General features: G+C 42.3%; 2 protein-coding genes across 5 annotated transcripts; both read left to right on the forward strand.

Moving 5' to 3' along the window:
* The first annotated feature begins 2529 nt into the window (after positions 1–2529).
* Positions 2530–8074, forward strand: C8H1orf53 (chromosome 8 C1orf53 homolog). Its single transcript, XM_073356751.1, has 3 exons — positions 2530–2988; positions 6069–6170; positions 7561–8074. The coding sequence occupies exons 1-3, from the start codon at positions 2710–2712 to the stop codon at positions 7630–7632; spliced, it is 453 nt and encodes a 150-aa protein (XP_073212852.1). The 5' UTR covers positions 2530–2709; the 3' UTR covers positions 7633–8074.
* A 4467-nt stretch (positions 8075–12541) lies between these two features.
* LHX9 (LIM homeobox 9) lies at positions 12542–33302 on the forward strand. Of its 4 annotated transcripts, XM_073356773.1 has the most exons (7): positions 12542–12600; positions 18561–18679; positions 20399–20601; positions 21702–22057; positions 24969–24974; positions 27863–28065; positions 29325–29582. In XM_073356773.1, exons 2-7 carry the CDS (start codon positions 18563–18565, stop codon positions 29580–29582), a joined length of 1143 nt encoding a protein of 380 aa, XP_073212874.1. In that variant the 5' UTR covers positions 12542–12600; positions 18561–18562. The 4 variants fall into 4 exon arrangements, with proteins under 4 accessions (XP_073212874.1, XP_073212873.1, XP_073212875.1 ...); XM_073356772.1 differs by lacking the exon at positions 12542–12600 and having other exon boundaries at positions 18162–18679; XM_073356774.1 differs by lacking the exons at positions 12542–12600; positions 24969–24974; positions 29325–29582 and adding an exon at positions 32648–33302 and having other exon boundaries at positions 18162–18679.
* The last annotated feature ends 38787 nt before the right edge of the window (positions 33303–72089 follow it).

Consider the following 72089-nt stretch of genomic DNA (forward strand, 5'->3'; position numbering starts at 1 on the left):
ATCCTATGGGAAGCAGCAGAAGTCCCACTTCTTGAGTAATTTAAAACTGGAAAAAAGGTTGAATATACTGGCTATGACAATCCTCCACAGGCAGGTGCTAGCCTAGATGTCAGAACTGGTTGTTCTATAGGACCAAACAACAGGCAAAACTGCTATTTTTCACAGTGATAACAGAGCAGAATCACACACTCCAGACCTTAACCAGCTCCCATGGACTTCAGCTCTCTGTGCTTCTAATACACCTTGACCTTTAATCAGCAAAATTCACCCTGCTGTGAAGTCACTGAAATCAGCAGGTACAAGGTTATGCCTATAGTCCACAAAAATGTGTGCCTGTGACAGGGTCTCTCATTGCACAGGCAATATTTTCAGGTGACAAACGAAGGAAGGTGTTACACAACATGGTCTGCAAAATCCTCACTGAAAAAGTTAGAGAGACATGTGCTGGCTGGTTCCGGCTGTGCCCAGGATTTCATAGCAGAAGTTAATGAGGAATTTATCTGTCAAAATTTCAAAGACACATTAAATCCGACAAGAACTGCAGGACAGGGGCCAAGATCTGCAAATATGAGCATGCTTTACTGATATTTACAACAAAGAAACTTTTGAAATAGGATATTCAGCAGGGATCTTCATTTTGTGAAGCTGTTGAATATTGTAGTATATATAGATATTCCCCTACACAAAAAATTGTTAAGAGATCATACTGCTAAACTGCATAAACCACCAACCCAAACTGTAACAAGCAAGTAAGTAGTTAAGTCATTCAACACTCCACTTACCAGTTCCCTATCTCAACTTTCACTACCTCCTTCCCTCGTCCACACTCAACTGCACAGCCTTAACTCCAAGGTCACACTTTTCCACATACAAATAACACACTATAGACTTCATCACTGTGTATAGGGAATATATCTTAATTTAGCTGAGGTCAGAGCTCAAGCTGTGTGTGTGTGTGCGCGTGTGTGTAATTGTGAGGGATCGCATATGTGCAGTGGAGTTGTATGCTGCAATTGAAAAGGACTTTGCTTTGGAGCTATGTCTGTCGGGCTGAATCCCCTCTCACTTGGACTGGCGTAAATCAAGAATATGCTACTGAAGCCCATGGAGTTACACAGGTGCAAAACTGGTGTTAGTGAGAGGAGAATCAAGCCCAGTGGGTTTGTCTATCATGATGTGTGGGTGAGAAAGCCTGTGAATTGAACGTGTATTATCTAACTAGCGAATTCCTTGTTTTTTATTGATCACCTTGATAGGAAATGAACTCCACTAACTATAAGTTAGTTGTAAGTTTTTTTGTGGGGGCTATAACTATTATATAACCAATAATGAGTGTTGCACTCATCTTACTGATGAAATTAAAGAACGCTATAGGAAAGAAGGTAAACTAAGTTTTTCAGGGTAGGTGCAATATTTTATGTGTATTCTTGCTACTTTAAAGCATCACATACAGTGCTATCTGAATAATATAAAAAAAGTTTTAAAATATAATGACACAATTTGGGGCACTTTTAGCAATGTTCTGAGATGACAATACCAACAATGAACATCTTCCTATGCTGTGAAATAAAACAATAAGATCTTCAGAAGTTTCTATGCCATACTTTTTATTTTCAAATAAAATAGAAAAATACAATTAAATTCAACCTGAATACAACCGAGAATACAAAATTGACTGAAATACGGACGGGGACACTCAGCTGATGAATAGTCCTCAGTGCAGAGTAGGGTCTTTACTGGGGTTGAAAATAAGTTAGTTATGATTTAACAATGTTGGGACCATTTGAAAGTGGTCCATCCTGTGCAGAGCACAGTGTTTGGTTACATGTACATGCAGCTTTGGACACATGCTGGAAGAACGAGGAGGCCTTGTGGCACCTGAGAGACTAATAAATTTATTTGGGCGTACGCTTTCTTGGGCTAAAGCCCACTTCATCAGATGCATGCAGTGGAAAATACAGTAGGAAGATATATATATAAATCTATATACAGAGAACATGAAAAAATGGGGGGTTACCATATCAACTCTTAACGAGACCAATCGATTAAGGTGGGCTATTTGCCTGCCTACTTACTGCGTCTTGATCTGGATATTCACTTCCTTGCCCAGGCAGGAAACCCAGCTATTAAAAAGTGAATGAATATAGAATAAAAAACAGACATATTTAGTATTTTCCTTTTAAGGCCTGATCCTGCAAACACATATACACGTACCAGCAGGATTTGGCTGGGATGTACTGGAAACTATTGGTCTACATAGCAGAAATATGCAAAAATTAAATATTTTCTGTAAACCCCTTGTCCACGTAGAATGGGTCATTTCTAACACAATTGCAGGGGCAAAGACATAATTAATGATGAGGTCCTGAACAAAGGTGCTTCCCTGAGGCATATGACACTAATTCCACAGGCCTTCCTTGCGCTGGAGGCATGGCTGGGCTAGGGGCTGTACAAGCAGCTAAGACAGTCTAAAGGCCCGATCCAAAGCTCGCTCGGTCCTGCCATTGCCTTGGGTGTTCTTTGAAGAACAAACAGGGGGAGAGCCGAGGTGGGCGACAGGTGACAGCACCAGGAGCAGACCTCGGTTCTTTTCTTGTCGGCCTCCCCAAGCGGACGAGCCCCAACGGGAGACCAGCCTGGGGCTGTTCAGGGCTTGTGACCCAGACTTGCTGGCGGGAGTGGGTGGCGCCCCGGCGAGAAGCGCCAGGAATGGGGCCCTCCAGCTGGCTGGGGCTCTCCTGCGGCTGCAGCAGAGCCGGGGCTCCCGGCCGCAGCCGCGTCCCGCCCCTGGGCCCATGGCGCCCCGTTGCAAGCGGCTCCCCACCCTGGGCCCTTCTTTGCAGCCGGAGCGGCCGCGGCCCCTGGGTGCGCTGGGCCACGGGCGGCGCCGGCGGGGAGCGCTCTCAGCAGCCGAGCCGGCCGGGCAGCGAGGAGCTGCTAACGGCGGCGGAGAAGCGAATCGTGGCGCTGCACCGGGAGGCCTGCGCGGTGAGTCCCCAGCGCTTCCCGCTCGGGCCCGCGGGGCGCTGCTTGTGCAGCCGCCTCACCGCTCCGGGCTGCTCCCAGGCGGGCCCGCGGGGCTGGAGGCGCCCCACACAGGCGGCGTGCTGCAGGCGAGGGCTCCCTGCGGACCCGCTCCCCTGCTGCAGCGGCTAATGGGCGGCCCGGGGCTGCTCCGTGCCGCGCCCACTGGCCGCCTTGCCAGGGCCTCTGCAGCCAGCCCCACGGAAGCGCAGGGAAAGGCTGGCAACAGGTTGGCTGCCCCGGGCCTCTCCCTCAGCCTGAGCTGGGGGCATGCCGGGGTCGGCCCAACACCGCGGCCGGAGCACTGGCGCGTGGCCTGGGGGTGCTGGGGAAAGGGGGGGCGGTTGGATGAGCGCAGGGAGCTGCTCTCGGGGCTGGCTGCGGTCACAAGGAAGGAGTGGACGTGCACCACCGAGAGAGTGACAGGAGCTCCGTGTCCCAGCAATACTTGTGCCACATTAGCGATCACTGATCGTCTTGCCCTTTCAACTTCCCCGGGGCAGGGGCTTGCTGTGGCCTGGGGGGGGGGTCCATTTGAGGTATTTCATAGCGATGGCCTTTCTAGCCCGAACTTCTCTGTCCAGAAGTATTGACACGTGCCTCTGCGCGAGCAGAGATGGACATTTGCTCACAAGACGCTGCCTGGTGCAACGGGAACTGTAGAGAGAATAAAGTCACAAAACCCCACAGGAAACCAGAGAAGCCTTCCGAGCGCGCTCCCGGTCCCAGCATTCTGTAAGGTTGGGGCAAGTCACGGAAGGCCTGGGACCAAGAGAACAAATAAGACAGCAAAAGCGAAATCTTTTTTCCGGGGAGGGGCAGCAGTCCCCAGCCTGAAAGCTCATGCAGAGCCTCAGTGAGCCATGCTGCGTGCACACTGGGGACTTACAGCACTAGACCTGAGTTATTGATTAGGTCAGGGAGAAATATGTCCAAAAGTAACAACGTGGTGGTAAATGCAACTCTTGGACGCCCGGCAAACTGCCCAGTGCTGGTAGCCTGAACACCAAATGTATTTACAGTAATTTACCCAAACTTCGGGCCTGACAAACTCGCTTGTATTTCTCGTTTTTATGGAATGCACGTGTGTTTTGCAGGAAGGGAACTATGTCCCGATAACAGCCTCCAGGCAGAGAGGGTGCCGACATGTTAAGTGACTCTCTCCTTCCATCTCCAACTCCGGCATTGACATGATTAATAACCGCTCCGCTCCCCTTTGCACGCGGAGAGCTGCAGAGCTGGTACCTCAGCTCCCATACCGGAGGGCGGAGGAAAGCGGGGCAGCCTTGTTTTGTTTTGTTTTGTTTTCTGGAGAGATGGAAGCAACCTGCTGTCATTGTGCACGGAGCTCATCACTAGCGGTAGGAACAGCATACATGAGACCATGGAAGGCCCATGAGAACCTGCAGTAAATACTGTCTGTAGCAGTAAGTGGCGTCCACCTCCTCTCCCCCTGCTCTAGACACCGCACCCTGATCGCACCGCAAGGCGACGCTTGGCCCTTTCCCCCTCCTCACACGGATGTGCATCTCCGAGCACCTCGTGCTGCGCGCCCCTCTTCCGCCGCGAGAAGTCGCTGAGTTGGCCTGGACAGCCATTGGGCCGACCGATTCTGTTCCGGTTGCGGAGTTTTGCCGTTGGCTCCAGCGAGATCGGTCCCCGCGGGAGGTTCCCAACCAGCCCCGGAGTGGACTGAGGAATTCCCCCATTCCTAGGCAGCTGCCCGCCGGAGGGTCAAATGGCAGTTGTAGGCAGTCAGCATGGTTACAGTAAATGACCTCAACGTGGGCATGGAACTGTCCCCCGGCTAGATCTCCCACCTGCCTTCCCTGTCGCAGGCGGCTGGTTCTCTGCCTTTGCCGCCATTAGTGATGGCTGATGTTTAGCAGGCTTTCTGGCCCAATTTTAAAAATACCTTTGGGCTTCTTTGTCTTAGTCCGTCCGCTATTTCAGGGGCTGCAGGCAAACACCAGGGAACGTGTCCCTTTACGGATGCACAGGCGCAACAGAACAGGGAAGCAAAGGAGTTGGTTCGCGTACCACTTTTGAAATGTGCAGCTCCAGCTTAACTCGGGGAGCGTTATCTTTGCTCTCCGAAACGTAGGCGTGACGTATTTGGTGTCGAACATTTTAAAGCTATGTCCATACCGGCAAAGACACGATCCAAAACCCTGGCATCTTAACATTTCCACTCGCTATAAGCATTGTTGCAAAGGTCACTTGCTGGAAATGACAATCAAAAAGTGACCTAAATATTAAAAGGTGATATCTTGCTACCACACAGCCTTGTCCAGCAGCAGAGGCGGATGCCAGACAAGTATTTACATTCCCTCCAGTATAAAATACTGCACCGTGTTTGCAAATTGCAGTTATACTTTTTAGCGTCAAAGCTGGCGTGATGAAAGTTGCTTTTGATCAAGCAGCACTTGAAAGCAGCAGAAGGTGTCAACATTCTATAACCATTTTTAAAAATCATTTACAATGTAATCAAAACTCAAGAGCATTTAGAAAGGGGAAAGAATGTGGCATAAAAAGTCCAAAAGTGTATAATGTCCAAAGTGAACAGGAAGAGCGTAAATGTCACATTCTGTCTCCAGGAGCAGCTGCTTCTTTGATTAGACCCTTTTCTGGAAGCATAAATACAGCATCATACATTTACACTTTCTCATAATTCGAAGTGTAAATGGATCTGCAACCTGGGAGTGAAAGTCCATTTTCTCCTAAAAAGCTTAGAATAATGTAGAGAATATATAAGATATCTCTAAGGAAATGAATGGCAAAGGCTGATCTGTGGCTATGTTAAAATATGCACTGTTGATGTTCTATTACTTCCTCAAATCTCTTTATTTGTCAGTTCTGTCTGAGTTACAGAATATAAGGGTCAGATTATAACAGTGGTATTAATGCATTTAATCATGAACTGGTTTCAGTTAAGCAGTTGGATTTTAGGGAGATAATGTCAAAGCACTTCCAGTTTGAAATCACAAAGAGATGAAGAATATATAGAATTGAGGTTGACTCTGTTTTGGGTGGTTCTTTTTAAGGCTGGCCTGCAAAACTATGTGGATCCAGTTACTGGCTATTTAGTGTTCACCAAAATTGCCCACTTGCAGAGAGGTAAATGCTGTGGTTCTGCATGCAGACATGTGAGTATGAAATCCTTGCTTTGCAGCATTAAAATAACTTTGAAAAATATTTTAAATGCTGGCATTAGGAATAGCAAGCTATCTGGCATGTTTCACTGTGAAATTTAGACTAGCCAAGGACAATAAGTCCAGGAAAGGTCACTGAGGGATTTTCTTAACGTTAAAATAGAATGTTGCAACATTTCAAGTTAACATTATCTCCTTGAAGTGCTAGGAGAATTTCACGGGAGTTATTTAATAGACTGTTGTTTTATATAAGTTATGTTCTCGTTGTCAAGTGCAAGATGCCTGTGAAAAGAACCAGCATATCAGAAAGTCTATTCCGAGCAAACTTTCTCCTCTTAAAGAAATGAGATAACATAACCGAGACATTTTGCCACAAGTGTAGTTTAGTTTTCTAGAATTATGTTGAAGGGTCTGTTTTCCAGTCTGACTGAGAAAGTATCAAAAGATGTAGGCTATGGTGGAATATTGTGTGATTTTTAAAATAATAGGACTTAGTGTTGGTATTTTCCGAATACCATTTAGAAATCGAAGTTGTGCAGTGTGAGAAGGCGATGTTTTGTATTTTGCACACACCGCACAATCCCGCTTCCATTGACATAAATAGCAAAAATCCCGTAGCTTTCAATGGCTGACAAGATCAGGCCCTTAATAATATGTTGATCAATTTCACTTTACTCAGGCGAGTAGTGTTTGACGCCCCAGGTGGGTAACGTATATTTCCCCTTTGTAAATTTAGTTATTAGAACATGGTTTAAAGAACAGCGCACGAAAAAAGGGGAAAGGGGGGAAACAACGGGGTAATTTACAGTTCAAATGTGCACTGCTCACTTCTAGTTCCTTTTTGGCTTCTTAGTTGAAAAAGTTTTCTTATACCACTATTGCCGTGTGAAATACATGAGTAATGATGCGAAAGACTCACTCTTTGATTAAAACTCATTAAGTACATTTATAAAGAGAGAGTCAATTGGTAAGACGTTTGAAAACAAGTGTAAATTGATCAGGAAATGTTTACACTTACTACAGACAACACTGAAAGGCTAGAATGTTATTGTCCTGTCTGCCCCTTTGCTTTGCTAGGAGCTCTGTTATGCAGAACGTTTTGCAATAATGCACGAACTAAAGAAATTTAAGGGTGGGGGGAAGAGATTGCTTTGGTCAGTCAAATTCTTCGAGTTGGAAGGACATATTTAAGAAATGGTTCTTGGGCACTAATTAGGACCATTTGCTTGGGGTTGCCATTATTTTCCTGTTAGTTTAGAGGGCACAATAGATCAAATGATTTATATAATATAATTAACAATTCTTCTTTAACCGTAGCAGGGTTGAGCTTTTTCTTACTGATTGCTAAGTAATGCAGTAATGACTTGTTTGATTTCTTCTGCAGTGTCCATATGATCAAGCTAACGTAAAAGACCCATCCAAAAAGAAGCGGTTCAATTCATTTTTTTTTACTTGACAATCAGTGCATATGCCATCTACGATGAAGACTGCAGAAACCTAAGCCAGGATCAAGTCTTTGTGGCTTCGACTGCATGAATATTGGCATTCCTGTTATTGATGCTGGGTTATTTGAATACATTTCAATTGTAATAAAAAACAAGCTAAACCGTGTGTGCCTGGGTGTTTCAGATGCTACGTTGTTAGTGATACTCCTTTCCCTTTCCTTAGCGTTATAAATCACACGTTACAAACTGAGACCACAGTTAATTTCGCAGTAAAATCAAGAATAGGGGTGCAGGTAGTACTCAGATTACCATCGCTTTACTTAACACTGCTACTGTATACACCGTAAATCACTTCAAGAGATGTTGTTGATTTTGGTAATAAATCGAGGAGTTTCAATGATTTTTTTTATTATTTACATCACTGGATGCTATGTGTAACCTACAAGAATGCCCAAGAAGTGTAATCCCATTGCAAAACGGTTTTATTCTAGCAGTAAGAATTTAAAAGACCATATATTTGTATTGCGTTATATTGTGTGAATCGAAACCAGTCTTTAGAGAAGTCTGTTTGGAGCACGGCCTGTGCTATTTTATCACATCGTGCTGACATTGGAAGATCATTAGATAGGCCATTAAAAAAATTAGTCTGAACTGAAGTACCACTGACACCGAGAGTGGCATTCAACCTAGATCGAACCACAGCATCAAGGTTTCACCTCCATCAATTCCTCCGCCACTCTGGTCCAAGGAGAACGAAGACAAATGTGTCATTACCAAGTCCATCTGCCATTCAATGAAACACGGTAGCATCGTTAAGGGTGGCAAAGCACACACAGAACCAAACATCGATCTTTCCACCCCTGTGGAAAGGGGTGGTTGTTGCCATCACCTTGAGGTAAAAATCAAAGAAGGCTTCCTGACAGACTCATTCCAAGGTAAAGTCTCTGGAACTGAAAGGAGGGGCAGTGAGGGTCCCACAGATGCGTTTGAGTTTCTGAATAATTTAACTTCTGAGTGTTTGATTGAACATCAGTCTGTTTGGTGTCCAAATTAGCAAGTGCCTTTGAAAAGAGGAGAGAACTATGTTTGCAAACATAAAATGAAATGTAAAATATCCTACAAATATTCATGAGCACCCAGGAGGTACTTAACTGTTGTATGATAGAAGACACCTCACTAAGACATCTCAGCTTTATTTTATTTTAAAGTCCTGTTCTATTTCCCATGAACGTTGTTGGTATCTTGACTGTTGCAATTTTTTTTGTCTCTTTCTCATTAGAAGTAAATAGCCCCCAGATATGCCTGATTAAGGTTTCCATTGATCACTGTATGTTTCCAACAAACAAACCCCCACTAGGTACCTGACAAATATCTTTAAGGTCGAGGTGGCTCCCTTCCTACCTACCTCCCCTCAGATATGATGTGCGAGCTGGGTTATTTGTAGGCAGTGATTGGGCATTTAGCTATCATGATGTCATCTGAGAACTCCAAGATGGACCTTACATCTTAGAAAAAGGACAGGAGGGGGAGAAGATATGGTTACCCTTAGCTGTTGTAATAAACCGAAAGATTTCCCTTCCACTCCCCAGTTGTGGATTGTGGAGCACCCGAGTCTACTTAGACTGGAAACTATTATCAGTTGTTTGGTGTCCCAGTTTGGTCCACTTCAGCTTTGGTTGAAGGAAATGTCTTGAAACCCATCCTAGAAAGCTCCCTGTGCAGCCTCCCAGATGCTAAGAGTTAGATCGTTTGAACGTCAGCGCAGCCTTCTGGTAACATTAAACATCCAAATGGACTTCGTTTGCGTATTAATATCATTCCTTATGCATTAAGATGGGAGAGCAGCAGTTCGGAGCTAAATTCCATTTGCCTAGTTTTGGTAATTGGATCTAAATGAACATTCACGTCTGGCAAGTAAATAGACCGAAGCCACATAAAACAGAATGTGTGCAAATAGCTGAAAGTCCTTGGAATCACCGTTCTAGCAAATAGTAACTTAACGTTTAGGATTATTAGGGGTGTTTAGATAGCCCCATATATGCATGCAAATACATAGAGGGAGATTTTTATTGCAGGGAAATGGAGGCGTAAAAATCCCAAATGAACTGATCTGCTGCATTTGAAAGTATCCAAAGGTAGAATCTCATCACTTTTGTGGCTCGGGGAATCAAATGCTAGTTACTATAATTTAAGGACCCATAAGCAACTGGTTCCCCTTGTGTCAACATAGGGGGATCCATCGGCTTTCGTTATCTTATCAGCAGGAGAATTTCCAATGTAAGGTCTAGTTATGTCATCTCCGCAATAATATCAATGAAATAAAGCATGACATTATTTAGGCATGACGCAGCAGGTAGCTTATTATAAGCCTTGCATATTCCTCGTCTCCTGCTCCCATTAGGGCGTCGGTAATTGGAAGAAGATATATATATATATATATATATATGATATTTTCTAAACGAAATTGTTAGATAGGGAAAATGCATCGAAGGCTCCTTTGGGTGCGTTTTGCGTATGGAAAGGACAATACATCTGGCCATATAAACTGCTGGAGCTCACTTTAGAATGGAATCTCTCTTTGCCCCCTTTCTATTTTGTGAGAGGAATAATGCTTCTGCCAAAGTAGCGAATGCAGACACAGCCTGGCAATAACAGCAATGCATTAATATGTATTGTCATGGGGCAAGAAAAAGGCTCCTTCAAAGTAAACAGAAAAGAAAAGATACAGAAGGTGCAGTGTCCCAAGAAGCTTCAAAATAGAACAAGCCCACTTAAATATACCTTTATCTATTTATTCGTGCACATGGCCAATTTCAAAGCAGATACAGAGATGCCGATGCTGTGATTAAAGCTCTTCACTATTAAGGATTGTTCTTGCAGTTGGCAGCGCTGGCTTTAAGCTCCCTGGTTGTAAGTGGATTCGATTAACAACTTTTTAAAAACGTGTCACCTCCATGCATATTATGAAAATAAAATAAACCTGCAGCTCCTTAATGTCAATAAGTCAAACTTCCTGTATTTATTTTTTATCACCCACCCACAAAATACCCATCCTACAAAAAGATTGCGACGCTTTTAGTATTATAGCACTTTAATTACTTTCCCTCCTTGACACCTGCTCAATCAGTCACTTCAGATGAGTTGCTGTAACACGAGATCGCGGTATTTACTGCAGGTCCAGGTTAAAATACTATGGGAACTGAAATTAACAAGCCTTCCCCGAATGAGACCCCTGAAACTCTGATTTCAAGCGTTCAGCATGGCATTTTCCTGCATTATTATATAAGCCATCTAACTATTTGTAAGGACCGGAGAGAGAGATATTAAATACACCAGAAGCGGAGCCTTCACCAACCGTGGGATTACTGACGAGATCCCCCTTTAAAGAACATGCTGAAAGTCGTGCCGTGGAGAGGAACACTTCAGTGACACGATGCTATTATTTTGTCTGCAGCATGAACTCGGTTCACACCAGCAGCTGTTTGTTGACAACTACCACAACTGCCAGAGTCTAGGCAAACTAGGGGAAACTTGCTGAACTGCCAAAGAGTGCATGATCAGCCCTAGCCCATTCCTGGCGCTGCACCTTCCTTGCACGTGATGGATTAATTGCTTTCAGACACTTACAGATTTTTGTCGATGATTGTACCACAAAAGCGTTATTTTTGACTTTGTAAGATCATTAGCATTCTTTGCTGTTTGGAATAAAGAATCACGCTGGCTACAAACACTAAATGACCACGTTGCTTAGGAGAGATGAATTGAAACTTGTCACAGGCGGAAGGGTGGGGGGAATTATCTAGTATTCCTGACCCAGAACCAACTGCCCCCGCCGTTAGGATTCTTACAGGAAACCCATCTCCAGGAAAACCATTCTGTAAACAATTGGTGAGAAAGACGGGTGTACTGCTCTCCCCTAAGTGCATGGTTGAAAGCCTTGGGCTCCTGGCGGTGCTGGGTTTTTGCATGGCCCTGTAAGGAGAATGACTCTTAAAAATGACTCTCAGATCCATATTTTTCTATTGTTTTGAGTCAGTGGATCAGTTGTCATCCAGGCCCTCACCTAAGAAGCAATGATTCCAATTCTTCTTGGCATCTGATTTTATTCTAATGGGTTAAATTAGATTCAGTTTTACAATTATCCGAGGCTTGGCTGCATTGTATTGTATGACAACTCCCAATTTCATCAGGTTTGGCAATGCGAGGTTATTCCATACATCCGTACATCATATCACATCACATCAGGCTGAAGTCTGCTGTTTAGAGACTCCATTTGAGAGGGGTTCTATTTATGAAAGTGGGAAGGGTTGATACATTCCGGGACTGGTTCGGGATGGTTTTTTTAAAAAGTACAGAGGTGGCCCCAGCACAGAGGAGCTGCTGCTCAGCTGTGACTAGGCAAAGAGCGAAATGATGACATGATGGGGAAATAGTGCAATATTTGAACAGCCCTCCAGTCCTTGCTGCTTTTTAAAAAACAAACCCTAATATGTTATTTGCTTTACTAGTTTTATTTACAACCCGTTCCCCATTAGCACCTCCCCTGATTACTGAGGAGGGAGCGCTATATCAGGAGAGATGACTGAGAAAGCTGTGCCAGGAAAACCCCGCAAACCAGCTACCTTGGGGAGGTGGGCTTTCTTTTTTCTCACGCTTTTTTGTTTATTTATTTTGTTTAAAAATATTTTGAAGAGTAAACACAAAAGTAAAGGGCAGGTATAAAGTGTCTGTTGGTAAGAGGTCAGAGGTTAGAAATTCACGTCAATTCTGTGGTGGAAGCTGTGGCGTGGGGCAGGGAGAGGAAAAATATCTTTCCACCAAGCAGCTTGTTGATTTTAATTAACACAGGGATTCTCTGCTAGGAACAAGGAACAACCTCCATCTACTGGCTAGATCACTACGTCTCCTCTCCTTCCAAAACCCCATTCCTCAGTCATTAGGAAGGGACCAGTTTTGGAGGAAGCTGCTAAGGTCTTAAGGTAAGATCCTGCCTGAGTCTTTGCTAAGAATACAGCTGTTTAGACCTCACCGATGTCATTTGCTTGCCTTTTTTTTTTTTTTTTTTTTGTGAGCCCCACCGAATGGTCTTTTCCCCAGGTGTATTCGCAAGCGACATTTGGTGCATGTGAGTGTGTTTTAATCTAGAAATAGCAGCCTTCGAAGATTGAGCCATTCTTCTTAATAAAAGAGAGGTTGGGAGGGGGGAAGTGGTTTTGGTTGTTTTTTTGTTTGGTTGGTTGGTTAGTTTTTGTTTTTTTGGAAAGCTTCTTTACCAAATACACTAAAATATGACCAGCTCCCTGGGAAGCTTCTTGCGTCCTTGTTCTGATTACAACCAGGGTGCAAATACAAGGTTCATAGAAAACAATTAACAAGCTAACAGTTCTGAGCTGCTCAACACAGTTCGGTGCTAGACTATAATCTTGCTCTGCCTCTTTCTTTTGGATGTGTGATTATGTGTTCGTGGTTACTCCCCATTTGGCTATGTGTTTGGCATGACGGTGCCGCATTGTTTGTAATTAAAATACCCTCTCCTCAAGCCCATTAATACATGCACATTTCCAGGTTACCGGGAGATACAAGCACTTTGCTCTGGCCGGGTTTTTTCCTCCAATTGTTCTATAGATAAAGATAATCCGTGTTTGTGTTACTCAAAGACCAAGAGCACCGTACCGCCAGCCTGGGGAAGAGAAGCTGATTTTGTGGCTCTCTGAGATTGTAATGCACCAGCTTTCTCCATTTCTGGATCATTCGAAAGTTGCCCGCAGAATATTTATGGGAATCCGAGCAGACTTCACCCGATAGAAAAAAGGCAATGCTGGCAGAGAGGCTATTTCTGACATCGAAGCGGATATTTACACGACAATATCGTTTCCTCAAAATGCAATGCATTTAACTGCTGAAAGCCGCGACGTCTGAGGCCACTGCAGAAGGGATGTAACTACGTTCAGGTTTTCCTCCTTTGTGCTTGTATTAGCCGCGGCTTTTGTGGGGTGATTAAATTGATCGTTAAAAGCATTTATCCCATCACTACCTTCCAGGGCAGGAAAATAGATTTCATTGGAGCCACCGCACTCGAAGGCACCAGGATCAATGGTGCTGCTGCTTCGGGGGGTTGCTTGTTTGTTAATTTATTTAATTTTCCGGAGTTAATTACATTGGAAATTGCAGGAAAAGTTCGGGCACGTGAAAGAGGCGGGGCGCAGCTTGCTCGGTTTTCTGTCTGTGGTCAGCTGTCCGACCCTTGATCCGGCTCGCCAGAGTAGCATTAAGCAGCGAGCCCGACACACCCTCTGGCATTGCCAGGGTGCCATTCTCCCCAAACAAGCAAACGCTTGATTTCAGGTAGACTAAGGCAAAACCTCCTCTGCTTAAAGAGCCCGCCTGCTTGAATACCCTCCCCCTTCTTCTAATTATTATTTGTCAGTTATTAATTTGTATGTAGACCTTGTCCTAAATCCTCAGAACTAGACACAAGATCCGTTCACGCTTTAACAGGCTTGAGGCAGTAGCCCGTGGCAAAAAGAATACGGTCTCGATAGCAAAACGGATCCAAATGATCGCATTCGCATGCACGAAATCTGCCCCGGGCGCATGCTAATTGCAAAGCTGGAAGTGGCGTTAACTGTCGCAGGGAAGGGTCCATGGAAGCACTGAAGCGGAGGCGCGTTTTGTGACCACTGCAAAGCGTTCAGTGTCGCGATACAGAGACAGGGAACATTGTACCTGCTGGGATGATCTCAAAAACAAGAGAATCCATCTCACCCCTTTAATCAGGGAGTCCAAGCCGCACCCTGTCTCTGTCTTTGTAAGGGAAAATCTAAAATCGCATAGCACGATATGAACATAGCCTAGATATTACTCAGCACCATTTTATTCTTCCTAAAATGTCATTGACAGAGAGAAGGGGGAGGGGGAGAAAGGCCGTGTGAAATGAGAAACCAAATTCAGAATCAGTGGGGCACTGGGATAAATCGATTCCCAGAGGAGAATCTTCGATTGGATGTGAAATTTCCTATCGGATTGGTTTTAAATGATGAATTCTCTCTCCCACCCAACCAAATCAGTAAAACTCCACCGGGAGCCAGCTGTCCGTCGCCCACCAACCTGCCTGAGAGCGGCAGAGTTACAATGTACAAAGAGAAATGAAATCTTAAGAATATTGAAACAGATTTACCTTGGTCTACTACGGGCCTTTTGGAAATGAAGAAATCACGTTTGATGCTAGCAACAAACTTTTAGTATCGCTCTAGGTCAGGAGTGGTCTGCCAACATTAGGATGTTAACGAGAAAAGGCTTAAGAAATCCCTGGCCTTCTTTGCTGGAGCAGCCGCAGCAGCCAGTGTATCCTTCACCCTAGCTGATGGAGCAGAAAGAAAGGGCTCTAATTAATTAAGTGCGCCCAATTGTAAGGGGTTTAGTCACTTCTGAGTTTTGTTATGGGATCTGCCCAATTATTCCTAATAGCGCCATTGAGCTAACATAGTGATAGAAATGTAACAAATGAAATATATATATATTTTTTTCGCTTGGTCTCTCTCTCTCTCAAACGCCCTGGCTGGCTCGGAAGCTTTCCCCCTGCACCTGCACGTTTTCCATTGAACCCAGCAAAAAGCCATTAGCAGACAAAATGGGGAAGAAAAGGGGAGAGAGCGCTTCAACTTTTCAAGAGCACTTTGCCTGAAAGCGCCCGGGAGCTGGTATTTTAAACCCCGCTTCCGCTGGGGCTGGCTGGCAAGGAGAGAGGGCAAGAAGAAGCCACTTTCGGATGAGTGACCTGGTGGAGGGAAACCTGCAGCTCATTGTACTTGTTTCTGGGCATGGAGACTAGCCTTTATTTTCAGTGCGGTCCCAGAGGTGCGCTGGCGCCAAATCACTCCTCTCTAGGCTCCGGGCACAGGCGATGAGTTTGCTCGGTCTCAGCTTCAGTCAGTCGGGCAGGAAACAGCCACACATAGGACAGGGGTCGAGCGGTCCCGGCTGAGGAGAGAAACAAACACACACCGGAGTAGGGTCCCCTCCACGCTGAGTCCGGGCACATTTTGAGCACATATCTATTCCAAACGCAAGCAACTTCCGCTCTGGAAAATAGGGCCTTGAGGGGCAATCTTGATCGTTCTCATAAACCCGAAGACACGGGGAAGCCAGTGAGTTAGGTCATGGCTTGTTACCACTGCTACGGGAATATTTGGAAGGGGATAAAGGAACAAGTTAGGCAAAGACGAATTCACTAGATTTACAACGATAACGGGGATATTTGTATCATCCATCTGTTTAGAATAGATTTTTAATCATTTCCAAAATAGCTCTGTAATCTACAATACGACACACACTGTATACATAGGCGCGCACACACGTAATCTCTCGAATCGGTGTGTGCACGTATCCACACACACTTTCTGCAAACGGTTTAAATCTCTTCTCTGTGGAGAGTGGAGTTCGTCCTTTTCCTTTCAGCAATTAGCCCATTTCTCTTCCATTACAATCTTTATAATTAGGCACCAAAGCCGTTGCTTCTGAATTCCTTTCCTAAAGCTTCATCTATCCACACTTGCTGTGCAATCCTGGATTGTGTATTTTTTTTTCTCCCCAACTGTTTTTTCTTGGGGGGCTGCAACTTTTTCATTTTCTGGCCTGGTTTGGGCAGCACGGCAATACATAAATAAATACTTTTAAAGTTTCGAAATTCCACTGCAAACAACACCCGCAGCCCCAGACTGAATCGCCTTGTTTACCTCTTTCTTGTGGCTTGTTGTGCTAATTGACTTGTTTTCTCCAAGGAACACCTACCCCTCTAAACATCCCCACCCCCGTTTTTTTCCAGGCGTTGACTGCTTTTCAGGAAACTGCGATTTGTGAGAGGACCTACCCATTTTTAAGGGAGAATCCCTGACCCTTTTGTGTCTGCCGTATCGTTTTATAGCAATTACTTTCCTATTTAAAAAAAACACAAAACAAAACCAAAAACAACAAAAAAAATTGATTTCCATCCAAAAGGGCTAATTACATTACTTACAGTAAATAGCAGCCCTGCTGTCCAGGATCTAGTGTGCCAACAGAGAAAAAAATACCGGCTTATTTCACTTGATTGGCTCCATCTTTGTGTGAAATTGTGTTTTATGAGCTGTATTCTGGCACTGGTAGGAATGTTGCAACACTCAATCTGCAAATAACATTCATTTCAGCGGCTTGGGGCGAAAGAGAAGGGAGGATTTGGGGGTTACATGGGCGGGGGTGGGGAATCCCTGTTCGAAAGGAAATGGGGGCTGAAGGGGGTGTTTTCACGAGTCATGCTGGAGTTTAGGGCGGAAGGCCCCTAAGGGAGCCAGGGGAGCAGAACCGCCGCCAGGAAGATCCTGCAGCAGGGATTGAGGTGTCAGGAAACAGCCTGCAGCTGTTGCAGAGAAAGGCAAGGCGGAGAATGGTGTGAAAAGTAAGTGGGGAGAAGCGAGAGCTGGCCTAGACCGGCTGTCCCACCCAGCCCCCGCACGCAGCGCTCGCTGACACCGGGGCAGTCAGCTGAAATCCCCGCTTCTCCCGGGGGCTGTGGTCCCCGGCTGCAGCGCTGCTCCGGGCAATGGTTCCAGCGCGGCTTCCTCCCTGCCCCATACCCCCCAGCTCACGGGGCAATCTGGGGCTCCGGCTGGGCTCTGCTTGCACTGCGAGGCTGAGGGCTAAGGACGGGGGTCTGCCCGGCGGGACGTTAACACGGCTGGAAGTTTAAACTTCACCAGCGGGTGCAGGGGAGTTACTGATCCCCCGGCGGCTGGGCAGGAGCAAGGTGACTGGCGCTATCCCCAGCTCGTGATCTCTGCCCGGTCTGCGGCTAAGTCTTCCACATGGGAGCCGGGGTCCACCCGAGACGAGGGGGGCTAATTCTCCAGCATCCTTTCTGTGGACACAATAACTGGGGGGGGGGGGGGGAGTTGCTTAATGCTCTTTGGTTAATTACACTGCTAGCAAGGTCCAGCCGCTCCCCAGGATAGTAACCTCCACCCTACGCCTACAAAGGTGTTCTCATTTTCCTGCCGCCACCAAAGGGCCCAAAGGGGGGTGAATCTGGGGTCTGTAGGCGGCCCTGGCCATTCAGCACCGCCAGGGGAGACAATAAACACTGCAAGATCCTGCACTTCTATGGGTAAACTGGGGGTAGGGGGGGCCAGGGGGAGAGACCCGCCAAAACAATCCAGCCGCAATTCTCAGCTCAGCAACCCTGCACAGGGTGCTCTGAATTTCCCTTGTCCCTGTAACACGCGTTAGCTGGGACTCCTCTCTCTCTGTATGTGTGTGTGTTTTTGGGGTGGGGTGGGGGTATAGATCCCACCATCCCCAACTAGCATGTTTGTCACTGCTTGCCTATCACCGGGGGTTGAGAGGAGGATGACAGGTCTTTGTTGTCTGAATAAAAATCAGTGGTAGCTCTAGGGAGAGAACTCCTCCTACTAAATTATCAAAAATGGGCTGGCTTTAGTCTCTTAACAAATTGGACAGAGCTCCGGAAAGCAGCAGTCCCCAATCCAACCTACAGGCACTGGGAACTTTAAAGCAACCAGGGACTGCTGAAAATAGCACTTCTTTTTGCTTTCTTTGTGTTCAAAACTATTTCCTTTCCCGACCGATTTGGCTGCCCCTAGTTCCAAGTCTCTTCAGTCAGGAGCCCCCGCTCTCCACCGCAGTAACAGATTCTCCTGCTTGGTTTTTTGTTTGTTTGTTTTGTTATTCTTATTATATTATTTTTCCTCTCCCCCTTGTTTGTTTTCTGCACATCTTCAGGAAGCCCTCGGTGCTTGTGCAAAGAGAAGCCACTATTGCAATCTCCCCCTGCCTGCGCCGTGCGCCTTGGTGTAGACATTTTGGATGATCTAAAGACTCTGGGGTCTGTATATGGAAATAGTGGGGTGCAGAGCAGAAGAAAATACTTGTCCTTTCCGTCCCCCAGCCATGCTTTTCCACGGGATCTCCGGAGGCCACATCCAAGGAATCATGGAGGAGATGGAGAGGAGATCCAAGACCGAGTCCCGCCTGGCCAAAGGCGGACAAATGAACGGCCGGGAAACGGTAAGAAACAAGCTAGCACCCCTTTAAAGGGAATCACTGCAAGATACTAGCCTGCATCCTCATAGACACAGTCTGGGGGAAGAGAGACTCTGCTTCCCTCCCTCCCCCGTTCCCTTACACCCCTTACGTTTAGAAACATTTCTGAGGCTCACGTTAAACACCAATGGCTCTCTAATGGAGTCTGTTATGCTGGGAGGCTGAGACATGCATTCGTCTAAAATTTGTGTGTGTGTGCTCATCTGAGTCATAAGAGCGAAAATATTTAAAGTTTCATAAGAGGAACACTTTTTAACTCATTATAGCGAAGCAGACCTCTGACTCCTGAATAGTTTTCAGTGGGAGCCTGGCTTTCTCATTTATCAAGGGGCTACAGGCCGGGTTTTGAAAAGGTGCATTTTACCCTTAGCAGCCCTGGCACTTTCCAAACTGGACTGTAGAAATCTTCGCTGCAAAATTGTTTGTTTTCTTCGGGGCGAGGGGCGGTGTTTAAAGTAAAAATGTAGCTTTAATGTTTGAAAAGGGAGCAGCCCTGCTGAATGTTATTTCTTCGGCCACATTGTCTGGAAATAATCTCTTTTCTTAGCAAACGAGTTGTAACCTTAGCAATGCTAACACCCCACGTCTGGAGAAACGGTCCCCTAGCTTCATACAATATCTTCTGCAAAGCGAGCTCCCGCATTTCTCCTACTTGTAGGACTTCCGTTGAGCACTGGAACACAAAGTAACCGCCTGGGGAACTGCTCTACTGCTTTGAGCTATTGGGTTTCCCTCCCTTCTCCTATTAAATAAACTCCTGAGGGTTTTGCAATGTGAATTCAACTCATCCCCCCAGTTGTTACAAAAAGGAAAGACACTGAATTGCGTTTGCATTTTCAGCTAAAAAGAATTCGGTGATAAGAACAGATGGATTTTTTTTCTTTTCCTAAAACAAAACAAAAAAACAACTATGTTAAGTTCGTGTTTGGGGGGTTATTCTGGTATGTACACTATTCCTCCATCTCCGTTTCTTATTAGTGGGATTTCTTATGGAAAACAGGCCAACAGACACTTGAAAACGTTTATTAATGAAAGGAAAAGGCAATAATTTAAGGGGAAAAAACCCTCCCTGTGCATTCTTTTCATTAGGATCACTCTCCAACATTTTGATTGTTCTCAATTAATTCTTCATTGACTATTTTCCCTTCATTTCTGCTCTAAGAGGGCTATTTGCATTTAGAGGAGGGATTTTAAATAGTTTAAGTGGTATTCAAATTTAAACAGGAATTCGAATTGGGAATGTCTCCACTGATGCAAATTTCTAGGGCAGCAAGGCGATATTTTCCTATTTATAAAATACTCGCTAGTCTGGATTTCCTACCACCAAAGGGTGCAATTTTAAAACTAACGGGGAAGCCAGGGCCAACTCTGTAACTTCCCCAGGACTAGAAAACAATCAGTTCTCGTGTCCTAGTGAGGCCTAATCACCGGGCTATAGGTACTGAAAATAAGTTACATCATTAGAGAAGGTTTGATGGGCTAAACACCCAAGTCGTGTCCCCTAGGGGAGGTAGCCTGGCCAGCTGAAAGGCCAGAGCAAATGCAGCCAGTTCGGTTCCAAACAGCTGGGGGTTCTTTCTGTGAGCCCAGGCTTTGGTTCTTGCGGCAGTCCCAGTCCAAGCATCACACCGCCCGCATGTCTTGATTTGCTTTCTCATCCACTTTTGTGTGGTTGTTTTGCAGAACATGCCCCCAATGAGCCCCGAGAAGCCTGCTTTGTGTGCTGGTTGTGGAGGGAAGATCTCAGACAGATATTACCTGCTGGCTGTTGACAAACAATGGCACCTCAGGTGTCTTAAATGCTGTGAATGTAAACTGGCTTTGGAGTCAGAACTCACCTGCTTTGCCAAGGACGGCAGTATTTACTGCAAGGAGGATTATTACAGGTACAGCACTCAGTCCCTACCGGTTCAAATGCCCAGTCCTCCCCAGAATAGCAGCAGCCAAACCACTCATGTCCAGCTCGGGATAGCTTCTTAGAGGCAGACTCCTCATTTTATACACGTGGCTTTAGGGCAAGTACATCAAATGTGCCTCCTTTGTAAATCTCGCACGTGTAAAATACGGATCGACATTTTCAAGAGACACGATGTTCAAGCATGGTAAGGTATAAACAACAACAGGAGACAGAGTCCCACATAGTCTAGGTGCTGTGGGATCGCTGCCAAAGTTTCAAACAAAAGTTTCGCTCTCGCTGTAGCGTGTATATTTCTTTCCCGTTTCCCAAGAGCAGGGGTCACCCTCCTGAACTGGCCAGGTATCTAAGCTAATGGTAAAGCTCCGGAGAGACGCTGTAAAGAATAGCAGAGGCAGCTCTTATTGGTACAACAAACCATCCTTTCTGCTAAATCAAACCAACTCCTTGCAGCTCACGGCTAGATGTTGAATTCTCATCGGCCAGCGGCTCTAGGCAGGCAGAATTCCAGCAGAGCGCAGTTTCGTGGCTTGCTTGATTTGTTTTGATTTTCTGTTTTTTCCCCACCGTGCCCAGTTCTCTCTCCCTCCCAGCCTCTCAGTCCGGTTTAGGGTTTAAGGAACGAAGGGGAAGTGAGAACAAGTTTTCTCCCATTGCTGCTTGTTTATCTTTATTAACGCTAGTCGAGATTGTCAAATTTTATCTAGTTGTCAAATAAAAAAAATCCAGGCAGAAAGATCAGTTTCCTGAAGAAAATTAAAGTGGACTATTTCTGGCCCATTCTCCTTTTCTCATACACAGAGTTTCTAACGAGCCCAAAGAGTTTAAATTGGCCAGAACTGGGGCTTCAGGAGAGGCCTACGTTGAAGGCCGTTCTCTGAGGGTTGGGTAGAAAGGGGTCCAGCTGCAAGATTTGGGGAGCAAATATTGTTAGGCTCTCAGTTCAGGAGCAGAACTGGGGGGGGGGAGGGAGAGGGGGCGTGATTCAAGTCAGGGGAGCTGGGCAGCACCCGGGGGCTGGGCAGGACTTATCACCTTTCTGGTTGATGCCCACTTTTCTGTTTCCTTCAGAAGGTTCTCCGTGCAGAGATGTGCCCGCTGCCACCTTGGGATCTCAGCCTCTGAAATGGTCATGAGAGCCAGGGAGTCGGTTTATCACTTGAGCTGCTTCACGTGCACCACCTGCAACAAGACTCTGACCACAGGCGATCACTTTGGCATGAAGGACAACCTGGTTTACTGCAGGGCCCATTTCGAGACCCTTTTGCAAGGCGAATACCCGCCTCAGTTGAGCTATACTGAGCTGGCTGCCAAGAGCGGAGGGCTGGCACTGCCTTACTTCAATGGCACTGGTACAGTCCAGAAAGGGAGGCCCAGGAAGAGAAAAAGCCCAGCTCTAGGAGTGGACATCGTCAGTTACAACTCAGGTGAGAACAGGGCCCTGAACCTTCCGCTCCACAGAAAGGGGCCTTCTCAGGCTCCCCTCCCCAGCCAGGCAGTATCTGTAACTCATCCAGGCCAAATCTTGCTTAACCATTGGAAAATCAAACACACAGTCTTCTGAGGGTTGGAGCATTTGCAGGAAAGCGAACAGAAGCCCTTCTAAAAAGCTGTCTTCCTCTATTAATGTCAAATACCCACACAGTCACTTCCCAGGGTGAAGACAACGCCCCCGCCCCCAAACCCAGCCCTACCTCTCTGTAGGAATGCGGGAGATGTGCTTGCTTTGATTGTCTCAAAACCAAACCCTCCACCACTCGGACCCCAATTCAGGGTCACCTAAACTGATCAACAGAATATAACTCTGGAGGAAACATGTCTGATTTCCGTAGGCCTCCACGTGAATCTGCAGATACTCAGTTATTGTAACTCATTCCTCAGGCTGAATATTTTCCCGTTTTGCTGGCAGTTTTTTTTCCCTACCCCCTCCTCCGCCAACAGCTCCCTAGAGCGGGGCAATAAGAAGCAGATTAACACACGGCGTGTCTGTTCCGTTCACAGTGAAAGGAAGGGACAACAGCTGAGCTGGAACAGCGTTATTATCTGAAACGCTTTTAACTTTAGTACCTTTGTCACCCAAATATCAGAACTATTTCTGCGCCAGAAAGCGCCACGGGCCCGAATTAAATCGTTTCAGGCAAGTCACACGGAGTTCCACTAACCTGCAGACGAAAGAATTGCCCGAATTTAAACCGAATTTAAAAATGACCGATCCCCAAAGAATGTTTGTAGTGAGTCTCCATTTATTCCTGAAATTGCCCTGTAACAGGGAAAGAAAGGTGTGTGTGTGGGGGGGGGGGGCTGTTAGAGTGAGCAGCGTTGTGTTTTCCTGGGTAGGCAGCAAGACGTTTCACTCCCAGTTGAGCTGGGGGACGGAATTCTGGGCGGTGACCTGCAGTGTGCCTGGGGAAGGCTAGGGCTGGTGTGTCCGCGTCCTGTAGCTGGGGGTGCTCGAGGACTCGCAACTGGGCTCAATGAAGCAAAGCGGTCACCGCGGAGGGGTGCACAGAAAAGGGGACCCGGCTATTTCAGTTGGAAGAAACTGCTCTGCGCGCTATAACAACGCACCAACTCCGGCCTGCAATTCCTCCCCCGAGTTCACCCCATTGCCACGGAGACGCAAAGAGTCCTCCCTCTCCCTTCCCCCAGCCCGCACAACCCAGTCCTCCCCGGGCGGCCACTTCTCTTTGGGGCGGTTTTGTGAAGAGGGCTTCAGTGTGGAACTGCTTAGCGCTGTGCGAGGCTATTTCAGCTCCTCTGATGCGTGGCCCTTGGAGCCAGGGCAATCAGTGCATTAATTGTTCTTTGTTAATTGAAGATGACATGGGAATCCCTGGGCACTGAGCAGTTCCTAATCAAGTCCCGAACGGCTCTGACGGAAGGGGAACCTGTAGCCCGGTCACCCGCTTCGGGATTGCGAGCCAGGAATTCAGTTTGGGTTCCATGTTATTCCTTATTCGCATACAATCATCCGAGCTCGCCCAGACCTCTCGAAACCAAACATTTAGAAGCCATTCCCTGTGATAATTATGCTCACAAGCCTGGGGAAAGGCGAAAAAAATAGGCTACAGCAAAACCCCTTTGAATACTAATGGGGGGGGGGAGTGAAACGCCTTTATAAAGGCAATGTGGTGTTTGCGTTTGTATGTTAAGTTAAAAAGTCTTTTCTTTCTTTCTTTCTCCGCCTCGTCCCCAGATAGTTAGCGGGGCCACTCTCTGCAAAGGAGCTTAAGAAGCCGCATCTAGGACTAGGAGACAAAATGTAGCTCACCCAAATGGGAACGCAGAGTTTACACGGGGGAATGTCTGAGTAAAGCGAAGCTACTTCGGACCGGCTTCTTTCGAGTCAGTCGAGATCAGCCACCATAATTTCTGTAGCTTTAACATGTCATTTTTTGTGGGGGAAGACTAGGAAAAGCCAGTGTTGGCACGTGGTCTTGAGAAAGTACATTTTACAACTAAACTAAAGACGGTCTAGCGCTGATAATTCCAACCATTGACCAATTTAACACTCAAGAAAGCCACAGAATCTCTGATGCTTATAGAATAACATGAAATAGATATAACTGTTATTTGAAAGGAAAAAAAAACACCCCTGCAGTAGGCAGCCATTTAAAAAAAATACATTTTTCCTCGTTCGCCTTTGGCTTCACGATTGAGAACTATTCTTTTATGTAATTGTCTCCAAAGGGTAACGAATCTAAATAGAAATAGACATAGAGGATTCAAAGCGTGAATTTAGAGCAATCGGAAAAGTGGGACACTTACACTTTCCAGAAGCAGGAAAGAGTCTAAAAGGCAGTCTTCTAGGGTATCTTTCTCTCAGATATTAGCCACAACATGTGCTGGCCTTTTGCATGTGTAATTAACGGTTTAGCTGGAAACCTGGGTACTGATTCTCTAATCTAATTCAACACAACAGGATAGAAAGGATGAAGTGAAAGTATTTTGTCAGGCAGGATGGATTTGGTTTTAAAAGACCTCACTAAATATCACTTTCAATTGTATGTGGCAGGGAACAAAAAGGTGTTTTCCCCTTGGTGGTATTTCATTAAATTCTGTACGAAAGAAAGCCAGTAGTTTTTTCCACCTCTAAAATATTGCAATTCCAAGTCTGTTCCTACTTTTCAAACTCCAAAGTGTTCTAATAGCTAGATGAATGTGTTAGTGACCCCTAGTGGCATCTGTAGGCAGGCGTATTTCTCAGGTAAAGGCTGAAAACTCGTTTAAGAACTATGTTTATCAGAAGCCTGATCATTACTAAAGTCAAAATATATGTCTTTAGACCTGTTTAACTGCAATTTTAGACCCTGATGGGTTCCTAAACGTGGACACTAGTGCTCAGTGATTGTTTTGTCTCTTAGCTGTAATTCACTGTGAAAACATCTCTGAACACTAGAACATAACTTAAACATTTCCATAACGTATTTGTGCTAAAACTTATCAAGTTTCGGACTGCACTCTGCAGGTAGGCAAAGGAATCCATTTGTTGTGTTAAAAGCTAGAGTGGTAACTGACGATGAAAGAGTCTCGGAAGAGGGGCAAAAACTTACCTTTCCAATAAATCAAGATGCTTTCTTAATCAAAACACATATATCATCCTATTCATACTGCAAGGTGTAGGACATTATGGAAACAACCCAAACTTCTAAAAAATTGAATTAAATGTGTTGCTACCCCTGTTTCAGCAAACAATTTGACCGTACGATGGAGAAAAAGTTTATTCTCAAACAAGATTATATGAATATTGCTTAGATTATGTGTGTATGTATGTGTATATAGTTTATATATTCGCGCACACATAAAGAGGCAGGAGAGTGTTGTGGCTAGGCACTGGAGTAGGCTCTAGGAGAACTGGGTTTTGTTCTTGGCTCTGACACAGCCCTCTTTTGTGACCTTGGATGAATCACTTAATCTCTTTGTTTCTCAACTATAAACTGGAGACCTAACAATACTTCAGAGGGTTATGAAGCTAACACCATTAATATTTGTGAGGGGCTCAGATACTACAGTGATAAGTGTCCTATAAATAATTTACTTGATCCATATTAGCTACCATATGTTAGAAATAATTTCTATTTTGAGAGCAATTGTGTTGAACAATTGTCCAAGGGACAGAAAGGTCATCACATCTGAAGAATGTAAATTATCTCAAAATAAAGGCAAGTTTTCTTTCCCTAGGGCAATGTTTTGCACAGCTATTGCTCAAGAACTCAATCCCTTATGGTGTGTAAATGTAATCACTTTGCAAAGTGTATTTGGTGAGATTTTGGCAATGGGAAGTGTATTGTGCTGGCCACTAAAAAAAAAGGATGGTGCAAAGAAACATGCAGGAATGTATTGCCTGAATTTTAGCTATAGACTAGTTTTTCAGGCAATAATGTAAGAGTTTAAGCCACACAATGCTATTTCAGCCATTTAGAGAACAGACTGGTGTAATTATTATATAAATTGGGATTTTCAAAGGCACCTGAGGTAGTTATGAGCCCATGTACCATTGACTTAGGCACCTTTGGAAAAGCCAAGCCATAATAAATAAATAACTGCTCAGAAACCATGTGCTATAAGAGACTTGGCTAGACAGTCAGATAAATAGGCATTGTTGCCGCATAACTTGAATGCTTTAATAAAAAATGGCCTGTGATTAGCTAAAATAACTTCTTAGAGCCAAATTTTGATATCCTTGTTCACCATGAACAGTATTTTACCACTCAAACAGTCCCATTGAAGGCAGTAGGACGGCATGTGGAATAAAGTGTTATTCAGCAAGGGTAAAAATATTGGAAACCTGGTCCTAAGTTACTTCCAAGGTAATTTCCACGTCCAGATGGTTTCAGAACTGTCAGTTTATTTTATTTGAAAGTACAGATATTACTATAATTGTAGCTAGAATCGCTTCCATCCTGGGTGAACATTCACCTGATCCTTTGTTTATGTGTTTCGCAGCTACCAGATGTAACTGTAAACGTGTCTCCTAATTCAGTAGGGAGCAGAGCTCTGAGAAGACTTGAGCTTCTTATTTTTGGGGCAGTTGAAAGCTGTTTTGCCTCTTTTTAGCACTGCAAGTCTCAGAGGTTCTACTGACTGATGCAATGCAAAGTGCTAACTGTGTGCTTTTCATATATATGTGTGTGTGGGGGACACACACACTGAGAGTTGGCTAAGACTAGTTAATAAATCCAACTGTAGGGAAGTAGACTAAAATAAATTCAAATGAAGAATTAATGAAGCCAGGGCTAATTTACATGGTACATTCTTTACAATTTTTAAATTAGATTTTTTAAAATTCATGTTCTTTGTTCTGTGGCAATCAGATTTGCCCTCTGTGTGATTGAGCTAGCTTTGTAAAATATAATCCTGAAAATGATCAGATTATTTTTCAGGCCTAAAAGTAAAACATGGATGACTTTGTTATTTTTCTTGGTATTTGTCTCATTCCTGTCCCAAGCATAGGCAGTGACACCAGATACCTAGCCCTACCACTGGCCTGGTGTGCAACTCACACCCGTGAGGCAGTAATCTGCAATATATTTGCCATGCAAAGTGACATTAACAACTTTAAACGTCATCAAATCAAGGCACATCTTCAGCTCTGTGGTCTGGTAAGTTGGCCATTCTGCAGAATGGTCTATGTAGGTGCCAATATAGCTGTGGTAACACTGCAGGCACCAACCCCCAACGTTTTTCATATAAAATTCTAGGCAGAATCCAAATGCATTTATTTTGCGTTTTATCCGCAAATGGTTCGGTATTTATACTTGTCAAAACAAGCCTTCCCACCTAATGCTGCTTTTTTTTGCCTGCTGGTGATTTGGGAAGATTCAAAATGTTGGTTTGATCTTTACTCTTCTCTCAAGCGAGGGCGGTTTCAATGAGTGAAATTTTAAATGATTCTTTGGAAACATAACAAAACCCTTCATCACCAGAGGGACGTGAAAATTAATGCCAAAGGAGTGAAACTTGGCAGGTCTGCCCTCAATATACTGTTTCCTTAGCAGGTGTGAGCCTGAGGGATATAATAAATGTTAAGAACAGGAAAAGGCCATCCTCCTGACCTTTATTTGTAAATCTAAATACCACTTCATGCCCATCCCGACACCATATTAGTTCAGTCCCCTCTTTCTTCTCCAAAAAGAGCGTATGATTCTGGAAACTTGCCTTAGTTTTATTTACTACAGTATGATGCATGATCACAGCCAACTCCTTGTTGTGTCATGTTATTTACTGATCAGGTTGTAATGAGAATGAGGCAGATCACCTGGACAGAGACCAGCAGCCTTACCCCCCCTCCCAGAAGACTAAGCGCATGCGCACTTCCTTCAAACACCACCAGCTCCGCACCATGAAGTCCTACTTTGCTATCAACCACAACCCAGATGCCAAGGACCTCAAGCAGCTTGCCCAGAAAACGGGCCTGACCAAGAGAGTTCTGCAGGTAAGAAGCCACCATCACAGGCTTGACAAAACTCCCCTCCCCCTGCCAATACAATAGTATCTCCCTTATTTAGACTGTTATATGTATATCTCTTCTTCTTAGTATAACATTGCTATGTCCCTAGAAAGTGTGCAGAGAACTTAATGGGTAAAGTACTAAATGGCAGGAGTGCCCAGTGTATAGCTCACCACCCAAATTCAGCCCACAGAATTCTGAAATGTGGTCTGTGATCACCTTCATTCTTCATACGCAGGAACTATCTCCAGACATTGCAAGGGAAGCAATGCACCCTGGGACTTGTAGTCTCTAGGTGGTAACCTCTATATTAAGGGGATAGAAGCAATCTGCTCCATTTTACATAAATGAGGTACAGCCTTTGGGCTCCCTTTAAGTTGTCGTTGTGGCCCTTGGTTGGGCAAAGTCTGGTTTCCCTGGGATATGGCAAACAAGCTTTGGCTGATATGATCCTCCAGGACCAGATTGCTCCCTTTCTCCATGTCTATCCTTAAGGGCCTCCATAGTAAAGTCAACAGTTAGTCATTCCCCTACCTAAGATACGCCCCCCAAAAAATCACAGTTTGAAAAAATAAATAACTGTAAATCCCCTCTCATTGTGTGCTAGCTCAGTGAAATTAAAGTGAGGTATGTAGTGCTGTGTGCAGTGTGCAGAGAGAAGGCAGCGATCAAGGCAAAAAGAGAATCTATTAGCATTAATTGCTTGTCCATGTTACGTGTCACCTAAAACATTTAAAATGAACCCAGAGCTTTATAGGGAAGAGGACTAGGAACCCCTTATTAATAACCAGTGCTAGAGGGGATGGTATCAGTTTCCCTTTTTAAGTTTTCAGTCTTTAAAAATGGTCACAAAAGTTTACCAGCCCAAGCACAAAATCTTTACTTTACGCATCCTTTACCATGATGACCTAGGTAATGGAACAACACCCCCCACCCCAAGGATATGTTACTTGCCCATCAGAAAAGTTACTCTCCTTGGATGAGTGGGTGAGTAGACTTCTGCAAGGCTGCTCTAAGAGATCCTCATCATGGGCTTCAATGTTCCATTAATCAGCACCCACAGTGTTGGACCTAATGTACAGATGCCTTTGTATGACGGAAATGAAGCAAACTGGTAGTAAACAAAGATGTAGAGTTACTTAGATGATTTGCCAAACAAAAAACAAACATAAAAAATACATAAAAGCAAAAACAAAAACAAAAAGCAAACATCGGTAAAGAAATCAATTGGGATTGGTTTGCAGGTTTGGTTCCAAAACGCAAGAGCCAAATTCAGAAGGAACCTTTTGCGGCAGGAGAATGGGGGTGTCGATAAAGCTGATGGCACGTCACTTCCGGCACCGCCCTCAGCAGACAGCGGCGCTCTCACTCCACCCGGCACTGCGACCACTTTAACAGACCTGACCAATCCCACTATCACTGTAGTGACATCAGTGACCTCTAACTTGGACAGCCACGAATCCGGGAGCCCCTCACAAACTACCTTAACGAACCTTTTCTAACATTTGAATATTTTTTTTATTCTTATTCTTCTTTATTATTATTTACAAGACTCTTTATTTTTTTTAAACAAACCCACAAAATATTTGGGAAAACAAACAGCTTGGTGTGTAGCATCTGCAGCCACTTGGCAAATGAGTTTGCAGTAATATGTCTCCATTACAAATGAACATATTTTGTCTATAAATTGTATTTGGATTTTTTTTAATTCATCAGACAATTGAAAGGAAAGTTATGAAGCATTCTAATAAGTGCCTCTTAAAATTGTATGTTACTTATTTCCAGAATCTTGGGGGGAGGAGAGGGAGAAGGAAATTATATTCCCACTCTGATAATTGGAGAAAGCCTCTGACAGTTCATTTAAAGCCAATAGTTTGCTACTCTAGGATTGTATGTGCATTTATGGAGTTTCAGAGTCCTAAGTCTAACTTTATTTTTATAATACATGTTCAAGTTTCATACTATGTATTTTTCACACCTACAAAACAAATCAAATTAGGAATTGGAATAGACAGAGGCATTCCAAGTGTCAATGCTTCTTCTTCTTCTTCTTGTATAAATATTAGTTATGAGCTTGACCCTGTATTCATTGAGCACCCAAAATTCCCATGCAGGTCAATAATCTCAACCCTGCAAGACATTCATCCATGTGGAATGTCCATTGACACCAATGGGAGCAGGGCACGGATGGAGGATTTGCAGGATTAGGCTTAATGGGAGTGGTGTGTAGGTAAGGACTGCAAGATCGGGCCCTTGGTCTGTGAATCCTGCATTATGCACACCAAAGGCCCTAATCCTACAAACGCTTATGCTCCAGAGTAACTTTTCTTATGTAAGGAGGCTCACTAAGGTATACACCAGAGGAACAATTCAAATGAGGAGTCCCATTGATTTCAATGAGTTTTCTCATATGAGTAAGGTTACTCTGTTGCATGACTGTTTGTGGGATTGGGCCACAAGGCTGAATAATTCAATATAAGTTTTAGTATTGCCGAGGCAAAATTTCATTTTTTCCCTCTCTGCCATAAATGCCACTGATTTTAATTTAAAAAATAAATAAATGAAAACAATTAACTTTATATGGCCCTGATCCTGCACTATTAAAGCCAATGGGAGATTTGTCATTAACTTTAGTGAGTGTAGGATGAAGTTCTAAAAGTATACATATGTTTATTACTAAGGCAATTCTCGATGAATTAAACTTTTTCAGGGAAGATGGAAATAAGCAAAATATAATTTATTAAGATGTTTAAGGAAACTGATTTTAGGACATTTTATTCATGCTATTTTGAATTTATTTTAGATGTTTCATGAGATTGTATCAGACACTTTGTTTAATACATGAACTTAAATCTTTAGTACATTAATATTTCTAATATATACTTTAATTTTTTAACTTTTGTATAAAAGAAAAAAGCATTAGAAGAATTCCTATGAAATTTGGAATTGGCAGTGGATAGCTTTGAGGCAGATAAACTCAGAACACCTTGTGGATGCTGATCTAAATACATTTCCTAGTTTACAATAGCATTCTTTTTCTTTTTTTTTTAATTTTAATAAAACTAAAAGTCTGAATGGTCTGGGCAGTGGTGAATGTTCATTTGTTCCCATTTATTGTAGTTAAAAATAATTAGATTGTGGAAAGTCTGAGACACAAAAACAAAAAAAACCAGTCAAGATCTACATCTTGCTTTTAGTGGATTGTTAAGAATAACTTTGCACATAGAATCCACTTTTTAGACCCCATCAAATCTCTCTTTTGGTGGTGAAAGTGGCTATTTAATATATTTTAAAGGTGTCCTTTTTGGCTGTATAAATGTGTGGTTACATATTGACAGTTCACTGCCCACATTAAAGTGCATTATTGTAACTTTTGCTCAGGGTTTTTAGAAAATTAGCACAGAAAAGTAGCTTATTTTTTAAAAAAAAGATGATGGAAGAAATGTTAACACTGTAATAGAAGAAAGGTGTGTTTGCCATTATATATTTAGCAAGTATGGTTATCATCTTCTATGGAGCTTAAATCTTGACTTTTCCTATTTCTATAATCTTATGGGCATTTACCACTAACCAGACCAAACAACCTTGGTAAGGCTGATATCTTTATTAATACACTTTTACAGGTAAAAATATTGATACTTATAAATTTTGTTCTTTGACAGAACAATATATGGTACTATAGATCTACTTTATTAAGTAGACTAATTATAACTCAGTTCTACTATGTGCCTTATGATATAACTTGGGAGTAAGTTTGTGAAAAATCAGGATATATGTGTTGTTTGTTAAATTAACTGTTTTAAGCCCTTTTGACACCTCACTAGTTTTGTACTGTTTTACCTCTTATTTCTGAAACTCTTTTTATGGTGTATCCTGTTAGAGGGGACAAACATGTCATAGAAAGCAGTTGTGCACTCTTTCAGATATAGTTGATAAATTCAATAATCTTATATATTGAGCTTCGTGTTTATAGTACAGTAAGTGGTCTAGCAAAATTGTCCATGTTTCTTTGTTTATTGATAAATGCATTGTATAGAAACTATTTCCCCTAAATATTTATGGACCAAACAATTGTGATATATCCTATTAAATTTGTGTGAATAAATCATTTTGGATCCAAGGAGTTTTATTTCCCATCAGTTTTTTTTTTTAATTTAAAGTCTACCTGTATCTATGTGTCTGCATTTTTATTATGAATGAATGAATGAATGGTGTTAAACATGGGAATGCAAGCTTATAAATGTGATTTCTTTTTAGGTTTTCACTTTCTTCATAGTAAATGTACTTACCATTGATGGCGCAACTTAGGTTTTAATTTTTAAACCCCACCCTTTTTTTTTTTTGCACATGAAAAGTAATGCCCCACTGATTTGATATTGCAACCTTATCTTAGGATTTTAAAAATCAGATAACTAGCAGCTACAGTAATTGCATGAAAAATATAACAAATAATTATGAAATGAATCAAGATTTAATGCTAGGTATATTGAACACAAACTAGAATTGCAGACCCCTAAAAGCCAGGTTGCTCTGTAGTTTAATAAATTGTCACTATGATTTCTTTCAGGGAGAACAAATCTTGGGGCATTACAGCCAAACATCCCGACGTTTGAAAATTCCCTAAAGTATTAAAAGAAGGGGAAAAGTTTGATCGGAAATCCACTGCAGTGAAGACAAAGACAATATTAGGTTATGATAATCATATATTTAAAAATTTATTGAGCCAAAAAAAATTAAAAAATAAAATAAAAGACTCAAATGTCATTTCCTGAATGTTAACAAAACATATGTTATTTTATGGTGTTTAATTATCAGAACAAAAGGCTTAAACAATTTGTGTGGTATTAAAAACAAATTCAGAGAAACTGTGTATAAAACCAGAGCAACCTGGCAGCAATCTACCCAGCCCATATTTGAAGACAATTCTTCCTAAAAACAAATTAAAAATCACATTTGTCAAGCACAAGTACTTGTAAAATAAAATCCGAATGCATTCATTCCACCTGCTTGCTAATGTGTATTAGTCATGTCTGTTAAATGGCATATTGTAAATTCAGAGAAAAAACTTTTCACTCATTTAAGGTCATAGGGATCAAAACCAAGTAATTTTAGTACGATTGTTTCTGGCTTCTTTTTTTAATAACACAAAGAAATCTGCATGCACTTTTCCATCTGTCACCAATAGTGTACATTTCTGTATGATGCATTTTCTCTTTGATGTTTCTTGTACAATAAATAGCTTTCATTAATAAACATTTTATTTGATGCAAACATAGTTAACTTTATGTAAACTCATAGATAACTGTTGAAATTAATTTAAACTCATTTTTTGAGAAGAAGCAGTACAGTACATTTCCATCATGTTATATATAGAAAACCAAAAGAATGAGGTGGCAATATTGTTGCAAAGTGTAAAATAATTTCCTTTGGTGTTTAAATTTTTCATTTTCTTCTCTTCCTTTGTTGTGTACAATTGACATATCTAAAACAAGATTAATAATAATTCCACCAGCTTCAACAACAAAACTAACAAAGTATAATCAGCATAGGAAAGCATATGCAGCATAGTATGCAAAACCATCTATGACTTTTTAGAATACAGAAGTATAATTTATGGAACCCTGAGATGTTTACATCTTGACTATGCAATGAACAAATTTGTTGAACTGTTAAGAAAGAACTGATCTTTGCCCATTCCAAATCACAGCTGAGTTTAACAAGCCAACAAGCAAGTGTAAAGATAACCAATTCTTTAGTAATGAGGTTTTGTAATTGTTCAAAGGACTATTTGCAGAAAGGTTTTTTTTAAAAAACTATATTGCTATTTAGCTGTATATCCAAAGCATATGTTAAACAAATTAAGATATACGAGACTTGCCAGAAAACCTTTTCATTAAGATGAAATTTTTATTATATAGAAATGAACCCTATGTAAACAATGTAACTTTTATGAATACTGACAGACATTAAATATTTCACTTACGTGTATCCTCAGCATTTTGAATGTTTTCTTAAACTCTCAGTTTCTGAAGACTAAAGAGAAAACCCAAACAAGCCCAGTACACACTATTAACAACAACAACATAACACAAAATTTCACACAGATTACTTCAATAATCATCTGAAAACCAGTATCTAGAATGTGCAAGCAACAGTTAGTTATCGTTTACTAGTGGCAATTATGGTGAATATTGTTTAAATAACATTTTTACAGTATGTGGTAAAATACTGTTGAAAAATTTAGTTCAGAGGACTTAGTTCAAATCAACCTGAGAATTTAAACTCTATTGTGAAATCCTTAAACTGCATTGCTGTATGGAGCAACTAAAGGTAAGAAAGCAACGAGTCATATCACATCATACTATTGGTTCCTTCTGCTGTGCTTAGACAAATAACGCAATTACAAACCTTAAGAAATTGATCTAACCAGTAAGAGACTTCTGAGTGGGGTCGGGGGTGGGGAATCTATCTATTCCCTGGAAAATCTTGTGCACATCAATATGTTCATTATCTCCAATAAATGGATTAACTCCTTTCCCCTATTGATTCTTAGAGCCATACTTTCATTAAAACTCATATCCTGTGTGGTTCCAGTTTTCATCTGACTTAAAAGTGGGCGTGGAGAGAAAACTGTGTTAGCTAAAAGCTCTAGGTGAAACCCTGGCTCCATTGAAGTCAATGGCAAAACATTGACTTCAGTAGGGCCAAGATTTCACCTGCCCCATCTAACTAGTGCTATTAGGGGCAGATTCTGCTCATCGATCCATACTCAGAACTACTATTGACTTCAGTGAGTTTTGTACACATGGTGCTATGGCTCATCTGGAGTTTTACATTAGCCCACTTAGATTTGTTCCGAACAAGACAATACTTGTTTAGTACAGGAAAAGATGAGCAAGTTAAAATGGTAGGGACTGCAACAGAAGAGAAAGAACCACTGGAAACAAACTAACAAAAAAATAGAACACAAAACAGATCAGTGTTTTCAAAAACGTGGGGTGTAGAAAATGAGTTGGGGAGGCTTAATCCAGTTTGTAGTGGACAAGCACCACCATCTCACCACATTCAGCACTACATGATGCTCTTGCTCTCAACAGAGAGGCCAGTGGGCCCACGCCTTCAAAATCTTACTCTGAATTGGTTGCCAGAGAAATGGTTTGCAGGAGCAGATCAAATGACTGAAAGTCAGATCCATAGCTCACTGAAGTTATGCAGTCTCCCTCTGACTTGAGTGGGCTTTTGTATCAGGCTCTGAATGAAATTGAATTACTCTCTTGCTCCTAAAAAACGTTCCCTCCAGAACAAGCTTGAGACATATAGGACAGGAGGGGCCACTGCTGTATGGCTTTTCTCTTTATAGTATTTGACCAAAACATTAAAATATGTAATGCCCTGAAAAGTATGTGAATCTAGACTGCTTTGACAAATGTTCTTTGTAATGTCTAGAACAGCGACTTATTGCAGTCATTGAAGTAGTTTGTTTGCTACTAAAAAGGAGTATTCTACTCCACTAGTGAATTACCATTAAACAATTTAAAAGAAAACTCAATTCTAACTTGTATTAAGGCAATTAGTATTAGAAATCATTGGCATTTCCTGGCAAATTCAGTTGTGGTTTTGGGCCAAATGGGCTTCTTTTGTTTATGGCCTTGAGACTGCTAGTAAAGCATCCTTTGTAGTAGCTGACGTTAGCCACTTCCAGGAGTAGTGTACCAGATTTGATAGACCAATGGGTCTGGTTCAGTACAGCAAATCCTATGTCCATCTCTGTTTTGTGCTCTTTTTAAACTGGAGTATAATACGGGAGAAAATATTTTCAATAATTATTCATTTTTAAAATGTATTTCTAGTGACTGAAGGTTGGCTGTGTCTATCTTGCACTTCAACTACACAGTTCAGTAGGGATCTCTGTCTGGAAACATGCACAACATTTTGAGTCTTCAAGGCTACTGCATATATCCCTCAGCTATCTTAAACCAAACAAATAATGGAGAAGGAACAGCATAAGAACAGGGCTACAGAATTCACATATGCCCACCACAGGGACTCTTCCACTCATTGCTTACATGATTAGCCCTTATATTATTACTGTGGAGACAGCATACCAAATATGGACAGATTAAGGCTCTGTGGTGCCTGAGGGAGTGGAGAAAGAAGAATGTTCATAGACTTGAAGTTGGAGCTCTGCAGCAGCTGGTCTGCTTAACTGTTCCTTCAGGAATGTGGATTTGCCAAGAGCCTAGGAGTTGGTAGCCTGCTATGGCCCCCTGCAATCTGATCCTGGGGCAAAGAAGCCACAGCGAACAATCTCTGGACAAAACGTGAGATGAATAATTGTCCTAAAGAGAGAAAAGGAATGCTTTCAAATATCCGAAACCAATAAAAAAGTTAAATTAAAAAAGGTCAAAATACAAGTACAAAATACTACTGTACATTTAAAAAATACCACATAAGTGTTGGTGAGCTCAGTCCAGTTCATAGCAGGTAACTAACCTCACCAAACTCTTACACCCCCTAGCACGGCAGACATCCTTTGGGGGCAGTCTCAGCGGAAAGGACAGGAATAAGTTTGGAGACTTAACTGATTTTGCAATTAACAGGCAAACTCTCTTTTTTTTAGACTAAGGCCTTTGCTGCCATTGCTTGTACTGTACTTCTTCAGCTGGTTGAAAATAGCCCTCATTATGTAGGTCTGACTGTCTGGCACATTTAATAAACACAACATGAAATTTTAACACTTTGAGAAAACATATGCTACATAAGAAAAGCTGAGTGGGTGCTATACAGTCCATGACCGATACTGGATGCCCATTTTGTGGCACATGGGGCCTAATGAGCAGGTGTTACAGAATGTGGCTCTTAAAATGGTGAAGTTGTGGTGTCGTTCTTAACACTTGACTTTCTTTCTACTTTTATTTGGAAGGCATCTTGTTTCTCCTATAAGCCCCCTCTTGTTACTTTGGGATATATGGCTGAAGACTTACTGTGTATAAATCTATTATGTCTGGTACTTTGTGATGGGGTGTACACACCCCACACTGGGCAACAAGGGGTTATGGGATTATTTTGGGCTCAGCCAGCCTGGCCCCGCCACACCTGCAGCAAATGCTCCATCTGCTGGAGGAATTAAAAAACAGGGAATTAGCTCATTTGTGGGGCAGAACTGGAGGTGAGCAAACTTGCGAGCCTAGTCTAAAGGCTCTATCACAGCTGCCCAAAGGGGCCCTCCCTAAGGGAAGGGAGAACCCATCCCACAAGACAATCAGAGACGGAAGTATTCCCCTTTCTCCTGCCTATGGACCTTGGACAATGTTAACCCTCTTTTACTTATTTTGGTTTGGATTTTCCCAACAGGAGAAAGTCCTGGGCTAACATGACCGGGTGCGGGGAGGGCAGGGATGAGAGGAAGAGGCCTCAGGAGGACAGCCTTAAGCAGCCTTGGTTGCCAGACTACTGGTAGCCAAAGGGCCCTGGGTCAGAGCCTGATGGAGTGGGAGGTCCCGGGCTCCCCTCCCCACACGCCCCTTGGCAATCAGGGGTTGCAGCTATGACCACTAGGCCACACTCCCCAACCAGACCCTGAGTGAGGACCATTACATACTTAAATAACACTTAAGAATATGATTATGTCACAAAGGTCATGGATCCTGTGACTTTCAGAGACCTCCGTGACATTTTCCACATCAGCCCCAGGGTTGCAGGCCTGGAGCTATCAGCTGGCAGGGGCCCCGCAGCCCCAAAGTGCTAGAGCTGTTATTTGTTTTAGGTGGTGGGTGCTGGGCCCCCTTCCCCTGCAGTGGGGCTCAGGCTCTCATCCCACCCTGCTAAGGTTTCAGTCATCCCCACATCAGCCCCCCACCATTACATTTAGTAAAAGTCACAGACAGGTCATGGGCTTCTGTGAATTTTTGTTTATTGACTGCGACCTGTCTGTGACTTTTACTGAAAAGAACTGTGACAAAATCTTAACCTTAATGATGCTATTTTCATGCTCTGCAATGAAGAATCAGATTATCTGGGTTAGGGTCTACTGCATCAAGCAAACTAGTTATTCTGTTCTTTTCACATATTTAGTCTTGACTTATGTATCTATATTGAATCAACCTTAACTGCCTCAGCTAGACAAATTGTTCCACTCTTTCTTTGTCCCATTAGTCCAAGTTTTTTCCAATAGTGAAGTGTCAGGGGTTTGATGCCTGAGCCTTTACACTCTCTTCTGGAAGTACCCCAATTATTTACCAATCTCGAAGCTCAGTTTTTCACAAGGATGAGCCTAAAGGTCTAAAACTCAGACTATGCCTTCAGATACCAGTACCCTGTTTTTCACTACAGCTGGCTCTACAGCAAGTCCCAAAGGAGGGCATGGATCAGCATTCACGTCGCTCCCCGTCAGTACTTGGCCCAACCTGGGGAAGCTAATGATCCAACCAGTGGACCAAATTTGTTGATGAATCCTGGTCACGTGGCACCTGAGGCATGTTGCGCATATGCTAAGAAGAAGCAAGTCCCAACGAGTTCAGATCCCTCTTTATAGACTTTAATCATTTCAGGGAGCAATGCAACCAGTGAGTAGCTGCAATGACAGGGAAGCCTTTTTGAAACAAACCAGCAATTATTAGTCAACTGGTATACCGTCTTTGAGAGTTCTTAGGTCAGCATGGGAAAAGCCCAGCTTAACATTAAGTCTATATTGGCAGAAGCAACTGCCCTGTTTGTCCATGGTTCGCTGGCTGGTATCCAGCTTAGTCTCTCTTTGGATCTGTGTCCCTGTCTGAGCATAGCAGCAAACTCTCCTCAAAACTGGTTCCTTTTGTCTTCAGAAGCAACCACTCTGTGGCCACCTGTTCTTCTTCCTTGGTTGTCAGGCACTGAGGTTTCCATTATTTGTGCAGGACCCTCCACTCACATGTGCATTCCATTTGGTTCTTGATAGGCCCAGCTGAGTCTGGTGTATGTGACATCCACCAGTTTTTCTTCCCCTGTCTCAGAGGAGGAAATTAACTCCTTCATGTCCAGTGCTTAGCAATACAAAATGAGTGGGTAAACTGAGTCACACTTATTCTTCACAAAAATATTACAAACATTCCCACATTCTCCACATCAAATAAACTAATCTCTTCTGCAATTTAATCTTTATCGAGGTAATTATGTGGCAAGCATCACTAGGATAGCTGAGTACCTCACAAACATTAATTACTTTAAAACCACTGCTTCTCATTTTGGACCTAAACCTACAAGCTCATTGTTTGAGGTACTGCCACTAAAGTCAATGGGAGTTCAGAGACTAGCGGACTCGAAGGAGCAGGCCCTTACAGCTGACAATCAGATCAATAGTTCTTTTTGCTCCATTGCGTTGAGTATTTATAATAGCAATGGGAAAATCTCAAAAAGGTTCATCTGGAGAAGAACTGTTTGTCTGAATTTATCCAAACTGTCTGACCTTAGTATATCTACAGACTGTACTTGGGAAACTTGATGAGAGCAGGAGCTCCCTGACCCTGATTTCTGGGATTTCAGGTTGCAACTACAGTCCCATTACAAAGTTCTGGGGTCTGGCCTGAAACACAAGAACTGCCTTTTTATGGTATTTTGGCCTTTCTGGTCCTGAACAAAACCCAGAAGTGAGGGGCTATGTGATAAATAGTGAATCAAATGTTTCAGATCCTTCAAATAGGGTAAGTTCAGGTCAGTGCTAGAAAGGGGCAAAGGTTTGAGATGATAGTAGGATGGGCTGGGACAGCCTATCTTTCTTTTTCTTTTCTTTTTTAAAAACAGGTTCGCTGATAGCTAATTTACACAAAGTTCACATCTATCCCCCTAAGCATTGTGCCATAAGGCTAAATGAATTCATTTCCCTTTACTTTTCACTGCAGCTAAATCAAATTATCTGATTCCCTTTTATTGCTTATTTCAGTTTCTTTGAACATTTTTTGTTTTCTCCGCATCTTTTTAAAATGTGGAGACCCAAGCTGTGCATAGTATCTCAGGTGTAGTCTTACAAGCGAAGCTATATTGCATTGGTAAGAACGATCCCTCAGCAAGAACACCTCCCAGAACTGAACAGACTTTCTTCTCAGCTGCTTTGTTTGGTGAACTTGTGTTCAGTTTGTTAGTCCTCATTTCTCCCTTAATCCTCCCTTCTAAGAAAAGGAAAGAGGTATACTGTTGTGAATATACTCCGAAGAACTAAGAACTGCTGAGTTCAAGTTCTAGCTATGACATTGACTCCCTCTGTGGCCTTGAACAAGTTATTTATCCCTTCTGTCTCAATTTTTCCCTTCTGTGAAATGGAAATAATACTAACTGTACCTAGCTCAAAGGATTGCTGAAAGGAGTCATTAAATAATAGGTGTAATTCTGGATGCCTTATGTATAAATAGCATTCAACATATCTTTTAAAAACTGCTTAACCAGAGTTCTAAGTACTGTACAAAGGTGATAAGGCAGGCAGGATTCTCCACAATGTTTATAAAATGAGTTGAATGTGAGAAGAGCTACATAAATGCTAAGTATTATTACCACCATAAGAAACCTTTACCTAGTTTTTTTCTATTACTTTTTTGTTTTGTTTTGGGAATTTAGAAGAAGCTCATCCATTATTGTGGGATTATTTTCTAGCCAGCTCTGTGAAGACCTAGCTCACTGAGATCAGGAAGGTGGTGATTACCTCATACTATGCCACAAAGGACACTGCCCTCTAGTTCCTTGCTCCCCTCTTCAGAGGGCCATGGGAAATGCTACAGGCTTCAGCCAGGAACCTGTCATATCGCCCCGCTCCATCTTAGGATCCATGCTTGTTTATTGGCACTTCCCCTTTGCACAGTTGGAGATGGAGACCTGCTGGCTTCTTTTCCATCTTTGATTTTCCCAATGTAGAGCTGTGATCTGCCTGCAAATTATCCTTATGGGCTCTTAAAAGGAGCAGGTATGTTCAGGATTCACCAGCAATAGAACAGGAAAATACAGGTGACTTGTAAACCAGACCCTGAAGGTTTTCATCATGTTGCTCCATAGTACATGTCACACTTCCCTCATGAGTACGATTTCCTTCACCTTCATACACTTGTAAAGGAGATGACAAAAATGATTTTTTTTTAAATCATTCTTATGCTGGTTCTCTGCACAGGTGAATTTGACCCTACATGATTAAGTTTCTTAGCAGACAAGAGCAACTGGGCAACAAACAGGTAAATAAGAATGTCCACATGTTCACCCCACGAGGAAATACTGTGCTCAGAAGCACCATAGAGATGAAAATGACCCACAAATTCAGGTTTCTTCCCCAATAAGTATGTTTGTATAGCTACAATGTATACATAATTCCTCAGTAACTCCTTCAAAGAGAAGGATGAACTACTTTTAGGGATCAGTTACCAGAATGGTCATTGGAGCTATGAGAATGTGTCTCCTTGTGAGGAGGAAGAAAGGAAAAACTATGGAAAAGTAAGAATTCTTACCAGCTCAGGAAGCAGGAATAGCAACAAAGAGCAAGCTGTGGCAAAATGGCCACTTTAAGGCTGCAGGAGTGTTTCTCTTCAGTAGTCAAAGGGCCAGCCAGCCCCTAGAAAAGCATGGTAGGGAAAAGTTCCTATATGAGGGCAAACCTGCAGCGGGAAGGTTTAGTAGACACCAGGCAGTCAAAAAGAAAGGTGAGTTAATTGCAAAGGGGGGAAATAAACAATAGTGACATACCTACACCAGGTTTCAGAGTAACAGCCGTGTTAGTCTGTATTCACAAAAAGAAAAGGAGTACTTGTGGCACCTTAGAGACTAACCAATTTATTTGAGCATGAGCTTTCGTGAGCTACACCAAAATGCCAGTTCTGAACACCCTGATCTTTAAGAGTTTGGATCTGAACGGATCATCTCTCTGATCTTTGTGAAAGTTTATCTCCAGACTTGAACTTTGCATGTTGGGCCTATCTGTAATGGTTATGACATTAATTGAAGTTTCTTGTTATCTTACTGACCATCAGTTCTGGCTAGAGCTGGTCAGGTATCATATGAAGTAAATTCAGACAGGTGATGAGTTCAGTTTGTTATTTACAGTATCATATTAATTATTATGAGTATACAGGGTATTTACAAATGTTTGCCAATGCAAAACCTCTTCAAATTATTTTTTGTCCAAAACTTGTGGTGACCACCATCTGCCACGTTCATTATCTTATTTAAAAAAGTTTCAGCCATCCAGTCAGGGAGCAGTAACAACACCATGTGACTCAGGTGACAAATCACACACTGTGAATGGTTAACTCTATAATTGAAGTGAACAAACCAGCAACTGAAATGCAGCCAAATAAAATCTGATGAATATTTAAAAACAACAAATAATTTGTAAAATTAAATAATTTGCAAGCAGAATAATCAGCAATTAAGATTATTTGCAATAAATAGTTTAACTAGCTTTACTCCTGTTTTAGAGTTATCCGATCCTCCTCCTCACAGGAAAATATTTTCAACTGATTTAGGAAGGACCTTGACATGTTCTGTTGCTCACAGCATTCTTTGCTATGCTAACATTTTCTGCGCTGCATGCTGCAAGCATGTTCTCTCTAAAAGACGACTGACATGTTGTTTTCTAAATGTCAGTCAGGCGTAAGATAGCCCAAGCCCAGAATATGTTAAAAAAAAGTTTGAAATACTATTAAGGCCATAACCTTAACTGACAAAAGCAAGAAAATTCTGAAGTGAAGCTTATCTTTTTATCCTTAATTTCTCCTGTTGTGATTGAATAATGCAGGAGTCTCAGAAAAGTGCTTGCCTCTTATAGACAGTTTCATAACATAGCCTATAATACAGTAGGGTGAAATATGAGAAAAGAAGTCAGCTCAAATACCAGCTCTCTTTCTCACACACAAGATCACTAAGGCCCTGATCCTGCAAACACTTATTCACATGCTTAGCTTCACTATTATGGTAGTCTCCTACAGACCATTTCAGTTAGTTTTCTACCATCAGTGGTGAAGGTAAGCATGTGTGTAAGCCCTTGCAGAATTGGGGCCTAATTTCTTAGCTCATTAATAGCTCTTTCATTCTAAAGGATCCAAAAGCACTTCGCACATCATTAGTACAGCACTGGTGAAACATAACACAACCTGCCAGAGAAATGTCTTAATTTGTTTTTTGTTTTTTAAATGGCAGCTGTTTGACGATGCTCAGAAGTTTGGGGGGCAGATGGATTAGTGGGCGAGTAGAGTGAAAATGGTCAAGAAGTGCAAAGATAAATGGTATTTATTATATGGATGTCTCCACCATATGTGGAAACATTCTTTGTATATACTCTGTTCTTTGGGAAGCTGGCACAGCATGGAAATACATACTTCTGGCATTTCAGGTTATTACTGACATGGTGATTCCTCTACTCCTCCATATATGAGAGAGCTACAGATATGTAGCTATACAGTAAGTGAAGATGGATTTGCTAGTCATTAATATCTTTATCCACAGAGGGTGGAGGGTTTTGGATTTTAAGGTCTGAGCCTCGAAGAAGGGTTACAATTTCTGAGTGGGTGGGAGAGAGGCAATCTAGATGATTTTCAGACTAGGGAAGAGGGACGGGTGGAAAAGCCTATCTAAATATCTTCTTTTTTTTTTAGATACATACATTTCTTGGTAGCAAAAGGTGAAAGCGGCTTCGTGCCCCTTCCATTTACGTAGCGACACACAGGCAAGCCAATGTTTCTAAAGGGGAGCAGAATCTCATAATCCACTCACAAGCGTGACAGTAACATTCAAAACAAACAATTCCACCCTTTTACACGTCACCTCAGCAGGATAACCATTTGCCCAGTGCATAAATCCCCTGTTGTGGTGATTGTCAATTGATTCCAAATATAAAATGCAGTGAGGATAATCACACCGCTAGTACACATGCTGGTATGTGCATCACTGCTTTTCTGCTCAACCTTGATGCCGACATGTGTCAGAATGCAGGCTACCATTTCCTCTCTGGCTAATAGGAGAGTGTGTCCTGGGGTGGTTTTTCACCTGTAGTGCTAATGACAGTCCTGTTCAGAGAGAGCTTCTTCAGATCCTCTGAAGGTTCTGTCACTTTCCCCCATTGATTACAGAGTAAAGCCACCTGTGGATTGCTGACCATTTCCGGTGTTACAAGTGTTGTTTCTTGATATTATTCTGTGTTGACTGTGGTCTATATGGGTGATATTCACTTCTGTGGGGAGAAACAGCACAAGGCTTATGCACCAACTTAAACTCCACTTAAGCCCTTGGTAAGTGGTGTATAAAGACTAGAATGGCTTTCTGCACAGGTGAATTCAACCCTTTGTGATTAAGTGTCACAGCAGATAAGAGCAACAGGGCTCCTGTCACAGAGTGACTGGCCCTGAAAGGAAGGGAGCAGTGTCCACTGCACCTGGACTGATTAGCTTCTGCCCAACTGGGCCTAAGGAAAGGCACCTAGGCCTTTCTTTCTTTCTTTCTTTCTTTCTTTCTTTCTTTCTTTCTTTCTTTCTTTCTTTCTTTCTTTCTTTCTTTCTTTCTTTCTTTCTTTTTTTTTAAATGACAGCTTCCTCTGCCAGCTCAGAGACCTACAGGAACCACCATACTCCCTGCAGTGTTTGCAGATATGTCCCAATCATTTCCAGCAATCCATTGGAGAAGCCTGAACTCCAGGCAAGAGGTATTAGGAGAGCAAGAAAACAGCCCTTCAGGGAGGGAGCCGTGCCCCTCTTGGGACTGAAGCAGAAGGGTATTTGAACGCTGAAGGGAAGATAGGATGTGTGGGAGGAGGGGCTGGGCCCAGCTGAAAGTGGGATGAAGACTTCAAAGATTTGAAGTTTACTTTTCAAAGACTTCTTGTTGAATGTAATAAATTGGACTCCAGAAGAGGGAATGTTTGCCCCTTTTTTAAGGGAGCCTGAGTTAAGGAGACACTGAGGCAGGCCCCAGCAGAGCTATCCTTGGCCAGAAGTGGGTGCTACCAGGCAGGTATGCCTTTAACATATGGTGGTGTTTGCAAGATTGTGAGATGGACACCCTCCCTCCCCACCATTAAATCAAGGAGGGAAAGGAGAAGAGAAAGCTGTTGACATTGTCTTTCCTGGGTGGGTGCATTAGCCACCCTCCAAAGTTAGCAGGTAGAGCAGAACCAATGACCATAGGAGTTCCAGGCTTCCATGGCAACATTTTGAGGGGATCCACTGGCAGGAAGAGATTAGCTGCCCCAAAGGCAGAAAGGGAAAGAGATATGGCCCCACCCAACAGTATGGATGGATTGTGGGCAATAAGGACATGAAAGGTTTGTGTGGTGGGGTTTTTTTTCTACTACCTAATCCACATTATGAGGTTTGGCCCATTGCACAAGACCCTATGAAAACTTGGGGAGGCCCAGACTGTTAAAGACACTGTGTTACAGGGTGATGGGGGGCCTTGACTATTATGGGATTGAAATGAAGGACTGTGGGGACTAGGGTGCTGGAACAATTTGTATAGTGGGGGTGCAGAGAGCCATTGAACCAAATTGCAAACCTTTTATATAATGGAAACCACTTCCAGTCAGGGGGTGCTGCCACACTGCCAGCACCTAGTTCCAGCTCCTATGGTGGGGACCCAGTTTGGATGGAGAAAAACAAATGCCCCCGGGTAGTATGTTCTGGCTGTGGAGAAAAGTATGAAAGGACACAGCAGGTCTATGGAGGGAGATATTACTCCCATAACAATGTGGGTGGAAGAAGAACAGAAGTGGGTTCAGTTAAAGGAAAGCCAGATAAGGGTATGCAGGCCAGAGTCATTGGAAACCCTAAGAAGAAGATGGATATTGTCACTGACATTCTCAGTGCTAAAGTGGGTGCACTGAGAAGGCACTTCCTCAGAATTGTGAAACAGCTTTAGGGTTGCCAATTTTGGTTGGACATATTCCTGAAGGTTTCATCACATGGCATCTTTAATTAAAAAAGCATACTTAATTCTTGGAGACTCCAGGACAACCCTAGCTTTATACAAACTTAACCAGGATCACAGCTTGATCTTGTAGATGGCTTGGAAGATAGCCCAAGGACTCTGTTATAAATTATGGCATGCCAAGAACTCTGGGGGATTACATGAGTTATATAAAGTTCATTGGACATAGTGCTGGCCTGGCTTTTATCGCACAGTTTCTGAGTGGCAAAACAAAGGCTATCGACAAAGAATCGCTAGCCCTTTTGGTGTCAGAGAAAGCAGGAGTGCCTATATGACTGGAGAGCTTGAACAAAAGATGGCCACCGAGCATACATTTGGGCATAGGAAGGCTCAAGAGGGGTGGGAAAGTATGTCACAAGGTGCACTGGATCCTGCTCTCTTTCTTGAAGGGATCAGTTACCCTGTGACAGCCACAAACAAGGAAATAAAAACCTCCACGTGTTCCGAAAAAGGAAATTCCATATGCAGAAGCACTGTAGAGACACCTATACCCTGGGGCATAACCCAGGGTGACGAGAGCCCATGTGCACAGCTCTTAGAGCAGAGTGTGTAAGTCTCCTATTATGGAAACTGTCAACTGATTCCAGCTTGTGATCTCATTCACACCGATATTACTTCATTTGGCTTCAATCAAGTGTCTCCATTACATTTATGTGAGTTTCAAGAAAATCAGGCTTGCAGACTCAAAACTGAGATCTTTCTTCCTACAGTCCTTCCTTTTGTTTGACCCCTGATTGCGTGTGGCTTATTTGGGGGGAGGAAAGAATAGGATCACAGGAGAGAGAAATCTGTATACTCTTGGCCACATTCAGGGAATGAATGGAATTAAATCGATATAGCTTGTAGCAGCCCTCATGATCCACAGCCTGTTAAAAGGGTTACAGTGGGTGCTAACACAACACCTATGCATGGCCCTTTAAAAGCAGACAGTGTCCATGTGTTGCCAAGAAGCCTTTCAGGACTCTTCCCTCCATGTGGCTATTAGTTTAGCTTTAGTTATAACATATATTAAGCATTAGTATGGCATCTGTAAGGGTGAAATGCTGGTATATTGGCACTGGGACAGAGGGAATCTTCATTTTTATATTTTTTAGGGGAGGAAGCTTCTGAATTTTTGTTTCATGATTCCTTAACACAACCATCAGTAAAAACAGAAGTAGAATACTATAGGGCTTACTGTTCCTAGTGCTGGCATTTGTATGGCTGTATTGTAATCTAGTTACCTGACTGGAATATTCACGATGAATGTGGCTTATCTATGGAAAAAGGTTGGCAGGCTGACATACATGGAACTTCAGCCTGCCACGGTGTCTGTTAGTGCTGGCCTTAATTCAGACTAACTTGCCTACCAAGGCTATGATATTTGCAACAGTCTTTGATTCCTGTCCTCTCCCAACTCCATTGTCACAACTCCTCATTTTTTTTGCTGATCCAGACTAACATGGCTACCACTCTGAAACTCCCTTGTCTGTACATCTTATCATAGAATATTCGGGTTGAAAGACATCTCAGGAGGTCATCTACTCCAATCCCCTGCTCAAAGTGGGACCAACACCACCTAAATTGTCCCAGCCAAGGCTTTGTCAAGCCAGACCTTAAAAACCTCTAAGGATGGAGATTCCACCACCTCCCTAGGTAACCCATTCCAGTGCTTCACCACCCTCCTACTGAAATAGTGTTTCCTAATATCCAACCCAGACCTCCCCCACTGCAACTTGAGACCACTGCTCCTTGTTCTGTCATCTGCCACCACTGAGAACAGCCGAGCTCCATCCACTTTGGAACCCCCCCTTCAGATACAGTAGTTGAAGGCTGCTATCAAATTCCCCTCACTCTTTTCTTCTGCAGACTAAATAACCCCTGTTCCCTCAGCCTCTCCTCGTAAGTCATGTGCCCCAGCCCCCTAAATCATTTTCATTGCCCTCCGCTGGACTCTCTCCAATTTGTCCACATCCCTTGTGTAGTGGGGGGGCCAAAACTGGACGCAATATTCCAGTACCAAATAGAGGGGAATAATCACTTCCCTCGATCTGCTGGTCAATGCTCCTACTAAGGCCGTTGGCCTTGGCAACGAGGGCACACTGCTGACTTATATCCAGCTTCTTGTCCACTGTAATCCCCAGGTCCTTTTCTGCAGAACTGCTGCCTAGCCAGTCGGTCCCCAGCCTATAGTGGTGCATAGGATTCTTTCTTCCTAAGTGCAGAACTCTGCACTTGTCCTGGTTGAACCTCATCAGATTTCTTTTGGCCCAATCCTCCAATTTGTCTAGGTCACTCTGGACCCTATCCCTACCCTCCAGCGTATCTACCTCTACGCACAGTTTAGTGTCATCTGTGAACTTGCTAAGGGTGCAATTAATCCCATCGTCCAGATAATTGATAAAGATGTTGAACAAAACCAGCCCCAGGACCAACCCCTGGGGCACTCCGCTTGATACCGGCTACCAACTAGACGTTGAGCCGTTGATCGCTACCCATTGAGCCTGACGATCTAGCCAGCTTTCTTTCCACCTTATAGTCCATTCATCTAATCCATACTTTTTTAACTTGCTGGCAAGAATACTGTTGGAGACCGTATCAAAAGCTTTGCTAAAGTCAAGATATATCACATCCACCACTTTCCCAATAGCCACAGAGCCAGTTATCTCATCATAGAAGGCAATCAGGTTGGTCAGGCATGACTTGCCCTTGGTGAATCCGTGTTGACTGTTCCTGAGCACCTTCCTCTCCTCCAACTGCTTCAAAATGGATTTCTTGAGGACCTGCTCCATGATTTTGCTGGGGACTGAAGTGAGGCTGACCGGGCTGTAGTTCTCCGGGCTCTCTTTCTTCCCTTTTTTAAATATGGGCACTATATTTGTGTTTTTCCAGTTGTCCGGGACCTCCCCTGATCACCACAAATTTTCAAAAGATAATGGCAAATGGCTCTGCAATCACATCACCCAGCTCCCTCAGCACCCTTGGATGCATTATATCTGAACCCATGGATTTGTGCACATCCAGCTCTTCTAAATAGTCCGTAACCTGTTCCTTCACAACTGAGGGCTGCTCACCTCCTCCCCATACTGTGTTGCCCAGTGCAGCAGTCTGAGAGCTGACCTTGTCTGCTTTTTTTGCCTTGGTCTTCATATCGAGTACTTCAGCTTTTTCCACATAATCTGTCACTATGTTGCCTCCCCCATTCAGTAAGGGTCCCACAATTTCCCTGACCTTCTTGTGTTGCTAATGTACCTGTAGACACCCTTCTTGTTACCCTTCACATCCCTTGCTAGCTGCAACTCCAACTGTGCCTTGGCCTTCATGATTACACCCCTGCATGCTCTATTCTAGCAATATTTGTATACTCCTCATAGTCATCTGTCCAAATTTCTTCTTTTAAGCTTTCTTTTTGAGTTTAAGCTCATTGAAGACTTCATTGTGAAGCCAAGCTGATCACCTGCCATATTTGCTATTCTTTCTGCACTTTGGGATGGTTTGTTCCTGCGCCCTCAATAAGCCTTCTTTATCACTGATGGCTGTGCTGGTTAAAGCCTGGTCTCACTCAAAAGACTGCTGTGTCTCTGCCAGCAGCTCCTTCAAACTGTATTTGTTATACTGTCGGTAAAATGGGTTGCTCATACTTACCATTATCAAATGCTTGCCATTGTCTATTTTTTTGAGACCTACAGATGAACAAATACTATGTGCTTGCAACATATTCTTATTAGGCATCTCTGAAAACCAGCTAGAAAAATGGAGATAGAGCCTAACCCACTAGTCATTGAGCCTAACTTGCAAGTCAAAGGAAGCGGGTTCACTCTTGAGTCTGACATTTATTTGGTGTGAATTACCTGAGAACTCATTTACTCTTTTTGTTTTTTCCATCTGTAAAATGCGGATATGGAGGCTTATCTACCTCATTGGTGACTTAAAAGATTAATAAGGAATGCTTGCACAGTTTGAAATTATTTGCCTCCTGCTTGGAATTGCAATGAACCTTGTGTGGCAAAGAACAAGCAAGCCTCCCTCTGTCCTAGATCTTCCTTTCAGAGTCCAGAGAGGGAGAGCTTCTCAAGATAGTTAAGTAGAGAAGGGAGTGGAATGGGGAAATATTTGGCCCAAACATCTTCCACAGAGAAAAGCTGACCTGAAAGAGAGAGTCCACATGGGTGCAATGAAGCTTTCGTGCTCTGTTGAATGAGGTGGTTCAGCGCTCTAAAAATGCGATCTGAGATTTACTTTTTCTGCAGCTGCTGTTTTAAACGTAGGCAGGGCTGACTCAGACCTTAATCTACAAAGCAGGGACACATTGTTCCATGCAATTTACCATGTGGATTTTTCAGACCAGGATTTAGACCTGAAGCATTATTGGCTTCATTGACATTCAGAGCCTGGACTGCATTTTGTAAAATGCTACTCTTACAAGTTTCCTCTCCCCTCACTGTTGTGTAATGTGCTGTACAGCTTCAGTCAGAGCTAGGAACGGTCAGTACTTCCCAGGATTTGTCCTTAAGTCAAATGGTAAATCTCAACAAAATTAGTGTAAATATACAACAAATGTAAATGGTACAGAATGCTTAGTCTAATTGGTAATGCCCAGAGATCGCAGATAGGACTGGAGCCCAATTGTAGTAGGAGCTGTACAAACATAAAGGTGGATGGAGTTCCTGTCCCCTAAGGACTTAAGAATTTTCTAAAGCTACTTTTTAGATTATTTGAGAATTTGCATGTAATTATACAATTAAAGAAGAAATTTTAACACACAAGGGAAGTCCTATCTTTGCTCGAGCAACTTCAACATTATTATTTTGAGTACTCAAAAATCAGACCTTAGTTCTAACACTTTTCTACACAGAAATTAAAAAACTGAGCTAAATTTAGTCCTCTAAAGGACCTGAACAATTCATTAGAGTATTTTTATGGGGTGATCTTAAAATGGCAATGCTGAACCATTTTTACTATGGCAGGTAGTAAGGTCAGTGCACAGAGGGAACAGTACACAGAGTGAGCAACAATTCAATGTTTTGTTTTCTGCTCATAGTTTAACCTGTGGCCCTAGGCCTTATTTATGGCATACTATTTAAACCCCCTCCTGAAGACAGAAAAGCACATGACAAAATTAAACTATGGTGATCGTCACTATATCATCTGAGTACTTCATAATTTTATTTTCACCACCCCAGGACAAGAGGGGGTATTATCCCCATTTCACAGATGGGGAGCTGAGGCACAGAGAGATTAAGGTAAAAAATATTCACTAATTTTGGGTGCCAAATCTGAGATGCATAGGACTTGATACTTTGGAGAACTTAGCATTATATAGCACTTTATAAGTTCAAACCCCATATCTCATTGACTGCAGCTGTGTGTGCTTATGCAAATCAGACCCCAGGGTCTCAAGTTGGACACCCAGAAAATGAGGAACATCCTTCTAGAGACCACCTGTGAAATATTTGGTTTAAATGTCTTGCCCAGCATCATATAAGAACTCTGGCCCAGGCAGGGATACAATTCAAGTCTCCAGGGCAGCATTCAACTGCCTTAACCATGAGACCATCCTTTCTCTTCCTATAATCCCCTACCTCATTCACTACACATCTTCCACCTTTCTCAATAAATGAGGCAGGGGTCCTTTTTCACTACACATCCTTGATTCTTTTCCAGAGTAGGTCCATGCTGTGCACTGAATGAATAAGGAATCCTGTGGAAAAATAGTATGTGATCATGCAATTAAAGACTGTATCCAAATGCATATGTATAAGGAGGATGAATTAAGGTTGCACATGTGACCTTAATTCTGGCATTTCCTAACTTTTGAGTGCTTGACTTCACAACCTTAATGTTCTTTTAACATCAGATATTTTTGAGTGTGTAACTTTCTCATTGTTTAACAAAGTCAACTTAAAAAAACCAAAAGTGACATCATATTGACATACCCATAGTTCATCAGCCACTCTGGAATCCTTAGATTCCCCCACATAGACCTCTGGCACTTGAACTAATGGAGTAAACCCTTGCCACTGCCTGCCAGATTTCAAAACTCTGATCCAGGATAGCAGTGGGTAGGTTGTCATTGTCTGCCTATGTGGAGCAGCGCTAGAGGAGGATGGGGTTACACTTTGACACTGGGTTTCACAGATATTTGCTGATAGAGGAAAGGTGAGATTCAGGAATCTGGGGTTTAATTCCAAACTCAGGAGAGGAATGTGATCCAGTGGACACAGATTCACCTGCCTGTTCCTCCAAGCGTGACTCCTTCTGTCCCATCCCCTATAATCTGTCCCAATCCTGTATCAGCTTCACCTCTGACTCCTCATCCCAGTCACATTCTCTTCACCTAGCTTGTCCCAGGTTTCATGCCCCAGTCTCCTAGTCTTATACCTTTTTAAGATGCCCCATCTTGGTCATCTTGTCCATCCATATCTAGCTTCCTCCCCACAATTCCTTGCCTCCAGTCTCCTTGCCCACCCAGTCCCAGTCCCTCCGCACCCTCTAATTGGATCTGTCTGTTGACCCAACTAGGTCCTCCCGTTGCCCAATGTCTAAACCCACATTTCCTGTCCTTGTTCCAAAATATGGGGGTGCTAGAACTCTTCAAAGAAAAGGTCACTAGAATTTCTAACATGAGCAGAACAATGTCTTTTTTCCCCCTTAGCCGCATTCTCAAAATCTCTAATAGCTTTGGTTGGAATTTTCCAGTAACATTCAACCTGAGACACACACATGGCATACTTTTTTTTTTTTTTTTTTTTGCCCCAATGGATATAGGCTCTTATAGTGGGAAGTGTTGTACAACCTTCATAATAAGTAGGTAGTGCCACCTATAAAATACTAGCCATTGGTTATACTGCAAGATTTTTATTGTGAGAGACATTCTAAAATACACAAATTCACATGACATATTAGAACTCTTCTAAAGGCAGTTGCTGAACTTAGGCACAGCATATGCCCCACTTACTGAATGGGTGATTATATTTATGGATTTTTTTTATAGTACCATAACTGGATGTGTTAAACCACATGGCTTGTTGGTGAGTCCACTATTGCTCCCCTGGGGATGTAGTACTTTACACATTCTCCTTTTAAGAAATTGTCCAAAGGCCGTGCTATTTAACAGAAAAATTTGTCAGAATTTGGAACTCTACTTTCCTGCTAAACTGTGGTCTTTCACATCTCTGCATTCATTCACTTACATGCAAGACAGTCTTGCAGAACCACATATGTGGTAAGAGGATGAGCCTTTTCTACTCTTAAGAGCCTAACCTTGTTTCCACTTAAATCAATGGCAAAGCTGTCACTGATTTAAATAAACCGGATTGGGCATGTTCTGCATAAAGGGCCTAATCCTGCAAAGTGCTGGACGGTCACAGTGAAGGATACTCAGCACCTTGCAGAACTGAGCCCGATTATAGGAAATATATAAAATGTAAGTGTCCTATTTCTATAATACTTTGAAATTTAGTTGATAAAGGCTTTTACTTTAGAGATCAAGGTGAGAAGGTTTTGAAGAAGGTGGCAGCTGTTTTGCGTTTCAGTTCTTTAAATGACAATTCAATATGGGATGTGAGTTTGGAGCTGCATTATGCTAAGCATTGTACAATGCTGGGATCTTTGGGCACTACTACAATACTACTGCTACTAAATCAGGTGGCTTGGAATTGGGGAAGAGGGGACCAAGTTTTTTTTACAACAGTGGTTGTCACTATCTGCAGAGTTATGACTACTTATCTTAGCACACTATTGCCCTTCATTAGCATCTTAATCACTTTAATGCTTCTAGTATAGAATAGTATACATTGCATTGCTCTATGACAAGTAATGCGTATGTGTTTAGAAGATATATTGCCACAAATCAACATAATAAATACACCAAAATTAGTCATTAGCAGCTAGCTGCAAACATGCCAGCACAGCCTGTTTGACTATAAAAACCACAGGCCTCTATCGCTTCATTATCCATGAGAGTTAAGGCTTCTCTGCCACTAGAGGGTGAAACAACTACAGAACAATAAACCCTTGAGCACATACAGACTACTGAGTCAGTCCCAGGGAGAACACATATTTTGCACCACTGTATATTAGCTTGTGAGTGAGTCAGAAGATCACACATTATCCTGCGTGTTTGTATGCCATTCCCTCTTCCCTAAACACAAAGGGCTAACAAATATTGCAAGAATCTTCAATTTGCATTTGCAACGTCGGAAGCTGTAAGGGAATAAGGAAATAATATGCACTGCAGATGAACACAGCTTAATGTACTGGAATGTAGACAGTTACTCAGTTTCCTTTTCAGATATGAGTTTGCCACCCCAAAGTCTCTGTGGGAAGTACAATAAAAACAAAATTCTGATTTCAGATCTTGAATTTATGTCCATCATCTGCTCCTGATAAGAATGAATTCTTTATGAATCACAGAACCATCTAGGTTAAAGGGTCCCCCCTTGCACTATTCAACACCTGATAAGTGGATAATGATTATCCCCAGTGCTAGTGATTCCACACAACCTTCCCTTGGTAGCTTGTTCTACTTCATAACTCTTCATGCAGCTATAACATTTTCCTATTATTTAACCAAAATTTCCCTGCTGCAGCTCACTCATTACCTCTTGTGGACAAATGAAAACAGCTGCTTCTTCTCTTATGTAGTCTCATTACATATTTGCAGAGGCTTATGTCTCTCAGGCCTTTCTCTAGAATGAACAGGCTCAGTTCTCCTCACCTTTCCTCATTTTCCAAACCTTTTATCACTTCTGTTCTGTATATTCAAACAGTTGTATTGTGTCTTTAGATTTTGAAGCTATAGCAGAAAACCCTTTCATATCTATTAACTTATCTTCATCCTCATGGAAACCAGCTTGTCTTATGTTTCTTGACTAAACACTTCATAAATAAGTAATGTTTTGATGTCCTAAGGAGGCTCTTAGAAGATATTTCTCAAGACTTCCATAACCCACAAAGAAAATGCTATTCACATTTTCAATTGATAAAAGCTAGATTTTACAAAAGAGGGGTTGTAGAAAACAATAGGTTGGTTTTAGAGGAATTATGTTTTCGTGATTTAAAACAAATCCAATCCCAAACGGTACTGTAACATCAAGCAATTTCTTCCTTTGTTTCTTATTGGTAAGCCCTCTGAAGAATTCCATCCTTAAATAGGTTTTGACTATGCATATGAGTAGTCCCATTAAAGTCAGTGGGACTTAAGCGTATTAACCAGAATTGATCCTTAATAAAAACCCACCCAGTTCTTATTGGTTTATAAATCCATTTATTTATACTCCTAGTACAGTACAGTATTTGTAGAAATTCAGTGAAACACACCATGTGAGCAATGGTTTCTGCATTTCTAAAAATAACTCTAGATTTGTTTCTCTTGTCCCCTTACTCATTTGAGGCTTTCCGCTGAAAAGAAACAAATGACATTCCCTTGTGCTGACACTAAAAATCTCTGGCCCCTTTCTATGGGTTCTTTTCTGTAGTGTCCTAAATACCAAAGGAGCAATAGAGCATTTATAGTTTGAGGCAATGCTTACCACCCCCATTTTCATTAAAAGGCATGTGAGGGCCCTATGGAGCATTCCTCACACCCCCAAAATGACCCAGGCCTTTCATCCATAACTTTCTCAATCTTTTGTTAATCACAGCTGCTGTACACAGACTGAACAATGCTGAAATATTTTCCCATTTCAGATCTCACATAAACTGCTCAATGTGTACAAAAGAATTTCAATGTGCTTTTTAAATTGGCACGGGGCACAGACAACTTCTTTTTTGTGTCTAGAATTAAAAATTTAAATGTTGAATATTGCTTTGAGTAGACTTGTACTCGTAATAAAATGGACAAATTTAGTCAAGTAAGATGAATGAGCTGTTCCAAATTCAAGGATTTCTCTTATTAATGAAACCTCTAATTGTTTTGGGGGGAGTGGTGTAAGCCCATCCAAGTACCCTGCTGTCTGTGCTCATGTACAGTGGTGAGACCCATGGAGAGTGTGATTCTACAAGGTGCTGAGCATCTGAATCACCCACTGATTTCTATGGAAATGTAAGGCACCCAGTATCAGGCCTTAAAGCAAAGTAAAACTTTCCCTTATGGAAGTAAAACAGTGCCTACAAAAAGGGAAATAACATCTGGTTTTCCTGCTATAATTTTTGTTTCTTTTTCCTTCTAAATATAAATATTACAGATTTTAGCTCCCTATTGATCCCTAACATGTCAGGGCCTGATCCAAAACTCATAGATGTCCAGTGGAAAGACTCCCACTGATTTCAGTGGGGTTGGATGAGCCCGCAAATGCTGCTTGAAAGAGGGGCCCCTTCAAGTCTTAATCAAGAGCAATGGTCTGAATTTACAGGGGAAATTCCTAAGAACCCCACCTGTGGTTTTTAATGTCTGCGTCTAAGAACTTTGCTGTTGGCATTTCATGGAATCAAAATGATCAGTGGTGGAAGAGATCAAGGAAGTCACCAGTCCACTTGCTGAAAATGGATGTAGGTAAAGGAAAAAAGCAGCAGTGCTTGTAATGTGCATTGCCTTTCTGGTGTCAGGACATGACCATGCCTGAGGCTTCCCTACCTCATTTTCTTCCACTCAATTGCCTCAGTTTCCCATTGCTTTTGGGGGTTGTATGACTTAGCCCACCAGGCAAACTATAAAACTTCTCAACCTAAGGTAAACAAAGGTCTAAACACACAATACATCTTTAGTGTCTTTGGCACTCAGCCTTCACCTTGTTGATGCAGAAATGAGTGATGCCAATAGCGGCTTGCCTTCTCCAAGTTAAACAGCTCAATATTCCTTACTCCTGGAATCTGCCCTCATCTTCCTTCTGTAGTTGCATGGGGTTTTCTCCCTCCTTTTCTGGAAACCTGTTATAAGGCCCAGAACAGAAAGCTAACACTATTCTCATCTCAAACCACTGTGTTTCTTTTGCCCACAACTGCTTTCTTTGATTCTCTCTGGGGTCCTTCTGTATTCTGACTACGTGTAATCTGCCTTCCAGATGAAGAGTCCCACTCCATGTTTCCGTTTACTATACAGGCCTCCCTCCAATCTGAGGGAAGGCTGCTCTTTATATTCCCATATTGTAGAGCCCAAACCGAACAAGCTCACACTTCGCATGGCTGTCCTTGTTCCCTGAGGGACAAAAGGTATGTGGTTTCACAGAGAAGGATGGGAATATGGTTTTGAAATGCTGCGAAGTCCAGTAATTTAATGATACTAATCACTTATACAGCACCATAGTTTATGCTGTGGCTTATACATATAGGACCCTCAGATTGGCAGGGGGGTTGGACTAGATAACCCTTATAGTTCCTTTTAACTCTGTGGCTCTCGGATTCAATTACCTGAGTCTCCTCACTTATTTGTGTAAGTCAGGTGTAGCTTCATTGAAACCAATAGGAACGACGTAAATTGATAGCTCCATCAGCTTCAAAGGCTTTATGCTGATTTGCAGTAGCTGAGGCTCTAGCCTTATGGCCATATACCAGGTAAAACTGACGCAAGTGAGAAGAATCAGGACCACAGAGCTTAACTGATTTTGTTGAAGCCAGTAGCAAAGTTCCCATTGACTTCCTGCTACCTCTCCATCAGGAGCAATATAAATAACGCTATACGAGCACTTCACAATCTTTAGCATACATATTCTCTCAATGCCCCTGTGAAGTAGGAAATACTATTATCCCCAATTTACTGATGGAGAACTCTGAGGCACAGAGATTAAGTCCCAAGGTAAAAATAGGAAGCCTGTGGCAGGAAGAAGGTCTGAGATAGGAATTGAACCCAGATCTTTGGAGTTCCAGGTTTGTACTTTAAACACTGGACCAGCCATATTCTTATTGGTGGGATGACTCTTGAGCCATGAAGCCTTTGTGGCGCCCTGCCATCCTTATACACTAACTCCCAGCTCCACCAAAGGGAATAGCAGAAGTTAAAGCTGCGTCTCTGTTTTCTGGTGGCATTTCTGCAGGCTAGCCAGGGAACATCCCAAAGCGCAGCAGCTCCCAGGCTCTGCTCTCCTTCTAGCTCAACGTGTCCCTGCAATGTTCATGCAGGGTTCTTCCTCGGGCTCACTGGGAGTGGAAGGAGCTTGTTGCTTATCTGATGCTCCCCAGTTCTGGGTTTGGGACTTATCTTACCCTTTTCATGCTCCTTTGTGTCCCTCTGCTTGGCCTCCAGCTTTAGCTGATCTGACATCCATTTCCACAGAAACATGAGTGGGAATGGCAGCTAGCAGTGGCATGGGTAGATCTCTTGCCTAGTTCAGATGTGGCTGTCAGATAAAAGCTAAAAGTCGCATTTTTCATATCAGTGGCATCTCCAGACAGGCTAATATAATACTGAGCAAGCAACCAAAAAGAACCCGCCCCTTTTTTATCTGAGATTTTCAAAAGAGGTTAACAATTTTATTACAGATATAAATGTGTTTTGAGGATATGGTATTTTCAGGTATGAAGATCCAATCCTTGAAATAACCTGAGTGCATCCGTCTTATGAAACATTATATAGTACCCAACTTTCAAAATAAATTATTTGTTTTAAAGGTTGAACATGTCACACAGTAATAACATCTAACCAGCAGCTAAGAAATGTCTAAGAAATCAGAGGCGATCAGAGAAAGCTGGGAAAGCAGAAGGTAATGTTAAAGAACTGAAAGACACAAGACTCCAAAAAAGTTTTTATTTTTATCAGATATATTGGGATACAGATATGTCAACCAGATCATGCTTTTTCTGTCAACTAAATCAGAAACAGTATTTTCAGTTAGGCTAGACAATCTTGGTTATGTCAACAAGGTTTCAGTGGTGTAAGTGAGATCCAGATTAGAAGCACTTCATATGTTTTAAGCTATGTCTACATTACCACTTATGTTGATATAACTTTTATGTCGCTTAGGGGTGTGAATAAGCCACCTCCCTACAAGCGACATAAAGTTACACCGACCTAAGTGCCAGCATGGACAGCGCTATGTCAAGGACAGCTACTGCTGCTCGTTGGGGGTGGATTAATTAAGTCAATGGGAGAGCTCTCTCCTATCATCTTAGGGCGGCTACACTAAAGAGCTTACAGTGGCACAGCTACATCGATGTAGCTGCGCAGTTGTAAGCTCTCTAGTGAAGCCATTGGCTCATGAGTGAGGCGTGAGAATAAGTCCCAACAGACAATCCTGCTTCTTTCCGCTGATGTTCCACCTCCTTTCCCTGTCCACCGATCCAGCTCCCAGCACAGCTACTGTGTGGTTGAAATAAGAAGAAACCCTCATCTCTTCCAGGTCCAGAGGGGACAACTTGGTCCAAAGTCAATTTTGCCATAGCACTCTTGTATATTTGCTAATTCATGTGAACATGTACCCCATATTTCATGCAAAGGACAGACCATATATTTTGATTTTCCACTTTTTTGAGTTGCAGATCTCTAGAGATAGCTCTATCCAAATATGGTACTCCAGATATATCCATTTGTGTATATTTCTGGTGCTACTCATGCTAAAACACATCAGGATTTAATAATTACATTTGTAGTACTTACAAGGGCCTGATTCTCCACTGTCCTGCACCTTAGGTAGCCATTTGTACTTGTGCGAAGTGGATTTAAAACATTACCACATCAGCATATTCCTGTCTTACACCCACTTTGCACCGGCATAAATGGTTTCACACGGTGAAGAATCAGGCCCTTAAATGTGAATAAAAATTTATTCAATATTGTAACTTGCATTGAACCTGTACTACAGGATGTTAGTTTCATGGTGCAGGAAAACCAAACCCTGCTCCCTAGCATTGTAAGACATTTCAGTAGAAGCAGAAAGCATAGTTCTTGTGTGCTGAGTGACAAAATAATCCATATCAGTTTTGTACAGGTAATGTTTACTAAGTAGAATGGCTTTGGGAAGGCATCTGTATACTAAGGGACCTGTAATAATATAAATAGTTAGTTATGGCCAGCATGCAATATAAGAGTTTGATTAGTTGAAACTAGATACTATATTTATGAATGTACTTTCTCATAGATTATTTATTAAAGGTTTAATATTGCAATGTCTAATAAATACGTTGATAGTTTTGTCTCCAAAGAAATTGCAGTATGCAAAGAAGGGGGATGTCATGACTGAAATTAGTTGCTGTATTTGGGACAGATGCACAGATTCAATCTGAATAGAGATGAGCAGACACACACAGCTGGAAGAAAATACAATTAGGAACACAGAGAAAGGAGCAAATATAACACTCAGAATACCTTTGGTGAGTGTGTGAAGGACTCACTAAGTTTAAAGGCCAGAACCTCAGCTGGTGTAAAGTGGCATATAGCTCCATTGAGGACCTCGCCTCAGAGATCTAAGAAAAGCTAGCACTGCCTCATTTTGGGATAGTTCTATAAAATGTTAATGATATGTTCATTCATGAAAGCAGAAGCCATGATAGTTGTGCAAAACAGCATGAATTTTCCTACAGACAGTTTAACTTATTAGCTCCCATGCCTTCATTTTACTATATATGGTTACTAGTTAGCATATACCAGAAAAAAAAATCTAAATGTTACCAGGGGCAGCTTTGTGGACACATAAGCGTCATCTGGTTGAGACCAAAAGTACTTCTCGCTCTCATTCTAAAGCTTGTATTATAAACACTCAGTATGATTTTTTTTCCCCTCAGCCCCCATATTTAACCATGGATGTTCTAGTGGCCATTATGATTTAATCTCAATTATTAAAAATTAATATTACTCTTCATTGCATGGTTCTTGCTGTATAGAGGAAAATCTTAAGAATAACACTTAGCAATGGCACCACTGTCCATGCTCAAGGTACTCTGTAGCCATTAACTAATGAATGGGAAAAAATGAAACTTCAAAACCCACCTCTCCATGATTCCTGATCAACTCTGTAGTATAAAAAATTATGGCCCTGATCCTGCAGTCTTCATTCATGTGAGTAGTCCCATTGGCCACCCATGTGAATAAAGTTTGCTATCTCTAGCTCTCTTATTATTATTTTTGTAGGTTTTTTTGTTCGCTTTAATAAAGTGAACATACTACATAGAACACAGAAGACAACCCCTGACAACAGGATTTTATATTCTGAATTAATACCATTCATCATTTAAAAAACAGTTTATGCTAATAGCCAACTTGAAAAACAGGGCAGTACTATTTTAACTTGACTGTCTCACCAAGAAGTCTCTGGATAGTAGCCTAGGGGATTTTGACAAGGTAACACAATTCTTGCTTTTATATGATGACAATATGACCATATTTTTCATAATCAAGTAATCAGCCAGCTTCATCTCCTCAGTCACTGCAAGAAAGCTAGTAAGACCTGCAATATTACAGGTGAGAACTTTAGTAGACTAAGACATTCTGGCATGATATACTGCAAAGGAACATGGTAGCAGGAGTCTGGGCTATTATACTGTTAGGTAAACAGAAGCTAGATGCGTGAAGTTCTGGCCAGTATAATGCTAGGGAAACAGCAGCAGGTTTTGAAAGAATCTTGCTGGGACCCTAACCTGAAACTAGCGTTAATCATGTAAGGGAAAGATGTACATTCCACTATGGTGAGAGGGGAACATCCAAGGTTGAGCGAGGAAGAGGCCTTCTGTCCAGCAGCTTCACACGAAACAGATACATGGAAGACTTACCAGTTTATATATGTTTTCAGACAAGAATATGAATTCTGCCATTCAGAAGAAGCCTTTCTTTCATGTAATTCAATAACACCCTCCTCAAGGGAGAATACAGTAACTTAGTATGCAGATAACCAGCTGTTCAGTAAGTAAGAACTACTTAATGGTGCAGATGAGGAGCAAAACATGCTGCTGCTTTATGCTGTGAAAAGACTGGAAATAAAAAATAAATCGGTTGCTTTTTATAGTCAACATATCCTGTCTTCCCTTCCCTCTGTTTGCTGCAGGGGCTCAGTAGGTCATTTGAGGACATGACTAATGGTCTCACAGTAGGGTAGGTATTCTGATTCTTCAGTTGTCTAGGGCTGATCCTGTGAGAAGATGAGCATCTTCTGGGAGGTGCTGAGCACTGTCAATTCCCAGACAGTATAAACAGTATCCCCTTCTTGCTGGACTGGGGAAAAGACACGTTACAGGACTGGCCTCTGAATGGGGATGCATTCTACTTTAATAACACTCAAGGGAAGGGAGTGTTACCTACATGGATTTTTGACAGTTTTGTTCATTAAATAACTGTTTTGTGGGGAGGAGGTATTGATTCCCTCCCAAATATTAAAACATAGGGGAAAACCTAAAGGCAGTAGGGATAAAATAACCACTCAGTCTGCTTGGCTTGATTTATGAATCATTTATAGATTTATTTACATACTTTAGTAAATAGCCTCTGTTTTACAAGCTGGACATCCCCTGGGCTTAAGAAGAAATGAAAACATTTGAGTCAAATCAGAGTTTTGTGTCAGGGTTGTGGGATGCCGTGAAATGGTCTCCATATGTACCCAACTGTTAACAATGTAGATATTTTAAAAAAAATTCAGTGATATTGAAGTGACTTATTTGGATAGTAACTAATATTGAAATAAAGATTGTGGGACTGCCATACAGGTAAGGGACTGAGTAGAGTTAGGAAACGTGGAGGTATTATGAAGTTACCCACATCTTAATTGGCATGCAATGTTTTCCTTAACCTTTTCTGCCTTTTAAAAAAAATTTGGAATGTAAGAAGCCAAAGATATTGCACACAATGGGCTTAATCCAAGGCCCACTGAAGTCCATGGTAATCTTCTCTTTTACTTCAATGGCCTTTGGATCAGGCCCCATTTAACAGATTTATAAATGGTAGGGAGAATAGTGGAACCAACAAAGATGTTGCAACTATTTTTAGGTTTTTTTTTTTTCTCCTCTCTCGCCTAAAAAGGAAGGAAAAATGAGCAAAACCAGGCTTGGGTTGGGGGAAAAAACAAAGAAGCAATAAAAGAGAGGCACTGAAAGTTTAGTAGATCTGTTATTTAGGAGTGGGACGTAATAAGTGTTTTGGTTTGGACTGTTTTTCCTGTGCCAGGTGTCCTGGAATCTTTTTGGAAGGTGCAGACAGCGAGGTCATGGAAATCATAACTGCATAGAGCAAATTGCGAAAGAATAGTAGGGGAGCAATCACCACTTTTCACTTCTGGAAGGTGTGTCCTGAATCTGTCAGCAGGATTTCTGTTTCTAGTTTTCAAACGAAACCGTTCAGCAAAACAGATGAAACCTAACTTACTTTTTGTCTGGGTCGCCATCATTCCCTGGAGGAAGTGACAAGCTCATTTTACACGACTTTTATTGCCATTCCCATCTCAATTCTGTTTTACTCATTAATTGCAATTCTCTCAGCTTTTGTTCCAAATGACTTAAACAGGATTATCAGCTTTTCAGTCTAATTCTCCATTGGTTACCTATACTTATCACTGCCTTTTTTATAATGCTTGATTTCATAACCTTTTGATCTGCTTTAGGAATTCACTACTCATAGTTTATACCACCACCATAATTATTTTTTCCCTATTTCAGTTTTGTTTTCAAGTTCATAAAGACATTTAATTTATATACAAGTGTCAAAACATTCATGGAGGAGGCCATAAAGTAGAAAATGAGCATTCAGTTAACTGTAGTCAAACCTAAGGTGTTTTTATCTTAAACTCTATAAGGCAAGTGGACTAGGATAGGAAAATGACTTGGCTAACATTGTAAGTAGATAAATTTAAAAGAAAAAGAACAGAAAGTTTAAAAAAAACCACAAAGGACCCCAAACAAAAGAGAAGCCTAAATAATAGCTGTGAGGACAGGACTAATAAGCCTAGAAGAATCTACAGAAAGATGTTAAGCAGATAGAAGCAAGGTCATGGAGAGCCTTAAAAGAAGTAAAACCATGTTCTGCATTCAAAGGGTCAGAACATGACCATATGTTATCAGCATGGATCTATTTGTAGCATGCTCACCTCTTGGCCAAAGGTTATGGGTTCAGCTCTCTTACTAGGCACCTTTCCATTGCTGATGTGGAAGGTAGGGGATGCTACCTCATTAAAAGTGCCATTCTTCAGATAAGACTAGGTTTTCTATCTGCCTTTGGTGTGAATTAAAGATCCCAGTATGGATAGGGCACCAAGGTTATGCCCTGATTAACATTCCTTCTCTCTGCATGATAGGCCCTAATGTCTTAGACTGTGTGTGAATTCTTACTGAGAGTATAATGGCTCTTGTTTGCCTATGCAGTCACTATACTATCTATAAAAAGAAAAGGAGTACTTGTGGCACCTTAGAGACTAACCAATTTATTTGAGCATGAGCTTTCGTGAGCTACAGCTCACTTCAGGGGATGCATCCGATGAAGTGAGCTGTAGCTCACGAAAGCTCATGCTCAAATAAATTGGTTAGTCTCTAAGGTGCCACAAGTACTCCTTTTCTTTTTGCGAATACAGACTAACACGGCTGTTACTCTGAAACCTGTCAGTATACTATCTATGTCTAACTCGCTCACTGCTTTACAGGGATACCATGAGATAGAATAAAGTTTGGGGTTTTTTGTTTAAAACTTTTCAATCTCAATTAAACCAAGGTCAAAGTACCAGCTTATCCATTCTGGTTAGTTAAAGGGACTAATTTGGAAGTGCATTTTTATGCCTTTCACCTTAACTCTTAACTGTCTTTTCAGGTGTTGCCCAGTGATTTGGGAATTCCTGGAACTTAATGGGCTCATTCGTTCTGTTCACCCATTGTTTTTTAGATCATCTCTTACCAATTTGGTCCAACACAATTTGCTATGACAGTGCTATAATACAATATGCCACTGGCTTAGAAGTGGGAGTTTTGGCTGAGGGCATCCTGACAGAGCCCCCTATACTTTGACAGCAATGAATAAACAATGTTAGTGGGTGTTTCACACTCTATTTTCTCCTTCCTTTCCACCATGTATACTACTGATTTGGAAGGGAAACTCGGCAACTAAACAAGAGTTCTAGACCTTGCAGAGAACTTCATGACTAAACTATCATAATTGGAAGAATTTTTTGTTCCAAGCTGAGGCACAGTCCAGGAGAAGAGGGCCAAAGATGGCTTCAAGTCACCTTTTTTCCCCATCCTCGGGGTTTGATAGCAGCCTTCAATTACCTGAAGGGGGGTTCCAAAGAGGATGGAGCTAGGCTGTTCTCATTGGTGGCAGATGACAGAACAAGAAGCAATGGTCTCAAGTTGCAGTGGGGGAGGTCTAGGTTGGATATTAGGAAAACCTATTTCACTGGGAAGGTGGTAAAGCTCTGGAATGGGTTACCTGGGGAGGTGGTGGAACCTCCTTTCTTAGAGGTTTTTAAGGCCCAGCTTGACAAAGCCTTGGCTGATGATGTTGGTCCTGCTTTCAGCAGGGGATTGGAGTAGATGACCTCCTGAGGTCTCTTCCTACCCTAATCTTCTATGATTCTAGTTACAACACTCTCTCCCTAGGGCTGCCTACAGCTTGCAGAGCAAGCCAAAATGACTGACCGTAGCAGTGTGTTCTATGGCCCCTCCTACCCCAAACACACACCCTCCCACCCCTAGCAGGCCTCCCTATACCTTTGAATAGCGGGTCAGAATCCCATCCCTAGTGTGTAACTCAGAACTCTTCCATACCTTTGACTTGGTCTGTGGTCTCTTTGAGATAACACTGTGTATATTAGGTGAAAGGTCTTCCTACAATAAATTGAATAAATGCAATCTAATGACTTCACTCTGGATTTAATTGTCAGTACACTACCACTGTTCTTCCAAAAATAGCATATGTTGTCTAGTAAATCTCCATTAAAAGAATGAATGAATCAGACAATTTTAAATGGGCTTAACTATTAGATGTGAAGGATGGAAGTTCAGTATCTTAGGGCTAACACTCAGTTCAGAGGACTTGCCTTCATGTTTTATTAACATAATGTTTTGATTTATGGCATATCATAGTTGGGTAGATTAAACTATGAGATCAACATAACACAGCTTAGCTTCCCCCTGCCGCCATCAGCAGTACACTTAAACACTTACAGTACCTAGTTTTAGGATATAATATGAATATAGATATAGCGTGTATGTTGGAAACATTTATCCACAATAAAGAATATTACAGCACCTCTATGAAATAGCTTTCTAAATATACTTATACCAGTAGGCAATAGACACATTCATTTGTACCTTCTACTTTATAATGCCCCAGGAGTTAACTATGAGATAAGTACATTATCTGTCACACCATACTGCTTAATTGTTGTGTTTATTGGATATGAAGTAGACATATAAATTAATAACACAAGCCTATAAAGTGCTCCCAAATCTTGTGTAAATGACAAGTAATGTCACCTGAAATTTTAAGAAAATAGGTATGTAGTAAAATAAATATTTGATACTGATAAAGATAAAAGTATTGTTTGGAGCAACAGATACATTGAGACTTTATTGATCTACAGCAGTGGTTCTCAAACTGTGGGTCGAGACCCCAAAATGGGTTGCGACCCCATTGTAATGGGTTTACTAGGGCTGGTTTAGACTTGCTGGGGCCCGGGGGCCAAAGCCTGAGGGCTTCAGGACTGGGTGAAAGGGCTAAGGGTTCAGGCCCCCTGCCTGCGGCTGAAGCCCTGGAGCTTTAGCCCCCGCAGCCTGGGGCAGTGGAGTTTTGGCTATGGTCCCCCCCATGCCCAGGGGGGTGGGGCTTGGGCAGGCTTGGGTGGGCTTAGGCTTCGGTCCCCGCCTCCTGGGGTCCTGTAGTAATTTTTCTTGTCAGAAGGGTGCAATGAAGTTTTGAGAACCCCTGATCTATAGGCAATTAAGGCCCTGATCTTGATCTGATCAGTCATGCAAAGCTCCATGGACTTCACTGGGGCTCCAGATGGGCAGAATTCTGCCCATGCAGATCATGTTTCAGGACTGAGGCCTAAAACTTTGACTGGATTTTATGTGGTTCATGTACAGTATGGGTAGGTCTTCACTGGAAAGTTAACTTGGGCTCTTATGTCACCTCTAACTTCTCTTCCAACCACACACACAATTTTCTCATCTGAGTTTGGTGCTGTAAACCTGGGCTAGCTGGCTCAACTAGGATCATAGGTTGGAGTTTGCATGCTGCTTTTACCCAGGCTGTTCTCCTCCCTGCAAAATGGGCAGATTGGAGGCTAAATCACGGAAGTATTGATAGTCCTCTAATGCCTTCCCACACTTTCCCCTATGTGCCCAGAAAGACAGACAAGTTATTTTACAATTTACTGGGCAAGACTCGTAGACTGGCTTAGCGTACAGCAGCATAAGAACCATAGGATGTGCCCCCGGAAGTCCTAGCAACACACACAAGTTAGTGAGGACACAGTAACTTGGGTAAGACTTGCAGTGTGGTTGCTCACTCCCAGGCTAGACTAAGCTGCTTGCCAATCACGCAAGTCAACATTGTGGGAAAGAGGGACACTAAAGGTTTTGTAGTGCTGAATGTATAGCTGGAGTGTAGAATTCCTTTGTTGCTTTGGAGGACTTAATTCTGACTTTTTTAATTCTATCTTCATGCAGGTTCTTCTGGAGATGTATTTTAATAAATTGTGTCAGGGTGTACTTTATTTATTTCTTATATTTTATGTATGCACGGCTTGTTATCCTGAGGGCTCGTTGGAAAAATACAAAATTTTGATTTAACAAATCTGTCTTCCTGAGCAAAATGGTGAATCTTAAAAAGGATTTGTGACCTAAAGCAAACACCATTGTATTATGGCAAAACTAGCATTTACAGATACCATGCTTGCTGATCCAATGTAATCATGAAAAGAAAATTGAATGTTTTATTAGGTCTTTCAAAAAAGTTTCTTGTTTTTGAAAAAGCAAATTAAGTTTGGTAGAAAATATAAGGCTCAAATCCTGATAAAACTTGTCGACACTTTCAATTTTACATCTGTTGCTTATTATGCTGCAGGACTTGATAATATGTTTATGATCGCATCACCACAATGGAAAAGGCAATGTTAAATTGTCATGTTTGGTCAAGTAGGGGGCCTAGTCTTTCATGTATATTTGATGACAGACAATCCCACTGAAACATAGCTGGATTTTTTTTCTGTAGTATCCCTTAAAGAAGGACTTGCATTCAGTTTTGTTGTTTTCTGCCTCAGACATAATTATCTATGTTCTCTCAAGTTACTTTAAGGAAGAAAGTGGAAGAATAATTACTCAGACCATTCAGAAAACAGCAGCTTCATGTGAAATGCTAGTTTGATTTTTTTCATTATTAAAAAAAGTTTGTCATCTTTCATCTGGTTAGCCACTGAACAAGAAGAACAGACTTGTCAATAAGAAATTCTAGATACAGGATAATCATCCTTCAATATTAAAATTGAGGATTTTGTGCATTAATATCATTCAGTAATTAGATTTAGTTATCAACATCTGACCTAAAACGTTTTCAACACAGGTGCAGTTGTGTTTTCATCTTAATGCCCTAGTTCTCTAAATTACAGTTGTCAAAAAATGCACAATTGTAAACTTCCTCCATAATTTGAGTTCCACGTCAGACGTATGTGGAGGTTACTATGCGGTGACACCACAACCCTGAGAAAAAGCTGCCTCGGATCCCAGTGTGTCCCATGAGAGGTCGCAAGACAAAGGTAACTTACAGTTTTTAAAAACATTATTTCTTTCAAAATGTTTCACAGTCTGCAAAAAAAGAAAATCCAACCTGTTGTCAAGATGCCACTGGTGTGGTGCTCTGCTCTGTTCAATGTTGATAACAGTCGGCTGCGTGCGTGTGTTCCCTCTGTGTGCTGCCCCGGCTCTGCATATCGCTGGCACAGCAGACCCCGAGAGAAACCCCAATGACCACAGACTCCGATAAGGTACAGAGGCACCCAGTGAGGTTTATTGTCAAACGAAGCACAGTAATAGTTCCCTGCAGACTCTAGAGGACATATTACGAATACGTGCCCCCTGACAATGGACCAGCTCAGTCAGTGGCGGGACTCTCCACTGCCCCCTAGGCCAGACAAAGACACTGCCCCAGGTATGCATTCTTATACACAGGTACAAACAAGTTACCCATCACTCCTGATGTATTGAGGTGCAACCCCTCTACGTAACAAGGTGCAGCCCCTCTACGTAGCAAGGAGCCACCTCTCACCTTGTACATGTTGGTTCGAACAAAACAACTCTATCCATCATATTACCCTTTTGCCCCTGTCTTTAGGATGGGTCAGCTTGTTCCTTGTTATGTGTGTGGAATGTGCAAATATTGGAGTGTTCTGACATCTAGTGTCCAGTACCTTTTTAGGTATATATCTTTTTGCAGCATCAGCCCTTTTCTTGCCAGTTTCTGTGAGCAGGGCCTGCCTCTGGCTCACAGCTTAACTTTGCTTTATGTTAGCAAAGTCTTGACCATTACTTTAGTTCAGGCATTAGTCCTCATACCGGGCCTCTGATATAAGGGTTTATGTTTCAGGGCTCATCTTACTACACAACCCACACACATACATTTTGGTAGCTAAGAATGGGCCATTGTTTGTTACCCCATCCTGAACAGGGCAGGAATATGCTGCATCTGCTCGGGATTCTTACCAGGGCTACTCAGAGCGGCTGGCCTGATTTCACCCCACTGGGGATGTCCCTTCCAAGGGCAGATGTAGTTTCTGAGAACTCGCTAGCTTTTTTTTTTTATTTTTAATAAAGTGTGGCTGTTTTTTTAATGTATGGCTGTGAATTGGGGATTTCAAACCTTCTGGATGATGAGGGAGTAATTCAGTGGTGTTTTCTGGTGGCAATTTTTTAAAATTATTTCAGTGGTAAACAGAGCTTTTCGAAAAACCATTTAATTAAGGGGATTTTTTTATTCCTTTAAAAACAGGACCGGATTAGGGCAATTAGTATTTTTACTCAATAGATCAATCAATATAGCCTGGGGATTAATATGGCAAGTGTCATGAGGTGGTGAGCTACACATAGTTTTCCACAAGACAAGGTGGGTGAGGTAATACTTCTTATTGGACAAACTTCTGCTGGTGAGAGAGACAAGCTTATGAACTATACAGCTCTTTTTTCAGGTCTGAGAAAGGTAGTGTCACAACTAAATACAGGGTAGAACAGATTGTTTAACATAAGTAATTAACACATTGTCGGAGACCACTCAGCATGATGCGGCCCATTAACACCTCTGGAGTCAGAGGACAAAAAGGTGGGGTTAGTGGGTTGTAAATTGTTGCAATAAATTATAAATCCAGAACCTTAAATCCATGATTGTATCTAGCTAAGTTATCAATTTAAGGTCCTGGGCTTGTCTTTTGAAGGTGCTGTGCAGGTTTCCGTTGAGGATGAGGTCTGATATGGAGTGATTTAGTTTTATGAAAAGTGTTTTGCCCATATTTGATATGGTGTTTTTGTTGTATCATTTTATTGTGTGAATATATTCGAGATCGTAGTGATGGTCTGTCTGGTTTAACCCACATAGTTATTGGGGCATTTAGTGCCATGGGTGAGGTGCAGAACATGTTGTGATAGGCATCTGTAGGACCCCTGAATCTTGAAAAATGTGTTGGGTAAGGTGGGGTGTTGACCATCCCAGCAGTGAAGATGCATCTGTCCTGGCAGGGTCTGGTGCAGTCTGAGTTGGTGTCTCCTGGTCTGTGGGGACTTTGTTTCTGATGAGCTTGGGGAAATTGGAAGGTTGTTTGAAGGCCAGAAAAGGAGACGTGGGAAAATATTTCTCACTATGTGATTCCCAGGGAGTATGGGTTATAACTGTTTAATGATACTCCATGTGGGTTCCAGGGTGGGGTGGTCAGAGAGGTTTTATTTCTGTACTGAAGCAGGTTCTCTGGGTGTCTTTGGGTGACCTATTCCATGATGTGATCTACTTTTGTGGTGGAATGTCCTTGTTTGGTGAAAGCAGTTTTAGGTGTGTTAAGGTGTATATCCTGGAATTTTTTTTCTTCAGAGCATATTCTGGGGTGTGAGTGCTTGGCTGTAGAGAACAGATTTCTTGGTGTGTTTTTGAGATGGTTACTGAATTTGTGGAGGCAAGTGTGGTGATCTGTGGGTTTCGTGTATATAGATGTCTGTAGAAGTCCATTGCTGAAGTTGATTGTGGTGTCAAGGAAGCAGATCTCATTTAGGATAGTTCTAGAGAGAAATTTGATGGATGGGTGGTGATGGTTGAGGCTATCGTGGAAATCTATGCATCAGTTTAGTTCATCTGTTCAGAGGATGAAAATATCATCAATGTATCTCATGCGTATCACTGATTTCAAGGAGGATTTGTCCAGAAACTCTTCCTCAAGGTGGCCCATGAAGAGGCTGACACATTGAGGAGCCATCCTTGTACCCATGGCTGTTCCCATGGTTTGGACAAGGTGTTTGTTGTTAAATATAAAATTATTGAATGAGGATGAAAGGATGAGTATGGCAAGTGTCGGGGGTGTGGGGTATCTGAGAGTTGTCTGTTTTCTTGTAGATATTTGAGGCAGGCAGTAATGCTGTCAATGAGGGATATTGGTATATAGGGAGGCATGGTGGCAAGGAGGGTGTTTTGAGGGATGCTGTTAATATTGCAGTTTCTGGAGGAAGCTGGCTCTTTGTGTGGTAAGTGGTTTGAGAATGGTTTCTGTTAGTCCCAATATTCCCTCAGTAAGGCTTCTGTGGCCAGATATGATGGGTCTGCCTGGGTGCCCTTGCTTGTGTATCTTGAGAAGCATATAGAAGACCCCTGAGGTGGGTTTTGTGGGGGATGAGATTGCAGAGTTTATTTTAGATTTGTTTGGGGACGGATTTGATGAAATCCTTAAATTGTGGGGTAGTTTGAGGGATTTTTAGAGTACATAGAATCATAGAAGATTATGGTTGGAAGAGATCTCAGGAGGTCATCTAGTCCACCCCCTGGCTCAAAGCAGGACCAACACCAACTAAATCATCCCAGCCAGTGCTTTGTCAAGCTGGGCCTTAAAAACCTCTAAGGATGGAGATTCCACCATCCATTCCAGTGCTTCACCACCCTCCTAGTGAAATAGTTTTTCCTAATATCCAACCTAGACCTCCCCCACTGCAACTTGAGACCATTAGTCCTTGTTCTGTCATCTGCTATCACTGAGAACAGTCTAGATCCATCCTCTTTGGAACCCTCTTTTAAAGAGTTGAAA

This window comes from Lepidochelys kempii, chromosome 8, assembly GCF_965140265.1.
Source record: "Lepidochelys kempii isolate rLepKem1 chromosome 8, rLepKem1.hap2, whole genome shotgun sequence".
Taxonomy (NCBI): domain Eukaryota; kingdom Metazoa; phylum Chordata; order Testudines; family Cheloniidae; genus Lepidochelys; species Lepidochelys kempii.

What these genes read in the sequence shown, in the direction of transcription:
- C8H1orf53 (XM_073356751.1), top strand. Translation starts at nt 2,710, where the DNA reads ATGGGGCCCTCCAGCTGGCTGGGGCTCTCCTGCGGCTGCAGCAGAGCC. An exon ending in TGCACCGGGAGGCCTGCGCG is followed by an intron (nt 2,989 to 6,068) that starts GTGAGTCCCCAG and finishes GTTCTTTTTAAG; the next exon opens with GCTGGCCTGCAAAACTATGT. An exon ending in GTGGTTCTGCATGCAGACAT is followed by an intron (nt 6,171 to 7,560) that starts GTGAGTATGAAA and finishes TTTCTTCTGCAG; the next exon opens with TGTCCATATGATCAAGCTAA.
- LHX9 (XM_073356772.1), top strand. Translation starts at nt 18,506, where the DNA reads ATGGAAATAGTGGGGTGCAGAGCAGAAGAAAATACTTGTCCTTTCCGT. An exon ending in AAATGAACGGCCGGGAAACG is followed by an intron (nt 18,680 to 20,398) that starts GTAAGAAACAAG and finishes GTTGTTTTGCAG; the next exon opens with AACATGCCCCCAATGAGCCC. An exon ending in TGACCAAGAGAGTTCTGCAG is followed by an intron (nt 28,066 to 29,324) that starts GTAAGAAGCCAC and finishes ATTGGTTTGCAG; the next exon opens with GTTTGGTTCCAAAACGCAAG.